At 46.8% G+C, this 71,767-nt stretch overlaps 1 protein-coding gene across 1 annotated transcript; it reads right to left on the bottom strand.

Moving 5' to 3' along the window:
- Window positions 1-10,170: 10,170 nt before the first annotated feature.
- Window positions 10,171-48,348, bottom strand: CLRN1 (clarin 1). The gene is made up of 3 exons (XM_001489624.4): window positions 47,837-48,348; window positions 24,306-24,485; window positions 10,171-12,548 (listed from the first exon to the last, which is right to left on the bottom strand). Exons 1-3 carry the CDS (start codon window positions 48,087-48,089, stop codon window positions 12,283-12,285), a joined length of 699 nt encoding a protein of 232 aa, XP_001489674.2. The 5' UTR covers window positions 48,090-48,348; the 3' UTR covers window positions 10,171-12,282.
- Window positions 48,349-71,767: the final 23,419 nt, after the last annotated feature.

Raw genomic sequence — 71,767 nt, forward strand, 5'->3', positions numbered from 1 at the left:
CCCAGGCCGGGGACCAGGGGAAGGAGTGACAGGCTTGTCCTGAGAGCCGGGGCCTGCAGAGGTTCTGGGCTGAGGCCCCTGCAGGCCTGGTGGAGGGAGGAGGAGTCAGCATGTCCCTGCCATGATGGAGACCCCAAGGAACAGAGGCTTAAACAGACCAGAAGCTCATTGGTCTTTCCCGTAAAGGTCCAGCTAACCTATTTATTAGAAGAGACACAGCAACTGAGTGTAATGTGTGGAATTTATTTGGATCTTGCAAAAATAAAATTGTGAGATGATTGGGGAAATTTAGAGACCATGTGTTTGACGATAATAAAGAATTATTGATTTTTTTTAGGTGTGATAATGGTATTATGATCATGTTTTTAAAAAAGAGTCATCCTGAGATATGTACTAAAATATTTATGGATAAAATTATGTAATGTCTGGGATTTGCCTCAAACTAATCCAGTTGGGGAGGGCTGGAAGTGAATGAGGCCATATAGAGGAAACAAAATTGGTCAGGAGTTGGTAGTTGAAAAAGTGTGATAGGTACACAGGGGTTCTTTGTATTACCTTCTCTAATCATCTACTGTATGTTTGAAATTTGCTATGATAAAAAGTTTAAAATATTTAATGTTCATAACCAATGATTAAAAATTTGTACTTTAAAAGAATTTGGTTTGTGAAAAATCTCACATAAGTGCCAAAAGTATATAATTACAGTCATTATAGCTGTGTTTGTAATAGAAATACCCGGAAACAAGTTTCCTGGAGAAAAAAATTCCTTGGAGAGAAATGGTTGTGTTAAAATTTCCAAGCATTTAAAAATCTCAATTAACGAAATACATTTTATTATTAATTTTTAATTGATATATAACCATTTAAAAATTTTAAGTAGATAAATAAATTAAGAATTCACAGAAATTACTTCTAATCCTCTAGTCAAATGAATCAACTTTTTTTTTTTTTATTTTTAGCCTATATATCAATCATGGAAACATTTAGCATTTACAAGCTCCCTACTATAATACTGTGCATGATAGATGGCATTTTAGTATTTCTTAAAAGTAACTGTTACAAATTATTTTTTGGACCTGAAAACAAGTCTGGGTTGGCAGTCATTAGTATAGTGGCTTCTCAACCCTCAGGCACCCAGGCTGCTTCCATGCTGTGGCTCTGCCATCCTCATACTTGGCTTGCATCTCATAGTCCAATGTGGCTGCTTCACCTCCTGCCATTAACTCTGCATTCCAGAGTGTAGAAAGGGGAAAAAGGTAAAGGACATGCCCTTTAAGGGCCTGACACATATCACAATTTGCACATATCACTCCTGCTCACATCCCACACACCAGAATCATGTGGCCACTAGTTGGAAGGGTGGTTGCAAATATAGCTCTTAGCAGGCCAGCCATTCGTTCTACTAAGAAAGTCTTTGCTACGAAGTGAGGGGAGAACAGCTGTTGGGGCACAGCGAATAGCCCCTCGCATGGACGCCTTACACTTGTGTTCACGTGCCGACTCCTGATCTGAGTCTCTTTCCAGGCTTTCGCTCTCCTCCTTCTGTATTCTGGTCCCTCCTCCCCTTCTCCCTGCCTTCTTGTAAACAGCTTGGTTTGAGAGCCCAAGTGACATGCTTAGTCTCTCTGTGACCTTCGGGAGGTCTACTACGCTTTGTGAGCCTCGTCTTCCTCACCTGGGAGCAAGCATCATCGTGTCACAGGGAAGAGACCCCGCTTAGCCTGCCTCACGGGATGAGGGCGCGGACGAGCGGTGGGAAGGGCCTGGGCTCCACCACGGGTGAAGCGGCGAGCTGGAAAGTCATGTGGGGTGGGGGCCCTGGCACCTGCCCTTTCCCGGAATCTGGTCACACCACTCTTCTCACACAGGGAGCCCCTAGGAGCTGTGTGCCTGCCCGTGACCCCACGTCAGTCGCAGCAGATCAATTCAGGCATGGAATCTTGTCCCAAACAGGCTTGACAGTTTTTTGGGAGGAATGTGCTCTTGGCCTCGAGGGTCCCATGATGATGAGAGAGTCCTCCTAGTGGCTGAGGTCTGTGGGGACCATCCTCACACCATGGGATCCTGGAACCTTCCCTGAGCCCTGGGGGTCAACAAGTCCTTGTATTCTCAGCGAATTCCATTTCTTTGCTTAAATTTGTTAGGGTAGTTTCTCTTCCTTACAGAAACCTTGACTAAACAGTTTTTTTATTGGCAAAATTTAGCGTTTGGTGCCCTCGTCTTAAAAATCTGTGCCCTTTCCGCCTCTCAAAGTGGAAGGTAAATTGTGGCTTCTTCCGGTTTTCATCTTTTTCACAATCAAAATTAGCTGTTAGGAAAGTCTTCAACAGCAATCTTCCTGACACTGTGAAAAGTGAGGTTTGAGGATCTGGACCTCTCCCAGGGCCGCGCCGCCATGTAAGCCTTAATTCTAATTACGTAATGAAGCATATTTTCCCCTGATAAAGGAGTTTTATGTATCAGGGAAGAAATGAAGAGGTGGGCTTTCTGAAGAAAGGGAAGAGCTTTCAACCCCGTCCACCTCCACTGGACCTCGGACCACGCAGGGGCGACCTCCTTTGCTTGTGTGCGTGTTCACAGGTGTGCGTTACCACGTTTGCACACATTCACACACACTCTGAGCAATCATGGAGGAGCTTCCTATCCTGGAGGCAGAAGCCCTGGCTCCTGTGTGTTTATCTGGCTGTTCCTCCTTGCCCATGAGCATCTCCCCAGCATCTGGACCCCTGCATGTCTTCTCCGACTGCTCTCACTGAACTGTGGGCAAGAGAGATTTTATTCAAGCTCCTGCAGTAGGGGAGAGAGACTCCATATAGAGCTGACCTCAGCTCCGAATTCCACAGCAAAGCCAGCCTGTTCCTCACTCGTCACATTTGGTCAATCACCAAATTCTGACTATTTTGCCTCCTAAGCATGTCTGCATCCCTCCAATGCCTGAGGCAGACTCGCATCATCTCCTGGGTGAGTTTCTGTAAAACGTCCTTGTTGGCTGACCAGTCTCTGCTCCACAGGGCCCAGCACGTTGTTCTTCTTGCTGTAAACCCAGCCACGCCATTTCCCTTCCACGATCTGCTGGTGAAACTCCAGCTCCTCCCCAGGCCATGTGTTGCCTCCTCCATGCTGCCTGCACAGTCGGCCTCCCCAGGACACTGAGCGCTCTCCGGGGGCCTGGAGCTACATCAGTGCTGTGTATGCCTCCCCGGGCTCCGTCAGCTTGCTGGACCAGCACAGTCCTCCTACCGTTCATCGGCACCAGGACGAATCCTCAGCTAAAGGCGGTGACTAACCTAACTTGCGATCTGGAGTATTTGCAACTCACAAGGTGCTGAGGACACAGCTTTGAACTCTGAGCAAGGAGCAGATTTGGAAAGCCCCCACGGTGCCCTACACAGAAATCTCCAATGTCCGAAGTGAGCCATGTAAAAAATATGATATAAACCTTTCACTGCTTAAAAAAAAAATAGGGGAGTAGTACTAACACTAAGGAAGAAGAAACCTCAAAAATGAGACGAGTAAGGAACAGCGAGGGCCTCCAGCACTAGCCATCCACCTTCTCCTCTCTTTGGCCTGCATGGCGGGACCTGCCCAGAAGAGACTCCCAAATTCCAGTGCTGCGGGGCCACCAGGTTATGCAGGCCTGGTGCCCACTGCTCACCGCTCCCGCTGACGTGCCGTGTTGCCTGGTGGTACCGTGTTCTCCAGGAAGCCCTGAATTCCCTCGAGCCCCTGGCCTTTTCAGCTGTGAGGGTCGTGAAGATCCTTCTGGCAGATTGTCTCTCACGTAGTGCATAATCCAGCTGCAGATTGAATCCGACGCTACAGGACGTGGGCTGGGACCCTTCTGGGTGCATTGATAAGACATCCACAAGAGCTGGCAAGCATGAGGCTTCTCCCTTCTGGTGGGAGGAGGAAATTTTGTAGCTGGGTACCCAGAGAGGAGAGGAGAAGAGAGGGACTCATGACGGGAGAGTGCGCCCCAGGCTGGCATTTGCATCACGCTCAGGCTGGGGGTCCGGTCGTGAGCTTTCTTGGAAGATACGTGACACTCCAGACACAGACAAGGCTAGCTGGGGGCATGGATGATGGAGTGTGTAACGGAGTTGAGGAGGGGCTGCTCTCTACCCTGTCCCCACTCTCGTGGACCTCGTGCATTCTGAGCCCTTGGAGCTGCAGGGCATCGCTCAGGAAACACTTCCTTTGCCTTCGGACGGTGGCCTCCTCACAGGGCAGGGAGCCTGTGAGCTGCCTTGGTGTGGACAGGCTTGTTCCTGAGGACACAGGGGGACTTAGACACTCCCGGAATGAAGTGGGAGGGACCTAGGGGAGAGGACAGGGGTGGCAAGCAATGCCTTGGTTGTTTATTTGGCAGGGGGATGACTATGAAGAAAATTTGGAAATTAAGTCTAATATGATCATATTCATCTACTGGGAAAGTCTGCAGACATTTAGATTACTTTCAGATAAACAAGTGAAGGTCAGGAAAAATTAAATGTTGCCCCAGCGTCACAGAAATGGTGAGAGCAAGAGTTTGGGTTTCCACCAAGTCTCTTTCCCACATCACCGAGCTGCTTCAACTGAATTCACTTACTGAGAAAACGATCTGTATTTCAGCGGCAGCATAGTTTCTGTAATTTTTGGAAACTAATTTAAGTTCTAAGAGCAGAAGCCGTGGCTTGTCCTGCTCTTTCCCGTAGGGCACCTGGCTGAAGCTTAATCAATATCCTGTGAGTCACTGGATTCATTCATTGGAACCAGCATCAGCATCTTCTCTTGAGCGTTGCAGGCAGCTACTGGCAAAGGATGGGGAAGATGTGGCCATACAATAGACTGCATGTCTCAGAGTCACCACCTCCCTCAAAAGGAAGGAGAGAAAGCCCTGATGGATTTATGGGGAGATAGAAACTGAGGAGAAGGGTTCGTGCGAGATGGTAGGAAGGGGGCTGAGTGTAGGGGCGGCAGCAAAGATTAGAAGCAGTCAAGTCACTGGGACAGAAAGAAGGATTGAGAGTTGGCCATAGTCACTCAACAAATATTTATCACGTGCTTAGCACGTTCCAGGCCTTGTTCTGGGGACCGGGGGTGCAACAGTGGACAAATAGAACTGATTTAAAGCGAAAGCATTTTGAGGATTGGGTTGTTTTATTTACCTCTCTCCTTGTGCCCTTGTAGTCCCAGGAGGCCAGAAAGACTTGGATTTGTAAAATTTATATCCCACCTTGTTCTAAAAAAAACTTAAAGCAACTTACAAATGTGTGTACAATTCATGAAAAGATTATAAAATTGACGTAGAAGAGATAGGTTAATAAGTTTAAAAAAATTTAAAAAGCGTCGGAACCCAAAACCCAGCCAGGAATAAGGCTGGTTCCTGGGACACAATATGCGCCCTTGGAATCCCGGACCCACAACAAGGGAGCCACAGATGGGACGTTCAGCTTTTCAGTGACTGAACCACAGTGGGTGATGCCACCACCCACTGAAACAAACAAACAACCACAGTTCTTTGGAAGAAGAACAATGAATCCTAATACTAAAACCAGAAAGAGATCTCTCTAAGAATCCTCCAAGAACAAGACGCCCTGTGCATCTGCTACAGGATCGACCACCAGCAAAACGCCGCTCTGATGAGGCTGGGAGCTGTCGCCTTGAATCCAAAGGCGACTCTTGTGAGTTCATGTTGCATCTGCAGGGGATCACAAGGGAGAGGATGCCCGTGGTCAGTCAGTCCTTGCAGCTGTATTCAGCAGACCTTAGACACATGGGAAGGTGTGGCTATCGATCCTGCATGTGTTTCCTGAGATAAAGAACCTTAATGCGATTCACAGAATCGCTGGAAGCAAGGCAGGGCAAGATAAGAAGGCTTGAAGCTAGCTTCCTGCAGAGAAATGAGTGTTTCTAAACAAGATCAGAACAACCTCGGACCAGGCCATTTTGCTCACCTGGCTCCTCACACACGTGTGGGCTTGCCCATAGTGTGCTCTGATGTGGGTGAGGGAAGACCAGAGAGAGGATGGAAACGTTCTGTCAGTTAGAATAGGATGAATAAGTCTGGAAGTGAGACTGCTTTGCCTATTCAGTAGAAATCATCCAGAGCATCTTTTTTTAGGGAAGTATTGTTCAGTCAACTGGGATATCTCTGGATGAGATACACGGAACAAAGTTAAGCTGCGTCTCCATGTGTTTCTCTCCATGTCTCTCTCTCTGATTTTAGAAAACAATAAGACAGGGTAGAAATTGTGAAGGAACTTTGGTCAGTCATTATAAGGCAAAAACCTAGACTGAAAGACCCCTAGGAGTGAAGATGAATGTATAGATATAGAATCTCACCACCAACCTGGATGGGTAGTTTTGGGTACCGAGGACTCGCCTCACACACACGCATGCACACGCACACACACACTCTTCCTCTTCACCCAGACTCTCCCTACGTTGTGTGGAGCACAGGTGGGCATCTGACAAGGGGAGCAGGTCCAGAGGCTGGGCTGCACCATTCTGATGTCCTCTCTCTCGCTCACTCCTATTTGGAAATGGGCAACAGAGAGACTGAGGCATTGGTCCTGGAGCTAGGGGATAATGTAGGCCCCAGCTGGAGTTTTCCCCATCATGCTTTGGCAAAACAAAGAAAGCTGGTATGCAGAGAGAGAGAAGTGCATTAGAGGCCCAGGGAGAAACAGAGGCCGGAGGTACGTGGCCTTAGACACACCCCGGGAGGGGGAGAGAGGGAAGGGATGGGAAACCTTGGTCCTCCTGGCTTTCCAACTTCTGGATCTGCCCCACGGGCCTGAATGCACTTACTGTCCTAGTGTCCTAGTGTCATGGGTGATGCCATTAAGTTTAAAGTGAGTTTTTGTTTCTCATATTAAATGCTCCCTGGCCAAGATATTAAGTAAAACAGGGAGCTTTCCTTTGAGGTAAAGGGGAGAGGATGAATGGATACGGCATAAATATATTTTATGTTTTTATATATTTATGTATTTTAAAAAGGAAATAGCAAGCATATTTTGTAGGGGGCAGCTATAAAGCTTGCTAAAAAGGGGGAAAAAAATCTGAAGCGAAGAGCTTCCAGCCCAGTGTGGATGTGTGTGGCGGGATAAGATTTCACCGGTTCCATTTGCCGTGCTTCTCTGCGCCCTGTGCTCAATCCACGTCTCACCTGCCCTCCGAAAGAGACCTCTGCCCGGGCCACGTGGCTCCACATAAGCTTTGGGGAGAAGGGGGTGACTATGGCGAACTTGAAAAGTGATGTTAATTCCATAGTCGCTAGTTTAGGTGTGAGACAGAGTCAGATACAATCTTGCAGGATGCTGGAAAATTCCTAGGATGGGGGATGGGCAGGAAAGGAGAAGAGGTGCCCCTACATTAAACCTAGAATCCTTGCTGGAGTAAGGACCGTCTTCTTCCAGCACTAGAGAACAGTGGGGAAACTGAGTCTGTGCCGAGTTGTCTCATTGCCGTCCAGGGGAAGCCCAAGCTGACAGCAGGGAGCAGGTTGCCCAGCAACTGACTTGCAGGAGAGACAATGCTGTGGGCCCCAAGACCTTGCTCAGGCCTCATCTGACCCACACCTGTGGAAAGTCCCTCCTCCCATCCCTTTTCAGGAGGGAGAGAGCGGGGGATGGTGGTGGTGGTGGTGGGGGGAATGTGGCCGCAGCCTATGCACCGCCCGGGGGCACCCCCGACCTGGACAGGGTGCCAGCCTCCCTCCCGCTCTTTCAGACAGATTAAACAGCTTTACTTGGCATTATTTAATTAAGCTCACGGTTCTTAAAACCTTTTGTGAAAATTGGAACTCTGGAATAACGGTTGATTTTTTTGCAATTTATGTAGTGAAGGAATCTCATCTGATTAGTTTGAGCTTTTCACTGGCAAATTTTTAAAACTCTGTCTTTAATAATAAATTGAAGCTTTAAAAAGAAAATAAGGATGGAAAGTCTTGAGGATATCTTTTTCTGCTCTCAACCGAAGATCAAGAAAAAGGGTTTTTCTGGCTTTTTTTACATTTGCTGTCCCCCAATCTTCAGCGCCTTAGGCACGGCTAGATCCATTGTAGATGCAAGATAAAATCTGTCTGAATGGATGGAAAAGGGTTTATTAATCGTGTTTTGGGAAGAATTCTGAAGGATACCAGCATAAGCAAAAGTGTTTATTCACTCTTTAGATATTTATGCAGAAAATTCACCATCTGGTCTTCAGTTCAGCGGGCGGTGGGTCATGTGGCCAGGGGGCCATGGTGTCAGGAAGGACAGTGGCACAGAAAGCTGGGTGGTGGTGGCAGAGGGCGGCACCTCGAGAGAGACCTGGAGGGGCACGTCACTGTACGAAGCAGAGCTTCCCGGAGAAGAGGGCCTTGTGGGCGAGGCCCAGGCAGGCTGAGCTGCAGCAACAGCCAACCACCCGGACACAGTGGCCTCACCCTCGTCACACTCCCATGCAGGTCACCAAGCCTGCCTCTGCTTTGTAGCCTCGTCGTCTGGATCCCGCGACCTCCAGGGCTGCAGCGCGAGAGGAAGACAGAGCTAGAGGATTGCGTGGGATGGTCTCAGGACCAGGCCTGAAAGTGGCGTGGGTCACTTCATGCTCCATCCCATCGGTCAGACTCACTCTCGGCCCCAACTGCAAAGGAGGCTGGGGAGTGTGGCTTAGCTGTGTGTCTAAGAAGAACGTGGTAGAGAGCACAGAGCATCGGCTGGTGAGTCAGTGGGGACAGGTGACAGCAAAGGAGCAGGGCCAAGAGAGCACCCACGTGGCAGCAAGTAAGTGTACACACCAGCTTCTCTCGGGGTCTCTGGCCTGGGGTATGCAACAGACACTATCCTTCTCTGTGTTAAGACACACTCTTTATTATACTCGGCTAAATGGAAGGATATCAATTTAAGTGACATCAGTGAGCTGTGGCATCCTGGAATTCATACTCTGAACTGGATGAGATGCACTTTTTTGCACAGGTCAAGTCCACGACAAACTGGAACCCGAGGAGACTGCGACGACAGGGTGAGCACTAAGGGTGCGTGTTTCTGGTGAGGCATGGGCTCCAACCATGCGAGGGGCCCAGGCCACCTCCTCCATGCACCGCCTCACAAACCAGACAGGGGAGCGAGGGCACAAAGGCTCCTGGGAGCTCCCAGTCTCTCACTCTCCTTCAGAATTAGACCCACAGCCCTCGGGGAGGATGAGGGACACATCTACCTGGTAACTCATTCTGTTCACGTTCAGAGCGGGTGGAAATCCCTCAGACCAAGATCCTGGCAAAGAAACACAGTCGGTGAAGCATTTGCCTTTTCATTGCTGCGTGGCCGTCGCAGCACTGCAGCTATCCCCCAGGGGTCTCCACAGCCACGGTCTGCCACTGTCCCTTAGGCCCTGCAGGGGACACTCTGGAGATTTCTGACTTGGGCTCATTCGGGTTTTCCAAATAAGACAGCGAGTCCCAGCTCTGGGCGTGACACCGCAGGTCTCTGGTTATCTAAGGGTGTGGGGAGTCACCAGGGCTGTAAATTGAAGTATTCGTTTACTGAGTTTACATCAGCATTTTTATGAGCAGGAGGATGTTTCTCCAGGTGGCATTTCATCCCAGAAGCCAGGGCCCCCGGCTTGCCCAGTCTTTCTCTCTGCCCTTTAGTTTCAAGGAGCAGGTCCTTTTTCTCTAAACTGACCAGCATTGCTCTGTCCTTTGTCACTTGGAGGAGGGGCTTACCTGCTGAACCAGCCATCTGCCCTGCGCGGGGAAGGATTGCTATGTTCAAGGGGGTTGGGAATCGGGGTGTGACCAGATCAGACACTGAGCCCCCAAATATTGCAATAGAAGGGTCAGGGACGGCCGGCAGTTAGGAGAACCGGGCGGCCGGCCGGGCTGGTCTTGAAGCAGCATTTCTGTAACAGCCACCTTTTTACCTATAGCACTGATCTTCTGGGAAGGGCAGAGGTTGAGGGAAATTGAGAGAGCTCGGAGCTCCCCGCTCCCCACCTTGCTTCTCGCTCAGGTTTCCATAGGTAAATGGTGAGCACTGACATTTATTCTAACGGCCAGCCGCGCTTCCCTGCAAGCTGGCGCGCCCTAGCGCGGCCTCTGTGACCCCCTCCTCCCTCCACCAGAGGTGGGAGGGGCAGCAGCTGCCGCCCGCCTCTCTCCCTGAAAAGGGGTGGAGGAAGAGGGGAGGAATTGCCCCAGGATTGTGTGATGTGTGAGCCAGCAGCCTAACTGATCAGCCTTGAGTGCGCATAAAGTGGCGTGAGAGCAGCTGCTCTGGAGGAGCGCGCCGGACCCCGAGAGCAGACGGGCTGTGTAAACTGTAGAGTGCGCTCGCAGCGGCAGGAGGCCTCCCCCGCTCCTCCTGACCGCCCGCCTGCACCTGCCTGGCCCCGCAGCTTCCTCCCACCGCGCGGCCGCGGGGTCCGAGCGCTCGGGCCGGCCGGCTCTCCAGCCTCCTGCCCTCCTCCCCGCATCATCCGCGCGGCGTCCCGGACGAGGGTGTCCGCGCTCCTGGAAACGAACCCACGGTGGCCGCGTTTGCAGCCCCAGAGCCAGCAGGGGGCCCCCGTCCCCGCGAGCTGTGAGCCTGCTGGCCGCCCCCGGGGAGGGAGCTCGGACACGCGTGCTGGACGTCGTTCCCAGGGCCTTTGCTGCCCACAGAGCCGGCCGCAGGGGAAGGTCCTGGCCACATCCTTCTTCCCGGGCTCCGCACGCTTCGTCTGGGAGAAGCGAGGGAGAGACTCCCGGGCTGGTCCGCGGCCGGTGCATCTGCTTGTTTGGGGCGCGACCCCCCGTGCGGGCCCCGCCGCCTCGGTCTGTCCCGTCCCGGGGCCTCGTTGGTTGCCCGGAGGTTCTCACAGGGTCCAGCTGCTGCTCCCGGTTTTCTCTTTTTACAGAACAGAGACTTGCTTTCTCAAGAAGAAAGCTTGGTGTTAAAAGTTTTTCAAACCTCTGAGGGGAGAGAGAGACACAGAGAGACAGAGAGGTCAGTGAGAGGGTGGGGACCTGGCCTTCAGGGTCTCAGGCCAGTTACCCACAGCAGATGGTCCTTGCGATTCCCGCCCTCTCCTCTGTGCTTCTGGGTTTAACCATTTCGTGAAGACTTCCAGAACCGGGCTCCACTAGCCCGCTACGCAAACGAGCATCCCCTTCATCACTAGGCTGACCTGTGGCCTTCCGGGAAGTCTCCAGGTGTGTTTCCTGAATGCAGGTGAGGGACCAGCGTCTGGAAACTCAGGGTGTGCTCTGATGTGGACCCGTGGGCTGCAAATGACCATCTGAGCAAGTGAGTCTCGGCTATACAAACAGTCGTTTGTTTCTTATAAATTGTTCCAAAAAGAAAACAGTATTTTTTAAAAATGAGCACTTTCAAAACCCTTGAGTGAGGCTGCGTATGGAGCGGCTGTGGCCGGGGCCCATGGTGTGTTTTCTTTCTCCTCTGCTGCTTCTCGAGCGCCTTCCTGAGGGCCCCGGGCCGAGGCTAGAGGAGGTCAGTTCCAGGCTCAGCAGTGGCCTTTGCTCAGCTGCAGACCAAGCTCATGGGTAATTCAGGAAAAAAAAATTGACTCGGGTCATGCCTTGTGCCAGCCAGACCAAAAACCAAGATGACACAGTGATACCATCGGAATCCCAGCATGTGAAATAATTTTCATAATTGGGAGTTAGTGCTCGAGACGCTAAAGTTGGAAACAACCCCAAAGAATCATTTTGCACTAAGTTTACTAGGGAGGATCATTTTTTGTGATTCCTCAGTGGTCCTAGCAATTATGTCTGTTGAAAGTACTGTGTTTCTCCTTTGCGAGGTTTGCAAATTTTGACCAACGGGCCTGGATAATAATTTTACACAAACCTTTTTAAAAAGTGCATTGATACATTTTTCGTTGCTCATTTGATGCACTATCACTTTAGGAAAGCGATTCCGGCTCTGTTTTCTGGTATCTGGGGCAACAAATGTGTGGATATATTGGAAAGAGGATTTGTTTGTATAGAAATACTTTGCCCGTGGCTTCGATCCCTCCCCGATGGAGCAGGCGTTTTGCACTTTGGTGTCTCTGTGGAGCAGCAGTTTGTCCATTCTAGTCAACTGCCTTGACTGCCCGGGCAAAGCCGTTTCCCAGCGGGTAAGACGGCCTCCCAGAGCTTCCTTCCACTCCACCGACTTACCAGCCTGTAGCCTTCGTACATCATTTGTCAGCGTGACCACAGAGGGTTTGGGGCTTTAATTTGTGCATCTAAAAGGACGGGCAAAATTACCCATCTCCAAGGACCAAAGCAAGTCCACTCCCTTACTTGCAAAATTAGAGAAATGTCTGCTTTCAGTACATCAGATCTGCGGCCACGTTAGTTGTCTCTGTGTCTTTAGGTTTTGCAAAAGGGAACTGAAATCCAGCAAGTCGTATTAGGAGCCCGTTCAAAAAATGAACAAAAAAGCAAATGAAAACAACCCAGAAGGAGGTGCTGTACTTTTCACTCTGCGTTTTGTAGGCATAAGTCCCTTCTTTATAATTTGCAATCTTTTCTGAGAGGTGGTGGATTTTCAGTTCAGAGGCAAACAATATCATGACGAGACAGCCGCAGGAGCCTGCAACAGAGGAACAAACAAGATGTCGGGCAAATATTTCCTGACTGCAAGGGGCACAGAAGAGGGTCAGTGTGCAACCAAAGAAAGCCTTCTACCGTCATCCTCATTTGCATTCTTCTGCAAAAATATATCATTTCCAATTCATTGTCATGAGCCTGATTCTCCAGCCAATGGGTGGTAGTGCCTGGGTGAGAAGATTTCGGAGGGGGCGGGTTGGGTAGAATGAGCTGATCTCACAGGGACTGAGAGACGATCCCCTTTGCGTGAGGAGAAGCTGGATTGCTGGGCACCTTGAAAGCACCATGGTGGAATCAGGCCACAAAGCCGCCGCTGCTGTGATGTGGCTTCAAGAGAACCAATTTCTCTGAACTTCACAGCCTTGCAGGATAAATGCCAGTCATCTGGCCCCTGTGAAAGGGCTTAGGGCTCCCTTCAAAAGGATTGCCATGACTGCCCCCTCCTCCAGCTCCCACCTGGCCACAGCTGCCCAGAGGAGTCCCTGAGCCGAGGGAGCCACGGGGAAGGTGTAGACGCAGCACCTACCTGTTCTCCTTGTTTGTAACAGGACTCGGGATTTTCACCTGGGCACGCGGCTGCCTTGAATAATGGCTACATCGTTTTGCTGAAAGTGGCAGGGATGTAGGGGCAGGAAAATTTCCTTGAAGGATGTGTGTTTTAGGGGCCTGCCCTTTCTTTCCCCATTCCTCCTCCCTGGCGCTGAAATATGGATGCGATGGCTGGAGCTCCAGCTGACATTCTGGACCAGGTGGCCTCAGAAATGGAAGCCATGAACTATGGAAAAACAAGAAAGAAGGAGTCTGGATCCCAGACACGTGGAGCCACCAGGCCAGCCCTGGACTTCAACCTCCAGGTTTTAACGTGAGAGAAAAATAAACACCAGTTTTGTTTAATCCACTGTTATTATTTTTTCCCTATTTATCACTCATTTATAGGCTAATTGTAACTGGTGCAGTGTGGTTTGGGTGAGATCTCTGTGGGACAGGAGCACTCCAAGCTGAGTGATATGAGGCTTTGTGAAATTAGGCGATTTTAATCTCCAAGTCTCAATTTCCTTGTCTGTAAAATGTGGATGATAGAGACGATGCATGATTAGCATTTCGCTAATTAGAATTCACACATATAAATGCTTACTAATTGGTAGCTATTCCACTGGTTTTTATGTCTTCCTTTCTTCTTGAAAGTCCTTACCATAACCCCTTACCCACCTCCTCATCCCGAGAAAACCTGACTCCTTCAGGGAGGCAACCCCAGGAATGCGTGACAGCACCTGTTCCATGAATACCCTCCCATTAGGTTTATGACGCCCGTAGAAGGGGTTCGTGCTTTTTGTTCTTTAGTTACAGTTAATTCAAATACCTGGCAGCAGCAACATAGTGGCTTGAGTTCCCATTCGTTAATTCACTCATTCATGTATTCAATTAGACCATTACATGCAAAGCACGGGGATTGGGGAGATTTACACATTAAACAACATGCATATGGTTTCTGCTCTAGCAGAGTCTAACCGGGCAGGGAACATGTATAAAACAATTATTAACCAATCCCAGTGAGTGCAACGGTGAGCAGGCGCGGACAGCTGCTGCTGAGAACGGGCAGCATCCAGGAAGGTTCCCGGGAGGAAGCTGCAGGAAAAGTTAGTGGAACAAAGGGAGGCCGGACTGGATGGGGAGAGCGTTCTAGACACGTGGAGAGACAGTGCGAAGGACGCCTCATTCCTTTGCGAGACCGAGTTCAGATGGGGTGGACCTAGAGACTGGAGCCTGCAAGAGGGGGAGCAGGAAGGGCCACGTCACATTTTTTCTATTAGAATTCCATCCCATCAGCTTCATCATCATCCTAATACCCCCCCCCCAAATAATCAAATGATATAATTTTCTTGAAACTTCCCTTCCCACCAGCCTCAGAGCAGTGGTTGAGAATGTTCCTTTGTAAAATTTGTCAGCCTATTTTTGCATTCTGAGCTTAAAACCAGAGCTCTCCCCTGGCAAAACCGTATTATTCCATTATTGTCACATCCAACAAAAAAGCCGCAGTGCTGTTTTCTCTTTATCTTTTATCTGAAAATTGTGGAGAAAATGCCATTGCTTTAACCAGAGAGCCTTCTTTGTCGCAGGAGCTGGTGAATTTCCGACAGAAGCGAAACACTGTATTTCCTTGGCGCTTGAAAGGAAAATTCCAGCGCTGGTTTCCTTTTCAAGTTGTTAAATATTTTAAAGGTGCCACTTTGTTAAGGAGACAGCATGCAGCGAGCCTGCGTTTGCAGCCTGGAGGTGAAAGGCACTCGGGGCACCCGCAGCTTGGCCACAGCACATGGTGGAGTAGTTGTCAGAGTCAGAGCACAGAAACCCAGCCTGAGTCTCTGCCAACCCCTCAGCGACTGCTAATAGATGTGGAGGGAAACAATTTGCTGTGAAGTTAGGCTAATTTTGCTTTTCTCTGTTGATGGCTTTGAAAGAGACATGGGATCAAGGAAAACTACTTATGACTTATGGACCAACAAAATCACATGAAGAGTCTCTCTTTGTGGCCCGGCTGCTGGGACATGGAGAGAAGTGTGTAAGGAATGTGAGCAATGGTGAGAACAGGGCTTTGCAGTTTCCAGCATGACCCTTAGACTCCAGCAAGGGAGGTCCTGCTATGGGCCCCACATGTAGAGGGTCCTGCTCTCTCTCTCCTGGAGAGATCCCCCCCCACCCCCACACACACGCACAGGGGGAGGAATCCTTGAAGTCAGCGGGATGGGCCCATCTGGAGTCCCTGACACACATTCTAGACCGTACTCCTGGGACCCGGGAATTCCCTCCCCCAACAACCCTGAGTGCGTTTCCAGGGCTGGCGTGGGCACCTCCCCTGGCTCAGCCCTCCAGAGGTGGACTCTGGCTGAGGCCCAGCCCTGAGGCCTGAGGGTGGCCAAGGAGCAGCTGTTTCGGGGGCATGATCGGAGCTCAGATACACAGTACAGTGTCCACATGCACACACTGGGACCTTTATGGTGTGGCTGGAATCAGGCATGGGCAGAGAAGTGGACAGACAGGGGCCAGCTCTCCTCCCATCACCACATTCAGGCACAGAATTCCCAGGCCTCAAGAATTCCAAACTTGAGGGGCAGGCCCGTGGCAGAGTGGTTCACTGGGGCAGCCCAGGGTTCACTGGTTCAGATCCTGGGTGTGGACGTCGCACTGCTCATCAGGCCATGCTGTGGCAGTGTCCCACATAGAAGAACTAGAAGGACCTACAACTAAGATATACAATTATGTACTGGGGCTTTGGGAAGGAAAAAAAAGCAAAAAGGGGAAAAAAATGGGCTCAGGGCCAATCTTCTTTACCAAAAAAAGCATTAAAAAAAAAGAATTCTAAATTTGAATCTGGCCTTCCAGCTCCTGATGGAGAGATGTTTGTCAAGGTGAACAGATAGAACACGTGTCTTGAATAGTTTATAACATTGACGTGTTTAGACACCCGGTATGTGGGCTGTCATTCACACTCCACCCACGGCTTCACGAATGTCAGCGTCAGGCCTGCACGCTGCCCTCTTCCTTTCCCCAGTTGCCCACGTACACCAGGAGCCATTTGGACAGATTGCCCACGTGTCTGTCCCTCTGACCCACCCCGCTGCTGCTCACCAGAAAGGTTAGAGTCAGCTAGGACTTGGGAAAACCTGCCAAGCCTGGCTCAAGCTCAAGTCTGGAATGCAACCAGGCACCGGCCCCAGGGTCTGCGGCCCAGGGTCTGCCTCAAAGACCAGCTACTCTCCTTTCACCAGTTTGATTTCCCACCATCTGGCTGGCACTGCCGTGGGTTTTTTTCTTTTAATGACTTTGATTACTGAGTTAATTTCTGACTGAATAGGATAGCTGAGTTATGAGCTGTCACGCTGTGAATTATCAGTCAATTAACAAACATTTGTAATGCGTAGACACTGCACCTCGTGACTCTCCTCGGGCAGCTGTGGCGCCTCTCGCCTCAGTCCTTACAGCATAGGGAATGAGCTAGAAGCCAGCAAGAAGCTGCTTCTTCACCCCTGGCTGTCCCCGAGGGGGAGGACCCTTTTATGGGTGGGCTCTTCTTGCCAGGATAAATCTGTGGGAGTCCAGGTACCATGCGTTTCCATAGAAATGTGTCCTCAAAGGTGGAAAAAAACCTCTGAAATATTCTCCTATTATCATTAAGGCTGTGTTTTGGGAAATAATAAATTAGAATTTCAATTCCGTGTAGAGTAATGGCCAACATTTCCAGAAAGCGAACACATCATCTTTAAAGCCCCTCATAGATGACAAATATGAGAGGCAGCCCATTTCTTCTGCAGAATGATAAGGTGATAATTTCCTTCTGTAAGGAGTGCTGCGAGATGATAAATGGGGGTGGGAAAGCCACAACTTTGCAGGTGTAGATGTGAATTTTCTCTGAAATTATGCAATCTCACTAGAAAGTCGATTACTAAAGGTCAGGTCGCCGGCAATGACTTCTTCCCCAGATGGGAGCAGTTCTGGCTCCATATTGCTCTAGAAACCAGTGCTACCATCTAGAAAAGGGGGAGGAGAAACAAAGCAAGTTAATACCTAAGAGTAGACTCTGCGGTCCTGATGGAGAGCATCTCAAAGAGCAGGGGTGGCTGAAGGAACGCCGCCCGCTGGGGTCGGCGATCTTTCCTCACCTTCTGCTAAGGTGAGTTGAAGGGTCACATCTAACTTCAGTTTTCCGAATGTCGTGTTAGTGAGAAGGATGATTTGTGTAAAGAAGAAATTGTCTGAAAGCACAATTTTTTTCCAATTTGAATTGATTTCCAGAAAACGAGAATGTCATTTGTGACCAGGAAGCGTGCAGAGCCACTTTTGTTTCATTCGTTTGCTCAGCAAATATTTATCGGGTGATTCCTGCGCTTTTCTGGGCACAGGGGACACAGCACCGAGCAGAATCCCTGTCTGCGCGCAGCCCTCAGCGGTGGGGGCCCTGGAGAGAGACCGTAAGGAGAGAAGTAACCACATTCATCGTCATGTTCATCAGAGAGCAACGTGCACTAAGGAGAATACAGCCGGGAAGCAGGCTGGCAGGGGCCTCAGAGAGGAGACAGCCTCTTAGTGCCCCTTGAAGGAAGTCAGGGAGTCAGGGTGTGAGAAGGCAGATCTTTGAGGGGAAAAGCATTTCGGGCTGAGGGAACAGCAAGTGCAAAGGAGGCAGGTGGTTTGAGCAGAGAGAGGAAGCGAGCCGGGCAGAGAGGAGTGGGAGGTGAGCCATGGGGGTGGTTTCTGGGGTCAGAGGGGTGGGTACCTCAAGCGGTGCTTTGGGCGTCATAGCAAGGACTTGCACTTCGACTCTAAATGAAACACAAGGGAAGACACATGGGCACATTCTGAACTGGACAGGAGGCTCTTTGTACCTGTGGTAAACAAAATTGAGCGTCTCCTTGCACAAGGTCATGGCTGGGCCCTGCGCAAATGAGTTAAACAGTCCTTCTCAGGCATCCTCGACGTGAGTAGCCTGGAGTGCATCTCTTATTCCACCTCTGTTCCTTCAGCTGCTGCCAGCCTATCAAAACAAAAGTCCTTGTCCATCGCTATCATGGGCTGGCTAATATTACTTCTCTTTTCCTTCCATGGCCTCCTTTCTAAAGTCTATGCTCAGAAACTAGTAGAATATTTTCCTTGTTGACTTTTCCCACCACCAATCCTATCCTTCCTGGGCTCTGTGGCTGTGAGGCTGGACATCCCTGGATCTCCTTCTAGGACTCTGAACAACAGCTCCTCCATAAAGACTGAAGAGGAAACAAGACACAGACAGCTGTCACCGGCACTTGCAGAATAATATGCCCCAGACATGTCACAGAGGCGGGAGATTGCTAAGACCGAAACTGATCGCTAACATAAGCATTCCTCTATTTTTGTACTGTGCTTTGTTTCCCTGTCTTCACGTTCCTTCTATGACTGCGCTAGTTTACATTCCATGCCATAGTATGGATGTATGATCATATGTAATGATCAGAATCAATTAGGCCCCAATTGGGAGCATCCTCCTTCTAAAGAAAGGCAGTCATTTTATTTGTATGCCTTGCTTGAGTAACTCATAACGTGATGCTGTATGTAAGAGAAGACATAACAAATACAATTTGCGATAAGTCCACATTTTGGAGGCTTTCATCACTTCCAACTGGCCTGAACCAATGTGCTTATGTCATCCTCACAGAATACTCACTGAACTAGCTAGGAGGCCATTTGTCCATGGCGAGTCTTCCACCCAGCCTCCTCTCTTTTACGTGCAGATCTGGGACTCTGCCATCAACTAGGAACCTTCTAGAAGGGAATATAGGAAGGCCTACGCTCATACATCAATGCTCCAGTGTGAAACCGGGAGTCCAGTTGCTTCTCTGCTCAGCGCCCTCTCTTTCTCCACCTTCTTAATTTGTGTACCTCTCTCTCTCTGCTACTGTATTAGAAACCCTGAGGGAAGTTTTCACCCCGTTTTCTCCATTCTGCCTTCCCCTGCCACCTGCTCTCCCCTCCCATTTACTCTTTCGCAAAGCTCACTGTCACCAGTACTCTTGAAACGGCCCCTCCTCGTAGCCTCTGGGACACCACCGTCTCCTGGTTTTCCTCCCTCCTCTCTGGACACACCGAGTCAGTGTCCTTTGCTGCCTCCTCCTCAGCCCCAAAATGACCTGATGACGTCCTTCAGGGATTGGTCCTAGGCCAATTTTTCTCTATCTACATCCTCTCCCTAGATGATCTCATCCATTTTCATTGCTTTAAATAATATCTATATCCTGACAACTCCTAAATTTATGTCTTTCGTCTAGACCTCTTCTCTGAGCTCCAGACTCATATATCCTACTGTCTGCTTGACATCTCCACTTGGACATCTCACGGGATCTCAAACTTGACATGCCCCAAATAGAACATTGATTTCCGGTGCTAAGCTTCTCTCTTCACCTCTTTTTTGCCCTAAACTCTAAGTTTGTTCCTCCCCTTGTCTTATTCATCTTGGTTAATGCCACCACTACCTAATTGCTTAAACTACCTGCAAAACATTTTGGATCTACTTTCAAAGTCTTTTTAGAATCCATTCATTTCTCTCCATCAGCAATGCAACAGCCTAGTTTTTTACCAGACATTGTTTAAAAGGTAAATCAGCTGTCTGACACCTTTTTAAAGCCTTTCCCTAGCTTCTCATTGCATTTAGAATCAATTCTGAAAGACTTACTGTGGCTCCTGAGGTCTGACATTAACTGGCCTCGACTGATCTCTCTAATGTAGTTTTTTCCTGCCATTCCCCTCACTGCCCACCTCCAGCCGCATGGGCCTTCTTTCCGTTCTGACAGCAAGCCGCGCTCTTTCCCTGGAGTCTCCCTGTGCTTTCTCCTCTCCTCTCCTTGGTGTCTGTAGAACTCGGCTGCCGGGAGTAGCCTTCGCTGACACCACACTGAAGCCCCCTCTCCCCTTCCCCTTCATTCTCGCCCACCGTGGCCTGCTTATCACTCTTACTGCAGTTAGCGTGATCTTTAGTTACTTACGTCCAGTTTTGTTCAACTCTCCCACTGGATAGCAGGCTCCGCTAAAGCGGACTCTGGGCCTGACTGATGTCACCAGAGCTGCTATGGTGGCAGGCACGGGGTGGCGCTCAGTCAGCTTGTGGAAGGAACGAAAGGGGTGCGCCTGCGTCAGTGGGTCTCAATGCTGGCCACACATCAGAATTACCCAAAAGAGCTTCAAAAGAATACCAGTGGCCAGGTCCCTCCCAGAGACTCCGATTTGATGAGTGTGGTGAGGGGCCTGGTTTTGGTACGTTTAGAAAGCTCTTCCGGTGATTCCAAGGGACAGTCTGGGAAGAGAATGACTGTCCAAGATGAACTACGGGGACTGTTCAGGTGTTACTGAAATCCTAACTTGGGGAAAGATTTCTCAGACCTCGTTTATAATTGACAAGATGAAAAAGAGCTAATTAACTGACTTGCATGGGTTTCATGGAACAAAGGGAGTGGTCAGAAATGGGACAAGAAGAAGGCTGAGGAACACGATGAGCCAAACTGGAGGCCATGAGAAGCAGAAGGAACGTCCATTCCCTGAGGGCCACAGGACATTAGGCCATGGCATGAGCAGCTATGGGGAATGACCCCACTGGGGGCCTAATCCGAAGGTTTGTTCCCTTTCCTTGTCTGTCTCCAGGGTCTGGCACGTGCCCCATCAGGAGACATCAGGAGATGCTCCTGGCGTTGTTACCCTGGGCAGTGTGGAGGTCCCGGTAGTCAACCAGGAAGACTGCTCTCCCTTCCCTTCTGCCCCGTCCTCATGCCTCAGGAGGCCAAGCCTTGGGGTCCCCCAAGCAGGGAAGTAGACACTTGAAGAAATGGCCCTGGAATGATCCGCACCAGGAAAGGGGGAATCTTGGGAACCCCAGGGGTGAGTGGGAGGAAGAGAAAGGGGGTCGAAGGAGGAAAGAGCTTTCTCGCTGACTTGCGGGAGGTCAGCTGGGCAGAGAGGCAGCAGAGGGAACTCGGGGTAAGAGAGCTGCCCCCGGGGTCTTAGTGGAATGTGACTCACGCTGGGCTGAGGACCTCCTGACCCAGGCTCTGGCCTCGAGTGTGTGGCTTACTGGCTCACAGCTAGAGTGTTTGTGACAAGGTCTGTGACCCCTGACCCACCCACAATCGGGCTTCAGAGCTGGAGTCCCCACAAATATTGCTGCTTCAGAGAAACACTGGCAAACTCCAGGCCCTCTGATACTGCAGGTAGATTGAAGGGGATGAGGTGTCTGCGATTCCAGAGTGACCTGATTGCCCCAGAGGTCACAAACCATGAGTCTATCTGACCCTCAAACAGGTTTTGTTGTCATGCAGTTTTTAAAAAGTTATTGAGAATTTTGGTATTTAAAAATTTTGGATTTGGGGCCTTAAAAAAAACCGAATAACCTGGAAACACTGCAAGACGCAGATCTGGAGCTGGCTCCTTCTCCCCCCTGCCCTCCTTCCCTCACCCACAGGCCTTCATTGAGCACCCCCTTTTGCAACCAGTTCAAAGGTGAAGGAGGCATAGTGTGAGCACGGGTCTGCACCCGCATACATCTGCGTGCTCAGCTTTTCCTCGCATTAGCCTTGGCCGAAGGCCGAGATAAGCTCCGGGACTTGGATTAAATTCTGCATTCTCTGAGTCATCTTGCTTTTCAAATACCGTTAGTTTCGTCGTCCGTTAGAACTGTCAAATAATTTGTCTTCCAAATAGGCGGCTGTGAGTTGCATTCAGAAGCCAGAGTGCGAGACGGCTGTGTCAGTTAGGAAGCTGTTGTGTTTCGGCTTCAACCAGCTTTTCTTTTCTCTGCTTTGTGATGCTGGGTCAAGACTCCCCAGACTCTCGTTCTGCCTTGTCAGCTGCTTCCCCTCAGGCTCTGCCAAGAGCGAGCCCCAGAGAGGCGGGGGCAGGCCCCGGGGAGGGTCTGCTCCTCCCACTTTGCCGCGGGCATCGGGCATCGTGCTTCTCCCACAGCAGCAGGTGGGGCGTTGTTCCCAGGCCCTTTCCACAAGCCCCAGCCGCCTTGTGGTGTCCTGCTGTCCCGCGACAGTTCCATCTCCTCCAGGTGCAGTGCCACCTCCTCAAAGGTCTGGCAACTCCAAACTCTTCCCTCGGTCCTCGAAGCCCTGGGGAAGGTAGCCGCTCTCTGAGATCACCATCTTGGAGTTGCTGCGGGGTCTCCTCGTTTGTTTGGTCCTCCAACACCTGCTGAATCGATTCCCTGTGGCTCCGGCTCTCAAACTGGAGCTTGCATCAGAATCACCTGGAAGCCGTGTTGAAAGACAGTTTGCAGGTCCACCCAGAGAGTTTCTGCTTTAGTGGGTCCGGGGTGAGGCCGGAGGATCTGTCTCCCATCAAGGTCCCAGGTGGTGCAGGTGCTGCCGGTCTGGGGACCTCGCTTTAAGAGCTGCTGCTGAACACAATATTCCTTCTGTTAAGTAGTGTGTCTTCTGTCTACAAGTGGGCCCCCGATGGATTCAAGAGCCTTCATGGAAACAGCACACAGCGCAGATCCACCAGTTTGGTTTGGTATGTTGGGTTGGCGGAAGTAATCCCACCGTCAACCTGGACCTCCCCGTGAGATGAATTGCTGTCGCCGTCTGTCTATCCACACCCTGCACCTCTGCTACCACTCCTGTGCCCTGACTGCAAAGCCCTTGGCCTTCCGTGACGACAGCCATCACATCTCTCTGGCTGGCGTCCCACCACCTCTCTGGGCCCACTCTGCTAATTCCATCCACTTGAATTCTATTTCTCTAACTTGCACTGTCTAAGCGACCAAGTTAACAACTCTTTCTGGGCTTTTTCAAGTCGACGAATATGTATCGAATGGTTCTCTGTGTGCAGAACCTCATGCTGGATGCTTCGCTGGAGATGCAAAGATGAGAAAGACTCTGCCCTCGTAGTGGAATCATGTCTGCACATTTGAAAACTGCATTGTTGGCTTGGGAAAGACATGGAGAAATACTCACAGAACCCCCACTAGAGAGAACCACTGGCTGGGCGGGTCATCTGATGAGCAAGCTGTAGACGGGGGAGACCCCCAGCAGCGTGCTCTGGTAACATGGATGGAGGCTATCCTGCCTTCTAAGATGGTGAGTCCCTGTTAGCCATGAGGCTCTGTTTTACACACAGGGAGCTATGCAAGTCTGTGGCCGGAGCGGAGGAGTGCGTGTGGTGGGGGATGAGGAAGGAAGGGGTGTCAAGAGAAAGAAGGGGCCTGGGCCTGGTGGCCGGCAGCCGAAGGGCGACTTCAGAGAAGGAAACAGCCTAATGCGGATCTGCACCCACTGCCTGCTGGTGTGAGTTGGAATCTCTCTCATACCTCTATGAACTCATTAATAAAAGTACTTGCTTCCTGTATTGAGTCCTTTTGCAAGTTTGGAGTGGGGTGAAGTCAGAGACCTCCTAAAGAAGGACGGCGACACGTGAGTTCTGTCAATATGTTTGATTTTCTCATCTTTCTCTTTCTCCTCCTTATAAATATATCCGGAGCAGCCTGTGGTGCTGACGGATTTTACGTTCCTTTCCATCAGCCCCGGTTATTGAGCAGCACCCGTCTATTGATGAGCTGGTTCCTGGGTTTCGAGATTTCCTTGCCCAGATGCGCCTGCCATAAGGCTGCACAGAGTCCCTGCGGGCCCCAATGCGGCAACTCGTGTGGGCGCAACACTGGCCCTTTACTCTTTTTTAATGATTTTCGTTTATTTTTCTGATCATGAATAAACAAGTGCACATTACTGAGCATTTGGAAATATTACAAAGTATGAGGAAAAATGGAAATCATCCATAATTTCACTGCTCAGAGATTACTACTACCAACAGAATGAACTCTCTCTATATATGTGTATGTATGTGTGTGTATGTATTTATGCATATTGTATATAATGGAGAGATTGTATTTATATATATTCTCTCTATTTATACATATATTTAATCAAATTGGGTTCATGTTTATAAAATCCTATATACTACTTTTTTGATACAAGCATTTATCCTTTGATTACATCTTCTTCAAAAATATAACTTAATGTCAGCATTATATTCATTTGTATAGACTACCATAATGTATTGATTGGATTCCCTACTGTTGGACAGTTATATTTTCCTCCACTTTTTCTATTACAAGCAATGCTACAGAGAGCAGCCACATGTGTGTACTGTAACTTTGCATGTGGGCACCAATCTTTTGACACGTTGAAAAGCACATTTGTCTTCAGAGGTAGAATTTTGTCCTCACCTGAAATGAAACTCAGAAGATACAACCCTGGTGGGCCGTGCAGAGTTTCAAAGGGCTTTCCAAAGGCGTTGTACATGAAGAAGGCTGTCCCCACCATGGTGACAACAACGAGGATCACGGAGAAGAGAAGGACATTGACGTGGATGCTCACTGGAATCACTTTGAGCAAATCCGGGAAAACTGAAGATAAAACAAAGATGAGAAGAGATTTCATTAGCGGTCGTCTGCAAGGGTGATTTAAAAAGTTAAATCCCTCTTTTTTTAACCTCAAATATCACTAAAATCCTTCAGATGAATACATTCTCACTTACTAATTTACAAGGGATTTACGAAAAGGTTTAAACATGGGATTATTTTATAAAACTTCCAGTAAAAACTGGCAAAGGAGAGATTTGAGGGAATTTTTCTTCTGTCCTTGGTCATATGTAATTACTTAAATAAACAAGTGCTGGCTTTATAATCAAAAACTACATATTGATGACCAAACTTTTAATGACATTGCCGGGTAGTCATCTTTTTTTTTAATGTCTTAACTTGTGATGACATCTTCAGTTTGGGTTTATCTGGGAGAGTTTAAATATCAGGAGGTTTTTATATTTCCTTTCCTACAAAAAAAGTTGTTTCTAGTCTACACTAAGATTAAAGAATGGGGTATTTTCAGTCAACTTCAATATTTTGATGTAGCACAAGCTGTGGGGAAAATAATTGCTGGTGATACAGGAAATATTTTCCGTTCAGAAAACACACCAAATCTATTTCTAGATTTTGTGTTCAGGGCAAGTTTTTCTTGTTTGCAGAGGAAATGAAATACTTTATCACTGTGGGGTTTCTCTTATTTGGTGAGGCATCAGCGTGCTCGGCATCAGCAAACATGGCAAGACCACTCTGGGAAGTTTAGTTCAGTCCATTGTAGTTTTCCAAACATTTATCAAGTACTTTATTTTTTGAGCACCAACTATGTTCTAGGTGCTGGAAATAGAAAACAAGCTAGACAAGGTCCCTGTTGTCTTGCGGACTTTATAACCTGACGGGAATAGATGGACAAGCAAACAAACAAACAAGTGCAAAGCTTCCTGGCAAAGACGGCACCGTCAACTGGTTCCTCCTTTTACACACATGTCACTTCCCCTTTAAGAGGTCGAATTTGCTCCTCAGCCCCCTTGAACCTGGGCTGGCCTGTGACTGCTCTGACCTCTTGAATATGGCAGCAGAAGCACACCGTGCCAGCTCCAGGCCTAGCCGATAAGAGGACCAGCCACTTCCGTTTCTCTTGGCGGCTTGAGCCGCCCTCAGGAAGTCCGGCTACGGTGCTGGGGAGAGAGGCCACCCGAGGAGCACCTGCCCTAGGAGGGAGGAGTCTGGGACGCCCAGCCCAGAACGGCCCCTGGGTGCCTCCAACCCCAGCAGCTATTTAACTGCAGCGGAGGAGAAAGCCAGTCAAGAACTGCCCAGGGCAGCTCATAGTTTCATTTTCAGCCCTGAGTTTGGGGGCTAGTATGCAGTGGTCACAATAAGACACTTTTGGAGCCATAATGCTGTGGAGAAGTAAAACAGGGGGAGGGGATTTTGAGTGACGGGATGATGGATGAGGCGGTCAGGAGAGTGACAGCTGAGCTGACACCTGACTGTTGAGAAGGAGGTGACCGTTGACCGTACAGAGCTCGGGGAAGAGGATCCCAGGGGAAGAGGAGCACAGCCAGGGCAGGAGTGAGCCCGGGAGCCTGGAGCGTCAGGGCAGGCGGAGGAGCGCTGTGCTGGGAGCAGATCGTTGCACCCGCTCGTCCTGGTCTGCTGACTGTGGCGCAGAGCTGTGTTTAATTCTAAATTCCTTTGGAAGCCACTGGAGGATTTTAAGTAGAAGGACACAATCTCCTTCCTGATGTAGAGAGATCATTCTGATGTGGCTGCTGAGCAGTGAGTATGAGGGTGGGGGGTAGGAGGCAAGTGGGGCATTGGGGAGACCTGCAGGGGCTATTTCCAGTGGCAGGAGATGGGGCCTGGCCTAAGGCGGTCGTAGTGAGAGCTTGTCAGATATGGAGTATATCTTGGAGGTAGAAGACAGGACTTGTTGGAAGAAAGGACTCAAGGATAACTCCTAGACTGTTGGCCTGAGCAACTGAATCAATGGTGATGCCATGAACGGAGGCTTAGGTCCCTCCGTGGTCGCCCCCTAGTCCTGGCGCTGGTTCTTAAAGCCAGGGGAATAGCAATCACCTGTGGAGAAGCTGTGGCCAGAGGAACAGAGAGCCCAGGGAGGAAGCCTGGGGCTCCCCCACGTTTACCTGCACAGAAGAGCGGAGAGGCCGGCCAAGGAGACTGGGACAGGGAGCTTGTGAGTGAGGAGCAAACCCATGAGTGGGACAGCAGGAAGCCAAGGGAAGAGCATGTTCCAAGGAGGAGGGAAGTGGTCAGATGCACAAATGCATGTCCCGCGGCCACAAGGCTCTGCTCCTGACCATGCGTCAGAGGGCGATGGGTGAGGGAGCTGCACTGGTTCAGAACAAACCCTTCAGCACTGCTGGACCTAACTAACTAGATATGTATGAGCATAAAATGTGCTTAGTGCCCCCAGATGCGGAGCGCCCCTCGCTGAGTACAGACGGGGGCATTCATATCCTGATGGTGTCCACTCGGTGTCCTCCCTCAGTGTCCTCACTCAGAGTCACAGGCAGGTCATTTGACTGCTGAGGTTTAGTTGCACTGTATTTTCTTTATCTTCTCACAGTAAAAGGAATGCACATTAAAACTATGAGATACCATTTTCAACAAACCATATTTACAAAGATCAAAGCATGCAGCAATATTCTGCGCCAGCTAGGGCATGGGGAAATGGGGACCCTTGTGCAGTTTTCTTGGGAGTGTAAATTGGTACAATTTCCTTCGAAGCTGTTAGGTCATACCAACGAAGAATTAAAATGCTCATATCCTTTAGCTCAGCAATTTTATTTTCAGCAGTATATCCTATGGATATTTTTGCACATGAATTGAATAAAATATTACAAGGATATTCACTGAAGCATTTTTTTTGGTAAAAGCAAAACGTTGGAAGTAACATACATGTCTATCAGTATGACATCCATACAATGAACATGTCAACGATTATAAACAATGAAGTGAATCAACTCAATGAAGTGATGGAATTATCATCAACAGGTGATGTTAGATGAATAGCACAAAGCAAACAAAGAGAAATGTGCATCATTCTATCATTTGGGGAAAAGCCAAAGGGGAACGTAGGCAATAACAAACTATAATTTAAGTACCGTACTTATCTGATTTAATTCTCTCAACAACCCCATGAGATAGATACTGCTATTAATCCCACTTACCAGAAGAGAAAAACTGGCCCCCAGAAGTGATGTCACCTGCCCAAGGGTTATACTCAGTAAGTGGCAAAGTGGAGATTTGAACTCATGTCTTAGCTTTTGCCCACCATGCTACAGCAGCCTCAGGAACAGGTATGCTTGTCTAGGCAGAGGCTATTTCTAGAAGGCTCCGTGTGAAACTGGTAACATTGCTTCTGGGGAGGGAGACTGAGGGCTGCTTCATTTTGTCCCTTTTAGTTCTGTTTGGAAAAATGTTTTTTTGCTGTCCTGCAAGTGTTATCTATTCTATGAATACATAAATACTTTTAAAAAATAATTGAAAGAATAAATGAGTGCGTAAAAAATTCCTGTGACTGTTTTAGATTAAAAGAGACTTAAGAGACTTATTAACCAAATGCAATGTATGAACATTGTTTGTGATTTGAACAAACCATTTATAAAAGACGTTTTTGAGATAACCAAGGAAAACTGACCACGGACTGGGTAGCAGATGATATTACGTAACTATTATTGATTTTGTTGGTTATGTTAATGGTATTGTTGTTGTGTTTTTAAAAGTCCTCATCAATTAGAAATGATATGGATAGGGGGCTGACCTCGTGGCTGAGTGGTTAAGTTTGCGCGCTCTGCTTCGGCAGCCCAGCGTTGGCAGGTTCGGATCTGGGGTGTGGACGTAGCACTGCTCGTCAAGCCAGGCTGTGGCAGCGTCCCACATGAAGTAGAGGAAGACTGGCACAGATGTTAACTCAGCGACAGTCTTCCTCAAGCAAAAAGAGGAAGATTGGCAACAGATGCTAGCTCAGGGCCAATCTTCCTCACAAAAACAAATTGATGTTAATAAAATATTTCTTTAAAAAAAAAGAAATGATATGGATGGATGGGTGGGTGGATGGATAGATAGATAGATAGATAGATAGAGATAAAAAGAATTCCTCAGCTCTATTTGGAAGAGTAGGGTAGTGGCAATGTGGATGTTCGAGTTCATAGGTGCTAAGCCTCTGTTCAGTGACCGCAGTGGTCCCTTCTGCCCGTGTTCTTGGAGCACAGAGTGAACCAGCTAGTCTTGCACTACGATCTCCTGCCCTCCGAAGCTTCCAGCTGCTGAGACAGCTCAGTCGATCCAACTGCTCTTCTTGACTCCATCCGCTGCTCACTTGGTTTTTACCAGCAGTTATCAACAAACCTGCTTCCGTCTATCTCCCCACCTGCAGAAGAGGTGGCAACGTTTTCGTCTCTGATAGGGTAGCTAGGTGAAGGCTGTCTGAAAATTGAGGGTTGTAACCAAATTGAAAAAAGTTGCACCGATTTGCCTCCTGGAAAGAAAAGCCAGAAGCTAGAATAAATTGGCATGTGGAGCATTTTAATTCTCATGAAGTCTCTTAGAATTCCCACTCTTGTGAGAAAGTCACCTGGCTGAGCACTAATCCTGCATGTTACACTTAGATTTTATCAAGTTTCCTCTTTGATGAGAATTCCGTGAGTCTGTAAGGACCGACCAGAACTCTGGCAACAACCGTCCATTTTTCAACCAGCACTAACAGGACTTCTCCTTGGCTGAAGCTGAGCGCAGACCACTCACATTAATATTGGGAGACGTCACTTTAACGTATTGGATACCGTGTATGGTAGGAGGTGGATTTGTTTGGTCTTTTAGGTTTAGGACGACAACACAGAAAAAGGATTTGAACATTTTGATCTTTGGAGGGGCTGTCATTAACCCAGCAGTCACTTCTGACTTCTAGAAATTACTTGATTAGCTGTTGACAAGTGAAAGGGAGTTACTTATTACAACGGGCAGCTGATGCCCACTAGCAGCACAGGCGCGGTCTGCGCGTTCACGGTTACTCTCCCTCTTTCATTCTCTCATCACTGATTTCCTCCACGCTGTCTATGAGTCAGTGGCTCCAGGTCTCCTCATCTCTAACCCAGTTCAAGACCCTAATTGTCCTTCTTCTCTCTCCATTGTTGCATCACCAAACTTCTTCAAGTAACACTAAGAAGAATAAATGTAACAGCCAAAAATTATATAGCATTTGCTGTATTCCAGGTACTTTATATATATTATATAAATTAAACTATGTTTTAATACAACTAAATTAAAGCATAAGTTACAGTTAGAGATTTAAACTTTTCAATTCTTACAATAATACAGGAAGGTAGTGTTTTATCCCCAATGTATAGATGAAAAAACCCTGAGTCACAGAGAAGTTAAGTAACTTGCCTGAAGTCACACAGTGGCATTGCTGCCTTTGCTTTTTACTGCCCTCCCCTGTTTAAGATTAAAGTAAAATTAACACAGTAGCAACTCTCCCTTTTTATGTCTAGTTCTGTGAGTTGTGACATCCGCATACAGCGCACAGTCAAGATGCAGAACAATCCCACCATTCCGAAAACTGCCCGTTTCCCCTCCGTAGTCAGCCCATCCCCCACCCCAGCTCCTGTGTGTGTGACTTTCTAAGAAATGAAGTGGCTGTCCCATTTCACCTTCCCACCAGCAATGTCTGAGAGTCACAGTTGTTCCACATTCTTGCTGGCACTTGGCAGGTTTTTAAAAATGGTAGCTATTTGATGGGTGTGTAGTTTATCTCATTGTAGTTGTAATTTGCATTTGCCGAATGACTAATAATGTTGAGCATCTTTTTGTGAGTTTCTTTCTGTGTGTTTATTTGCCTTCCATATATCTTTTTTGGTGAAGTGTCTGTTCGTATCTTTTGTGTTTTTTTATTGGATTTTTTATCATTATTATTGCATTTTGAGAATTCTTTAAGCATGCTGGATACAAGCCCCTTATCAGATAACTAATTCACAAATATTTTCTCTGAGTATCTGGCTTGTCTTTTCAGTCTCTTATCAGTGTCTTTTGGAGAGCAGTTCTTATTTTTATGAAGTTCGATTTATTGATTTTTTCTTTTATGTATCACGTTTTGCACGTCAAATCTAAGAAGTCTTTGCCTAATGCAAGGTCACAAATATTTCTCCTATGTTTTTCTTCTAGAAGTTTTTCAGTTTTAGGTTTCCACTGAAGTCTATGATCCATTTTGAGTTGTCTTTCATATATTGCCAAGGTTAATTAATTTTTTTGGCTATGGATATCCAGTTGTTTCAGTACTTAAAAAGCTGAACACAGACTAAACATAGGACCCAGCAATCTCATTCCCAGATATTTGTCTAAGAGAATTAAAAACGTATGTCCACACAAAAATCTGCCCGCAAATGTTTACAGTGGCTTTATTCATATTCCCCCCAAACTGGAAGCACCTTAAATATCCATCCGTTGATGATGGATAAACAAGCTGCGGCCGACGCATAGAATAAAACCCTACTCGGTAATGAACAGGAACAGACTGTCGGTACACACAATAATACGGGCGGATCTGAAATGCGTTATGCTAACTGGAAGTGACCAGACTCAAAAGGCTGCATGTTGTATGATTCCACGTGTACGACATTCTGCGAAAAGCAAAAGGATAAGGACAGAAAGCAGATCAGTGGTTGCCCAAGGTTGGCAGTGGGGAGGAGGTTGACTACAAGGGGCACGATGGAAACTTTGGGGGTGATGGGGTGTTCTGTATCTTGACTGTGGTGGTATTTACATGCCTCTATGCATTCGTCAAAATTCACAGACCTGTACACCTAAAAAGGGTGAATTTTACTGTGTGTAAATTATACCTCAGTAAATCAGACTGAAAGCACAAAAGAGGAGGAGGAACAAGGTCTGGAATGAGCAGGGTCTTCCGGCTGTGAGAGACCTGCAGCAGAGGAGACCACTTGCACGCAGGAAGGAAGAGCGTCGTGAAGAAGAAAAGAGCAGTGGGCGAGAGTCAGGCCCCAGGTTCTAGTCCACTGTGTGACGCTGAGCAGATTGATGGGTCCCTGGTTCCCTCTGTAAAATGAGGGTGTTCCCTAGGGCGACCTGGGAAACGGCCAGGCATTTGAAATTAGACAGAGGAGCCTCCCATTCCAGCTTCTTTTCTAACTGTGAACTCCCTACACCTGAGTTCCTTCTCTGACAAATAAGACTAATTCCACCTTTCTCTCAAACTTGCGAGGATTCAGTGGCATGAGTGAGTGAAGTACCTAGTGGACAGTACTAGGTGCCCAGCAGAGGGTCACTATGGTGCAGCCCTATCTAAGGCCAATTCCACCAGCGTTCAGGAGCCATACCTTCCCCTCACAGACGCTGCTGCGGAGTTCTCGCCTCTCTCTGCCACACCATCCCTTTCCCCCTCTCTATTGGAGCAGCCCCATCAGCACACAAACGTGGTGTCATTTTCTCACCAAGCACTCCTCCAGCGGTGGCCCCTTTCTCTATTTCCCTCCCAGCAAACCTCTCAGGGAGGTGCCTATCCCCTCAGCAGCTCATTCCCCCTGGCACTTTCTCTCTCGAACACACAGCACTGATGCTACAGTTCCCAGGGCACCAATGAGCATCGAACTGCCACACCCACTGGTCCATTCTTTATCCTCATCTTTCCTGGTCTACGTGTGACACAGCAGCTCGCCCCTCCTCCTGGAAATGCTGTCTTCCCCTGGCTTCCAGACACGACACGCACCCGGGTCTGCTCCCCCCTCCCTGCTGCTGTCTCCGTCTACTTGGCGGGTTCATCCTCATCTCCTGAGTCATCGGGGGACGACTCAGTTCTTGTGCCTCTCCTCCTCTCCTTCACTCACTCCCCTGGTCCTCTGGCCAGTATCGTGGCTTTTCCTAGCACACTCTTAAACGGCTATTTCCAGCCCAGACTTGTTCCTGAATCCCACCCTTGCACGTCCTCCCATCACCTATCGCACCTCTTGACTGGGACATGGAGCAGGCATCTCAGTGCGTCCCAAACCGAACCCGCAGTCTTCCCCTCCTCACACTTGCTTCCTTTGGCCTTCTTCATCTCAGAACAGCTGCACTTCCCTTCTTCCTTGGCATCATCCTTGATTCCTCTCTTACTCTCACATTTCGCGTTCAACCCATCAGGAAGACCTTTGGCGCCACCTTCAGAATCTGACCCTTCTCCCCATCTCTGCTGCTCCACCCTGGTCTAAGCTACCACCTTCTCTCCCTCGGAGGAGTGCGAGGGCTTCCTAACTGGTCTCGCTGCCTCCACCCCTCCTTCCTACAATCTACTTTCAGCCCAGCAGCCAGAGGAATCTTTAAAAAATGAATTGGTTTATATCAACGCCCTGCTCAAACCCCTCCAGTGGACTCTAACCTCACCCAGAGCACAAGCCAAGTCAGTACAACGGCCCACAAGGCCATCCATGACAGGACTCCTTGCCAGGCCCCGACTTCATCTGCTACTCATTCCTTGCTCAGTGGGCTCCAGCCACTGGCCTCCTTCCTGTACGTCAAACATGCCAGGAATATTCCTACCTCAGGGCCTTTGCACTTACTGTTCTGTCTGCCTGGATATTCCCCAGGTAGCCCCATGACTTGCTTCCCCACCTCCATGTCTTTACTTCACTGCCACCTTCTCCAGGAGGCTTTCTTTAACCACCGTATCTAAAGTTACAACCCCCGCCCCTTCACCTCCTCACACCATCACCCCTTTTCTTGCTTCTATTTTTCTCCTAATCACTCTGCCCCCATGAGATTTCAATACCATAGATCTATTGTATTTTGGTTTCTGTATTGTATTCATATCTGTCCCTATACATATGTCACATTTCCCCCCAGTTTTATCGAGATATAATTCACATACATCACTGTATAAGTTTGAAGTGTCCAGCATAGTGACTTGACTTAAATGTGTTGTGAATGGTTATCGCAAAAAGTTTAGTTGACATTCGTTATCTCACCTGGATACAAAAAGTTGTTTTTCCTCCTTGTGATGAGAACTCAGAATCTAGTCTCGGAGCAACGTTGCTAGATATCGTACCGCAGAGTCAGCTGCACTCACCATGTTGTGCCTCACATCCCCAGGACTTATTTATCTTATTCTGGAAGTTTGTACCTGTGACCACCTTCATCTAGTCCCCTCTCCCCCTAACCCCTACCTTTGGCAACAGCAAATCTGGCCTCTTTTTCTATAAGTTTGATTTTTAAAAAAAATAGATTCCACATGTAGGTAAGATCATACAGTATTTGTCTTTCTCTCTCTGTCTGACTTATTTTACTTAGCATGATGCCCTCAGGGTGCATCCATGTTGTCACAAACAGCATGATTTCCTTCTTTTTCATGGATGAACAATAATCCATTGCACACATATACACTTTTTAAAGAGTAAGGGGTGGTTTTTGCTTCCAAGAATCAGTTTTCCCCTCCTCAGGGGGATCGTTGCTGTGTGGAGAACGCAGCTGTGGCTGTGGACACACATGTTGGGTGGAGACAGTCGCTTGGAGTGGGATGCAGGGATGCTGTCTGATGTGGGTGGCTGTGGACACACATGTGTTGGGTGGATGCAATTTGCTTGGACTGGGATGCAGGGATGGAGTCTGACGTGGGTAGCAGGTCTGGGATTTCTTGGCAGCAGCTCATGGTTCAGTTTGAAGGAAGTTAGGATCACACTGGCAAGGAGGGAAGGAAGAGGAGCGGACGGTCCAGTTAGTGACCCCGGGGCCAGGGGTGTAGACGATGGTTGGCAGTGTAAATTATGACGGAAATTTCTGGTTAAGAACCAGAACTTGTCCATTGAGTCGGGCAGTCACTGTTGACCTTGGTGCAAGCTGTTTCAGGGGGCTGGGGGCAACAGGAGCTAAACTGAAAGAGTTTTCAGGGAGAATCTGGGGCAATGGAGATAGACTAGAATAGCTGCCAGAGAGGGTGACAGGACCCAGGATGGTTTTTTGTTTTTTTCAGAAATTGAAAGACCTGATTGGCAACTGGAATGGAATTTCAAATCTCTTTATTAAAAGAAAAACTTTAATCTAACATACTTGGGGGATTGTCAACATGTTACGTGGAAACCGACTGCTGTTCAATAGCACGTTCACAGTTTGGGATTTGGTAAAAGAATTCATCTCACACCTGAGCGCGACCAAGCTCCTTCCTGTGAGCTGGGCGGGAGGGGCAGGGAGGATGTCCGGGCTCCTCAGCAGGTTTCGGTAAGTGGGTCTAAAGGTCCAGCTGTTAAAGGGGAACTTTTGTCTTTTGATGAATGTTGTAACAATGAAATGGAAATGAAGATAAAAATTTCGCCTACAATCCTACCAACATAAAAAGCAAGACTTTCCTTTATTCCAAGATTTCCTTGGAATAGCCTTCCAAGGTATTCCTTTATTATTAAGGTGGACACATATTTGTCGACCCTAATATTTATTTCCTACACTGCTATAACCATAATACAGTGTTGAGGTCACATGCTGTTCTTTTCACCCAGAATATAAGTATTTTCCGCGTCGTACATCTTGTCTTCCTAACCACCATTTGGATAACTACATGGTTTTCCATTGACCTGATGTACTGCTGTCTGTTGAGTTGCCTTCCATTGTTTCAGTATTGTAGCTAACACTTCCTTGAACATCTTCAAGCACATGCCTTTGTCTTTCTTATTATGGGGGTAGATGATGAGTGGGAATAACCTTTTTGGATGAACTCCCAAGAAAGGAATCACTTGGGTCAAAGTGCTTTCTGAAAGAATGCTGTCTATGTATAGATACAAGGTAACTTGAGGAACGTCAGCTATATTTTGTAACGGACTTACTAAGCTCCACTGTTTCACCCCCAAGGGTTCAAAGCTCAGCTTCTCTGTGAAGTCTGGAAAGCAGAGATTTCTGACAAGATATTTAGTCAGAAACAGAGAGCTAGAAGAAACTGGTCATTGGCTTCACTCCCCTGATAGCGGAACAGAAGGCACCCAAGTCCAGGAGGGAGGGGGCACGGGGTGTAACCTGCTCGGCATGTGAAGAAAGGCTGTCACGCCCTTGCCGCTATGGTCTGCTTGACGAAACAGAGCCGAGTCCTAAGTTAGTGACATGGAGTGAAAACGCGGTCCCAGGGATGCTCACTGTAGGAAGGTTACCCTCCCGCAATCATTTGGTGGGGGCTCCGTTCTCTGGGCTGTGTTCCTTGCGTCCTACCCCCACTCTCTGGTCAGAGGGTGACCCCTCGAGCCTCTGATCTGTGGTCCCCCCATTCTGCAAAGCCTTGTCCAGTCTTTCCCCCTTCTGACCCTTGTCAGATGTTCCAAACCCCCCTAGCAGCGATCACACCCCCACCTCTGTGTCCCTTAGTCTTAGGGGCCTGGTTTACAAAAGGCTGGAAACGTCCAGTGACCCGAACTCTCCCATTTCACAGAGCGGACAGCGGCTATCAGGGGAACTCCCTCACCTTTCCACCTCCCAGTGCCACTTTGGTCCAGTGGTTCATGCCCCTTCCCTCCATTCTTAGTGAAAAAGATTTTCGCTAGTCCAAGGCTTGGCCTTCTCCCTGTGTCTCAGACCCAACCTTTCCAACTCCGCAGGGTTCTTTCTAGATCCATCGCCCACCTTTCCTGCCTGTCTTTGGCCTTTTCCTCCCTACAGCTCTAACCCCTCAGCATAGAATCATGCTCAAGATCCTCTCATTGTGAACACATGCACACATGCACACACACACGCACACACACACGCACACACACGCACACACATGCACACGCACACACACGCACATGCACACACACATGCACGCGCACACACACATGCACACACGCACACACATGCACACGCACACGCACGCACATGCACGCACACACATGCACGTGCACACACACACACATGCACGCGCGCACACACGCGCACACACACGCACACACTCCTAGCCTGGCCCTAGGGCTCCTCTAGCTGCTACCTGACCTCAGGTTTCCTCTGGGTCCTTCCCTCCGTTCCCTCCTCAGCTCCTGCGAGGACCTGCCTTCCCCTCCACGCCATCGGGACTGCTTTAGGAAAGGTCCCCTGGACCTTCTGGTGTAAACTAAGGACTGTTTTCATGGTCCCTGGTTTGACACCCGTGGTGTTTTGGACTGCTGGCCTTGTTGCAGCTTTCTTTTCCCATGGTTTCCCCTCAGCTGGTTCCCTTCCAGCTCACCAACCCTCCCCTCTCAGTCTCCTTTGCAAGTCTCTCCTCTTGAACCCATAAATATTGGTGTTTTCTAGAACACATCTTTGTCTATCTTCTCTTCCGACTCCCCTCCCTGGGAAACCTCATCTTCACTTTCAACTCCAACCACCACCTCCGACCTGCTGATTCCCACTTCTCTGCTTCTACCCCAGGCCCCTCCCATGACCCCCAAATCTTTGAAACTGAGGGACATCTCTTGTTACTGGTCCATGAGTGGAACCTCCTTAATATGAACAAAAATAATTTCATCCTTGCTCTAAACTTTCTCCTTCCTTCTGTATTTCTCATCCTGCTGAATTGTTACAATTACCCATCCAGCAGAAATCTGGGTTCATCCTCTGTCACCACGTTTTGTTGATTTTTGCTTCCGATTATTTTGGAAATATTTCCCCTCATTTCCAGCCCTCTGACAATGTTTGGGTTTGGACACCCAAATGGTAGAGGGGCCTCCTGACCAGCCTCCCCACCTCTCTTTTGGTCTTCTTCCGATATATCTTCTGTCTGGTAACGTGCCTGCTTAGCATCCTTAAATGGCTTCCCATTGCCTGCAGGATAACATTAAATGCCTCAGTACAAACCAAGTCCCTCATGTTCCCGTCGCTGCCTTCCTCCCAGCCTTATCTTCCCCCTCCTTCTTTCCCTCCCACATCCTCTGTACTCTGTCCACAATAGGCTCTTCATAACTTTGCTCATGCTCTTCCTTTCCTCAGAATAGCTTCCTCAATGCTGTCTAATAATATCTACTTCTAATCCTTAAGAACTTTCCTCTAATTTCCCTGTGCTTTGCCCAGACAGAGAGTAACTCTCTTTTTTGGGAGCTCTCTGAACAAAAGCAATAATTGGGATAGTAATTAGTGCTATTCAGCCATCTGTAGTTCGATTCTTCCCCATTCTGGGCTCATGATGGGATTGTACATCTTGGCCCCTTTGAAGCTGGAGGTGGCTGTGTAACAACCTTGGCCAATAAAATATAAGTGGAGGTGGCATTTGTCAGTTCTGGGTCAGAGCATTGAGTTGCCAGTGAGCACTTCCACAACTCTTTCTCTCCGTTGTGACAACTGGCGACATTCCAGATGGTGACTGCATCCCGGAATGGCCGTCCAGGTGAACTCTGATGAATATGCACCAGGAGCAAGCAATCAATCTTTGTTGATTTAAACCTATGATGTTTGGACTTACTTGTTATTAAAACACGACCTACCCCATCTTGACTGAGGTACCTGTATAGCTCTTCCGAGGAGATGGTTCTTTAAACACACTTCTGCTAGACTCTTAGTTGTTTATGAACATTGCCTTCACATGCTCAGAGTCTAGAAGAACATTTAGGCACATAGCAGGCACCCAGTGATCTTTTTTTTTTTCAGGGGGGAGGAGGGCACATATACTCTAACTCACAAAGAATTTGTGTCTTACATGTAAAGTCATGCTGTTTTCAAGAGATCGTTGGAGGGTACTAAGAATAAGATACTGAACTATTTGTTTTTACTAACTGCTAAGTGTGTTCCTTTATTGCTTGACATTAATCCATGTTTCATTTGATATCTCCAAATGTATGGTTTCCATTTCAGTTGCCTTAAAGTTTATTTTATTTCTCTCTGCTGGGCTCTTCTGTTATATTTTATCCTGAAACTTTGTTCTCCTTTCATCTATTATGATTCTGGTCTAACAGTCATATCTTTTATCCTACAATTCTTAAAATAAGAATTAGTAAATCCAGACTAAAGCTATGTTTCGGCATTAACCAAGTGTATTAGGTTGTTAGAACATCACGTACCACCAAGCAAGCAGGGTGGGGGAGCTGGTGGGACCAGAGACAGACAGCCGGGCAGCAACTGAAAGGCAGCATGGCAGCTTGGGAAAAGCATAGCTTTTGGAGTTGGGGAAGTTTGGGACTAATTTGGTTTTGCCATTTACTGCTCCTGTGGGCCTCTGTGTACCTTGGCTCCCTTATCTATAAGTGTGAGTGGTAATAGAAATAAGTTAAAGGACTTTTGAGAGAGACAAGTGACATCATTTATGTGAAAGCTCTTTGTAAATTTTAAGTAATTGCTTAAATACTTTTTAACATGATGATAGTGGCAGGAGAGTTGCATTTTCGCTGAGAGGAGTGGGAGATACAAGAACTCAATTCGGGGGCAATGTCTGCATTGCCAAGTCTCAGGACCAATCACTGGGGTGAGTGGGAGTTATTGGGCATCCATACTGGGGACCAAAGATTCCCTGCTTGTAGTCCGTAGATTATATGGAATCAGGCGAACTTTCTACCTTGTAGCTCAGATTTTTACTTTTTTTTACTGACCAGGTGGCTGACTACTGCTGTAAATAATCCAGGAACTCTGGATTTATAGTTAATTACTTATTTGATACCTGTCACACGCTTTCCTCAGTGCCTGATATAGTGTTCCCATTCTCGCTTCTATTTCCCTTGTGCAATTTCTTGGACATTCTCTGTAATGACTCGTCTAAAGTGATGTTTGAGCTGATGGCACACCTCTAAAGAGGCCCCCGATAGTCTCTGTGGAAGGAGGAGACCCTAACATAGGAGACAGGCAGATGGAGGTCAACATGCTGGCTTCATTTCCCGTAAAGTGCTGGAGAACGTGGCTTAGATTTCCCACCAAGTTCCGCCAAATTAGGCAGCCTCCCTGACTCAGTGGCAGGCAGGGCTGGATGGCTGAAGTCTTCCTGTCCAGGGCAGAGCTGGCTGCTTTACCCCGACCAGGTGGAGAGCAGGCTGCTTTACTCTGACCAGGTGGAGAGCAGGCTCCGGTAACAGGTGAGCAGATTTGGAAGGGAGGGGAAGCCTCTGTGGCTTCGAGCCAAGGGTGCTCATCTTCTGACTGCAAACTTGTCCACTAGGCCAGTCATTCCCTCTGCGACCAGGTGGGTGTGATAAAGTGTGAGCCCCTTCACGGAAATAAGCAGCTAAAGGAATGGAAGCCAAGGATCCCAGCTGGGATTTGACCAGACAACCTCCCGGCTGTGTGGAAACAGAGCTAACTGCTGCTCCTGGCCCTGCGCTCCTCCTGGGGCCCGGCCCATCCATCCCTCACGTGAGGGCTCCTGACTCTTGGCCTCACCTGACTCCACCTGTCTTGTCCTCCATCAGGCTGCACATCAGAATCCCTGGGGGAGCTTCTAAACCATTTCAACGCTCAGGCCCCGCCTCCGGAGACCCTGAGTCAACTCGTCTGGGGTGGAGTCTTGGCCTCGGCAGTTGTACCGACTCCCTGGGGGGTTCTAAAACGCAGCAAGGGTTACAGACCACCGATCTAACGGTTCAGACCCCATCCGCCCTTTTCGCCTTCATCTGGCCAGATGTAAAATGCAGGCACCGCCATCTGTGACACCCTCCAAACAAAGGTGGCCTCTGATAATGATGTCAGCAACGGTGCAGTCACTTTTTCTCAGATTAAAGCCATAGCGGTAGCTTCAGAGGTCCTGGTTTCCTTCTCAACTTGTCCTTCACATAAAAGGTATGTAAAAAAAAAAGTTGTGTTTGGCCCCTTTCTGCTCAGCTATTCATTTTCTTGAAAGAGAATAAGAGAGAAGATTTCTTTCTTTTACAGAATTGCTCTTGATCTGACTTTCCCCTCAGCCCATCTGCAGCTGGTCATTATGAAAATCCAGTAAAAGACATTCCCTGACATGAGCTCAAGGCATGCATCTGTTTTAATATCACCCGTAATCGCACACCCAGGTATTGAGCCAGGCTTCTGATGGCTGCCCGGTCAGGGAGAATGAAATCCATGACCCCGGCACTTCAAACGAGGAGACTTGATGGTATGATGGGACCGTTTAAAATACAATTTTCTCAGTCCCGCCTGAATTTCTCTCGGCTGAAGCGTATCTACTGGACTCAAGCCTGTTTGGAGGCAGCCCCATCGGTGAGCCTTAATCACCCATGGTGGCTTAGGGACGACAGCTGCTTTGTCGCATATGTGTCTCTGATAACAGACCCCATTTAACTGCTCCTAATCCACAGGGTATGATTATGTTGGGGTAATAACTCCCAAGAACGGCTTTGCCACTGTTACAACATGCTGAGAGGGAGCGAATACGAATCCTGCATAAATTAGTCTGCCAGGTACCGTCTGCTGTTCGTGGGTTCTATCAAACCTGTAATAAAAGTCTATCACACCGCAACCAGTCCGTGTGTCCAGCTGCACGACTAGATGAAAGGCACATTTGTCATCATCTAAGGTAGATGTTTTGTTTTAAGAAAATATGCCTTTAACTTTATGAAATCCCTGAAACATTTCAGGGATAAAAATGAGTTTTTATTTTGCATTTTTTATTTATTTTTTTTAAAGATTTTATTATTTCCTTTTTCTCCCCAAAGTCCCCCGGTACATAGTTGTATATTCTTCGTTGTGGGTTCTTCTAGTTGTGGCATGTGGGACGCTGCCTCAGCGTGGTCTGATGAGCAGTGCCATGTCCGCGCCCAGGATTCGAACCAACGAAACACTGGGCCGCCTGCAGCGGAGCGCGCAAACTTAACCACTCGGCCACGGGGCCAGCCCCTATTTTGCATTTTTTAAATAAATGAGATTTTAATTTGTGCTCTAATTCTGTCCCATTGGCTCTTAATGAAATATCGGTTTTGGAAGTCAATCCCATGCCGTGTACCTGCTTTTCTTTTTGTCCCTGTCTCTGTTTGGAAACTGTGTCACCCCAGGAAAGAGGCCGCCGCTATGGTCATTGGTGCGGTGAGGTAATTGTCATAGTCAAAGAAACAAACGTGGAAGATCGTACCGTGAAGATTTTCCTTGGCAGTGCTCTTAAGTCAGCTAAACACGTGTGCAACCAGACAGCTCTGCCTTCAACAGAAACGATCAATGTCAAGGTAATATAATTATGTAACCCAAAGATTAGCCATAAGCATGGGACCTGCTCAACCTAGATTATTAAGCAAGCTTGGCTTGAATATTTCACCTTCAAAGGTCAACGGTTGGGGCTTCAACATCAGGGCCACTGAAATGTGAAATGAAGAGGCAGTGAATGAATTCAAGTCTTAAGGCCAAGGACCATTACACAGATATTCGAGAACCAGCTCGTGTGAAGTACCAACGTCACTTTTTAAATAGATAGTGAAACTGAAGCCTCCTGTTACATGTTCTTCATCTCTTTGTATCCTTTTCGCATATTGTAAGGAGTCAGAACGCGGCAGAGGAGTGAGCATCTGGATTTCAATCCCAGGTCTGCGATCTACGAACTCTGTGACTTTGGGAAATGTTTGTGACCTCTCTGAGTTTCCAGTTTCCGTATCTGTTCGGGAGGAACAGCATCATAACATCTCCCCTGTAAAGGTTGGAGATAATAGATGCAAAATGAGGCAGCCAGTGAGCAGCTGAAATCAGCATTTTTTCTCCTGGCTTGTCTGAAAGTCCTCGGGAAGACGAGTCACCCTCAGTTTAGAAAAGGGAGCGGAGCAGCAGATTGTGAGAGCAAACGTGGAGTCACCCTCCAACAGGTAAGGTTCACACCCCAGCGCTAAGTTCCAGAAGCCCCCATAGGTCCTGCCGCGAGAGCTTCCGGGCAGCCCTCTCAGCTCTGCTTTGTGTCTCAGGAAAGCCGGGCTCCATGACTTCTCTGGCTGTTAGGGGGAGGGTAATTTAAAGGGAAGGAAGGGGTGGGTGTGTGCACGTGAGTGTGCCCGCACCCGTATATGCAAAATTATAACTGTCAAACAAAGCCAATTCTGTGGATTTTTTTTCTAGTAAGGGTAGTAGGGGCAGTCGTCAGGGAGGAGGGAGAAAGAAATGCTCTTTTCCTGGACTAGGCAAGGAGAACCAGACGCTCCATTCCTCAAAAGCATTTTCCCCCTATTTTTTCATCCATTCGAGGACAATTTCTGCTTAAGTGCCTCCTTTGGGTAAAGACTCCCCTTGGAGTGTTGAACATACTGGTCATTCCTGACTTCTTCCCATTATCAGTTTAAGAAATCAGATTCAGGAACGAGGAGAATTTTCGGGAGGATGGAAGAGGAGTTGCCAGGAGAAACAGAGGAAGGAGGAGGTCGGCCTCTCACTGTCTTTGACCTTCTGCCTTTTTTGCTTTCTCGACAATACCGTCTAGATTGTTGGGGTGTTTGTGGCTGCTCCTGCTCTCTGCAACCCACTAACCCGTCTCCTTTGGAATTCTAAAACATCCCAGTCTTTGCTTTCTCCTTCTTAGGCTGCAATTTTCTACACAAAAAATAAAATGATACAACAAGGAAGAAAAGAAGCATTCACTTTGATAACAAAATTTGTTTGGGTCCTGATAAATACTTCTAATGACAGCAGCCAAAATCTGTCAGAGGAGTCTATAAGCAATGAGGTTACTGAAGCCATGCAATTTTACAGCTGGAAGGACCTTGTCTAGAAGAGCCAGCCCCTCACTGTGTAGTTCACAGAGCGTTTGAACTGGAAGAGATGTCAGAGATCACCCAGGTTTACCTCCCATTTTACAGATAAAAGAACTGGAAACCAACTTGGTGACATTATTTGCTCAAGGTCTAATCCCCAGTGAGTGGCCAACACCTGCCTCAACCCAGGTTGCATCATCTCAAGAGCATCAGTTTACAAACACCTGTTAAGCACCTCTTTGTGACATGCACTGTGCTGGGCCCTGGTTTGAGGGAGTGCTAGGGTGAATGATACGCAGCCCCTACCTTCTTGGAGCTCAGGATCTCCTTGCAGAGAAGTGCACATTCTCAAATACTTATAATATAAGGTGATTTGAAACGATAGAGTGAACATCAAGGTCTAGGAAGGACAAAGAAGGAAACAATTATTTGGCTGAAAGAAGTCGAAGGTTTTCCCTCCACACTAGTGCTTCTTAGACATGACTATCTTCTATCCCACTAATCACTTTTTTTCAATGGGAGGAAAACAAAATCTCTATTTGCTGGACTGTTTTCATGGGTGAATGAGACTAGACAATAGGGCCTTGAGCTAAAAGGCAGAGGGGCCCATGCATGCTGGGTGCAATAGTGCAAATGGCTTCCGTCCCCCTCCCGCCACTGGACCGTGAACCAAGGGAGGGGGAGACAGGCAGTGTTATGAGGAGGAGGTTCATCAAAGACCCTACAGCTCTGCCATGGGTAGGCAGGGCGACAGGAGAGATGCAGGGTGTGCAGGATGGTAAGCAGTAGGTCACCTGGGGCAGGTGGGGTCAGCAGGAGGCAGGAGTCGCACTTGCAGGAGACCCTGGAGATAGAGCGCCAATGCTCAGCAATGGTCAGAGCCCTGAGTCCCAACTATTCTACTGCAAAATATGTTCGAGAAGCCACCTGCTTGCTCACAGAAGTAGTTCCAACATCCTCTCTGCAATCTAGGTCATATGCCTCATTTGGTAAAGAAACTCTGCTTTTCTAAAATATGAAGTAAGCTAAATCTCTGTGAAGCTTTTTACAAGTTTTCAATCATAAGGTCCAAATTAAAATGCCTTTAAAAGTATGTCTAAAGTCGCAAGCTGTGATACACGATCGGTTAAATTTTATTTTCACATTTCAAAAAAAAATATTCCATATGTTTGTACCAGCTCATTGAACTGTCTTGGCAACGAATAGATCAGCATATCTAGGAATGATTGATACCATATGATTCTTGGGGATCATATTTTGATGCTGCTCTGCAGTGTTTCAAACTTCCAAAACAGAAGCACACCCACACACACCGAGCTCGAAACTGGCAGTTTTTGTGTTGATGGCTACATTAAGAGTTTAAACATCATCATTAAAATTCTACAGGTGACATATCAGGAAAAATTAAGCCCACCAGTTGTGCTGCCTTGAAAGGAAAATAGTCCTTCATTATAACGAATGCAATTGTGTGCTAGGTACAAATGCTCGTGACCTCTAGAAAAGGAACCACTGACCCATAAACGGATGAAAAGCAGCCAGAGTAAACGAAGCAGAAGCTTCCCCAGCATAACTGTGCATCCTGGCAGGGAGGGCTCTTGTTATAATTAAAAGTGATAGAGTGGGCAATAGGGAACTTTTAATAGGAACGAACATGACAATGTTGCCTAACTACTTTTCTGGTCCATTCTTCATCCTCATGTTGTACCATATATCTGGGTTTTAAAAGTGACACATACGTTGCACATAAAAATAACACATGTAAACTTGTACAGCAGAACCAAGCAAAAATTCATTTAGAATATGGACACCATCAACGCCCAATTTATCCTGAGTAAATCTCCATCTAAATTTGCGCTGTCCAGTATGACAGCTATTAGCTGCATTGAAATGGCTGGTGAGCACTTGAAATGTGGCTAGTCTGGAAGGAGGTGTGCTGTAAGTATAAAACACACACTAGATTTCAGAGACTTAGCACAGAAAAATAGAAGGTAAAGTATCTCAATGATTTTTTATTAATGACTACATCTTAAAATGACAGTATTCTGGATGTCTTGCGTTAAAGAAAATGTGTCATTAAGATTGATTTCACCTGTCTCCTTTTTGATTTTTTTCTGATATGACCACTAGAACATTTAAAATTACATATGTGGCTTGCATCTGTGGTTTGCATTATATATCTCTTGGCCAACGCTGATCTAAATGAAAAGCTTGGTAAGCAAGGTAGCATTTAGCAAGCCAACAGAATTGAAATAGAAATTCCTATTAACTGATGGTGACACGACTACATGAAGAAAATTGGCCACGAGGTGACTGACCCTTCGATGTGCTGCCTTTTCCATTCCTCCTGCACTGGGAAGTTTCTGCAAATCCCAATGTTTTCTTCCTAACTTTCTGAAGGGATAGTGAGAAAGGGGGAAGTTCTGGGAAACGAGTTGTGCTCTAATCATAAAGTTGGCTCTGGAAGAAGCAGAAAAGTGTCGTCCACCCCGAGCTCCTCGGAGGCTCTGGATTTTGCTTGAAGGAGGCCTTTATTGAGAAGACAGGGCTGAGCCTCTTACTTTTTCATAGGAACAGGGCTATACTTTCCCACAGGAAGGAGGTCAGAGGACTCTCCTCCCTCGAGGATGTGTGGATGGAACATCGCTGACAGGCGGAGGGCGTTCTGCACGGGGATATGAGGACCACCAAGCTCTATGGCAATCGGGGTGTCACCTTAGAGGAAACAAGTGTCCTAAAGCACATTCGTTAGAAAGTTTTTAACACGGAGAGGGGTCTTTATTTAAGTGACATGATGCTTTTTAGGGAATCCATTGGATCTATTTTTTCCACAGTTTTCCCATCTTTCTCCCACGCTCCATTAGCAGATGCTTTGATGCTTAGGCAGAAGAAAGTTAAGCTGTAAGTCTGTTCACTGGGCCTCATAGAAATGGGTGAGGCATTCACACGTTGAGGATAACGTATAGAGAGGGTTCTGACCACCAGAGAACAAACGAGCCAACGTCAGATTTCCTTTGCTCGGCTGGGGGAAATGTCAGAGTACCGCGGGGACTGATGCAATTCTGTGAGACGGGTGAGGGTGTTGTCTAACCCCACCGGTTCTGAGTCCTCACAGAAAGCAAAGGGCAGGACACCTGATTAGAACAACTCCATCAGAGACAGGCCAGCCTGAGACCCAGCCGTGGAAACCATTCACTGCACCGCAGTGGAATGCGGCCGTGCGAGGACCAAACGAGACAAAGTACGCACAGCGCTCAGTGTCCAGTAAGTCTTCAGAAGACGCATGATTGTTTTGAAACACATCCTATGGGATGAGTAAAGTTAATCACCATTTCCCTGCAGAAAATACAAAGGCTCCAGAAAATTCACTGTACATTCCCCGCTTTTGTTTAAATTCATTTGTGAGAAGCTTTACTCATGCTTTAGCTGCCAATGACTCATGGTTAAATCATTTCACTCATCTTTTCTCCTTTTTTATTTTTTAATACAGTTGCAAATCACATGATATTCTGCTTTGTTGTTTTTTTCCCCCAAGGAAAGCTAAGCAACTCTTAACAGCCCCATTACCTTAATGAACTAAAACCAGTCAGTGAAAAGACTCGGTATCCACTTCATCAAATCTAGTGGATGATAATTTCTTGAAAGCTGAAGACGAATTCTGGGGAGTTTTCTGGAGCCCTGTGAAAATTCATATCACTTAATAACCTCTGTGAGTTGAAGGTTGGTGTCCAATGACTGCTAAGAAGATATAAGGAATCTTGCAGAAATATAAATAGACTAGTGCTGAAATTTAATTAGACACTGCATATGTTAATAATAAATTCAATTAATTTAGCCTTCTACCAATGCTAGAGAAAAAAAACACCCAGGCAAAATAATAATTCATTTTAAATGCCTCAATTGGTAACCTTCTTTCCTGAAGAGTGATTTATGCAGTAATTTACTGGCTGTGTCTTCATAAGATTGTTCCAAACCAGCCCTTTTGAAATAGTAATAATTTCTGAATGTGTGTTGTGAGAGATATAACAAATGACTTCTTATTAATTTTCATTTAATGAGTTGCCTATTCACATGGTAATTTTTTAAAAATTCTCTTCTTAAGATAAACAGGTTATAAATACTGAGGATAACACTTCCATTTCACAAAAATCATGACAGAAAAATCTGTCTCATATTCATTCTCTACATGATTTCAAGGCCAATCAGGTTCAAATTTTCTATCCTAAATGGGCGTCTATTTCTTTCCCAGTCAGCACAGCAGATCCTTTTAAATTTCTATAGACAAGTGATTCCAAATTGGTTAAAAAAAAATAAAAACAAAGAATATTTATCAGCAGCAAAGGTCCTAGCAGGGATGATGGGGGGCAGACAGGGAAGCAGGTCATGGGCACGGAGGAAAAGCAGCCAGAACTGGTGAAGGAGCGTGTGACACTGGTCCTTTTTAAAGAACAAGACAAAGATCCTCTCTTACAGCTCTTCTGTTTCTCCAAGCCCCCCTTTTTAAAAAGACCCCATAATTTCTTACGTAAATATTAATATTTAAGAAGAACTTTTATTGCTTGTCTTTTCAAAAAGTTTAATTCCATAGTAACTCGTTAACTATATGTTGTCATAATAAAAATGGCGAGGATGAAATAATTAATAAAATAAAAACAAAATTAAAAAAACTAGAAAGAAGAAATTACTCAGAAGAGTCCTAGGTATTTCAAATGGTTCACACCTGTTTAAACAATCCTGCAATAGACAGTGCAAGGCTCTTAAAAATAATTCCTCACGACACTTGGAAGAGGGTTGCCTGAAGGATTAAATAATTCAAATGCAATTGTTACTTACATGAGAACTGAAAGGGCCTCGCTCCTAGCCCACACTGCCTCACGCCCGCTCCGTGGAAAAGCCCATACTGCATCTCGCCCATGAACTTGTCCAGCTCCTGCCCCGAGGCGTTGACGAGCAGAGCCCCTGTTTTGCAGAGGAAGGTGGCTTTGATCCACAATGGTGTCCCCAGAGCCGTCACAACTCCCAGGGCACAAACGAAGCTTAACACCCCGGCCATGCAAAAAATCACTTTTTTCTGTTGGTTTGGCATGATGAGAAACGGCTTTTGAGAGGGTGAGGTTCAAAAACAAGACCTTTGTGAGTGACGGGAAGCGACTGCCCCTTTGACTGCATTTATTCCTGAAGCTGAGCGGACGGATCCCAGATGAAAGGCCAACTTCGCCGTGGACGGTGGTTCCCACCAGGTTAAATGTCAGTAGAATGCCAGGATGGGGGCTTCTTCACCACGCTTACTGGCTTCGCTCGTTTTCAGCGGCTTCTTCTCTCTAACTTGAAATCTTTGGACTAAGAATCTGTAAAATAAAACCCTCAAACTGCCTTGAGCGTCTCCTCTTGTGTCTCTTGGTAACAGAGGTCTAAGGTAACAGATGCAGCCCTCCCCGTAACTTGATAAATGCCCCCCACCCCTCCCTCAGCCTGTTGTCTGATTGGGTGAGTTGAAACTTTCAGAAACAGGCTTGGCTCCTATGGTGAATTTTCAGCAACTTGAGAAGTTCGTTTATTGATCTGTTTTTATTTTTGTGTTTCATTTTCTGATGCGGGGAGAAGAGGAATCTTGGCAGAGATAGGAAGAACTGGTCTATTTATTGGTATTAATTGATTCTGACAAGTGTTAACTGTAGGAGGATAAAATATTGAACTGAATTGGGTTTTGCACAGATACAAAGCGCCCTAGACCAGCCCCGAGGGTGTCCTCCTCACTCCTTTTCTCCCAGATCTATGATTTAGAATCAATGTGTCAATAGAGAATTTGATTCCAATTTTTCCTGGCGCACAAGAATATGGAGATGCAGGTGCAGATATCTAGATTTCTACATGCCTTCCTTTACAACATTTGGCTGCTTCAGGACAATAGCAGGGACGTGTGGTTCTGGGTCCAAGAAGTGCCAGAATCTGTGAAGAAGACAAGGGCGTTGCTGTGGGGAGAAGGAACTGTGGTCAGACGGGTGGCTCTAAGAATTCGCCCAGAAAAGCCAGGGGCCCAGCAGAGGTAATGGGTGAGGGAGACCAGAGCCAAAGTCATGAGCAAGGTGAAGTAGCGATTTCAAGATTTCAAGATCTGAAAACCAAAGTTCAGGATTCAGTGACAGCTTTTTAATTCTGCACTTCCAATGAGGTTCCTCCTTCTGCAAACAGATACAGGACTGGCCTGTGTGTGTGTGTTTACGAGTTTACTGAAATTTACGTAAAGCATCTATCGAATGCTTTGTTATTGTGCTAGGCTGTGACCTACAAAGAATTCTTAACTTCGAGAACAAAATTTCTTAACTTGTAGTTAGAACTTAGCATGTCAGGCACCTTGCTAAGTATTTTACCCAAATTATCTTATTTAATTCTCACAATTACCATAAAAAGTGATGATGAAGAAGATGATGATGGTGGTGAAGATTGTGGTGGTGAAGATGATGATGGTATCCCCATTTTACAGATAAGGAAACTGAGGCTTGGCAACTTGCCTAAGAGAGTAGAGGAGCTGGATTCAAACCCAGGTCTTTTAATTCTGAGGTTTACGTGTTATAAACAGTTGCGTGTTATTCTAAGCCAACCTTGACCTTGAAGAGATGACAAGCTCTTCAGGTTGGGTGGGGCTGGGTTAACAAGGGCAGAGCAGCCCATTATTAGTTACACACCTTGGGTGCTTGGAGAGCACAGACATTGCAAGTAGGACTTTACCAATTGGTCAAAAGCACGTGTTTATGCTAGCTTCTGTTCTCTCGATCCACCCTTAAGCATGGCAGCTTAGAAGAAATTAATAAATGAAGATTTGTTTCACACCATTGTTGGCATAAGTGAGTCTCTAGGTTATGTGAGCTTTGAGGGGAATTTTGAGGTATAGTCTTAGACTTCTTGGCACAGCGATGCTCTCTCAGCAGTTGCCAGAGGCTGTCTTGTTAAAGATAGACAACTAAGTACAGAACTGGTTCAAGAATGACAATGTCCCTTCAGGGGAGGGAGGGGTACCGTAAACCATGGCCTCAGGAAGCGGGGCATACACAAGATTCCAAAGAGGTACTCAAAATTAGGTTTACGGTATAAGTCAGCCTTTTTATCTCACCTGCTGTGACACACACAGTAAACAACTCAACGCGGGCTCTCTGCCTCCAATGCATTCTCCATTGGATTTAGAGTAATTGCCTTTATCATCCACGAGCAAAACAAGGGAGCACCAGCGTCCCCCAAAGCGGTTATCTGGGGGTACGTGTACCAAACCCATTCAAGAAACCTCAGTTTAAGATGTCTGAGAAGAGCTAAGCTCATTAAATCATCATATTCTGTAATTGGAAGAGACAGAACATTTCCAACCCTGGGAGCAGAAATTATCTACAACATAATCAATACTATTAATCCCTGTACAGAAAGGATCTGGCAAGAGGGGTGGTCAGTACAGGACGGTGGTTTAATGAGCTAAAATCCAGCCAAATGTATCTGAAGCTGTCCAGGAGGAAGAGCCGTGACCGTGGATGCAGAGGGCAATTACGTCACACCCGTCCTCTGGTTTGCACCACTCTATGGGGAAGTTTTCCCTGATCTGTAGGAACGTGAGAAGAATAAATACAATGTAGGGAGTTCATCTTTCATCCTGAAATTATGTCCTTCTTAATTTTTGTTGTTAAGATTTCCTTTCTTTAATGAAATAATGGTAGTTAATTTTTAATGTCCTTACTTGGCAAATTAAAAAATTGTCAAACCTATATGTGTTCCCAGTTTAAACAACCAACCAACCCAGTGACCTGTATCAGGCAGGAGTGTGGATCCCTGTGTGGAAAGGATGAGGACTCAGGGCTCGTGGCAGCCGGATGGGCGGCCTCTTTGCTCTAACCCAGTGGTCCTCAGCCTCGGCTGCTCACTGGAATCACTTGAAGAGATTTTTAAAATACTGACGTCTGGATCCTATTACTTGAGATTCAGGCTTATTTGAGTTCAAAGTGTGGCCTCAGTGTCAGAGCACCCCAAGGGATGGCAATCTGCCACCCAGGTTGAGATCCCGGGCTCGAGCGTACCCTTTATCACACAGCTGCCTTCTGATTACGAACTAGGGTTTGCAGGTATCTTGATGCCAGAAAGCATGCAGACACGAACATCCAGGCACCAGAGAGGAATACTCCCATTATAAGTTAAGAAATTGGCACTGCCACTGATAGCTCAAACTTCCAGAGTTTTGTTCAGCACCGAGATCATGGTCGCGTTCAAATGTCCTGATGGGATCAGGTTTCAGCATCTCCAAGACTAAAGATGAGGCCCTGGATCATACATTTACCCCACGTCACCATGTGAATGTCAACGGCGATGTCTTCTGGTTGTGAAGCAGCCCGCCTTGGGTCCAACGCCCACCTCACCTCCTCTCTGTGCAGCTTCCATTCCAACTTCAACACCACCCACCCACGCTGCATAGGAGCGTGTGTGATCCACCCTCTGAGGATGAGATAATAGAACCTGGCAGGCATTATGCCTGACAGCCTTCTTTTGAAATTTCATCTTAAATGTCTTGAATGACAGTGATGACACCATTTTCCTTGCATTCTCTCTGAGAATTTGAGTCATTAATGTCAGCAAGTTTTCACCAAGTACCCAACTGAAATCTCTACTTCTCTCAATCTTAATAGCAACACATTTGGTGACAGAGAAAGTGGAACGAGGCCTTTCCACCCTCATGACTCTGTCAGGTGCTGGGCGATGATAGAATTCTTCACTGTGACTAGAAATATCCGGAAGATGGAGGACAATTGCAATTCCAACATTTATGCCTCTTCTCACACTAATTTGGCTTCATACGGTCATTCAAAAACAAAAGGAAAAGGGAAAAGGGCCTGAATTCAAAGGCCTGGCAATTCCTACCTGATTTTCTCCCTACAAGTGAGAGACAGCATAGAAGAGTGTGGAAAGAGAACTGGGTAGAAAGATGTGATCCAGGGTGTGGCTCCAGGTTCACCACTAAACTAAGAATTCCTTCATTTCTCTGGCATTCTTTGCGCTCATTTATGAAAAGAGTGGTCTCTGCTACATTGGCAATTCTCAAGTTATTTTTAACCAGAAAAATCATTTCCTCAGCTGAACTCTTGGATGGAATAAGAGATAAAAATGGAGCTTCTATACTGGAGGTGGGGGGTCAAGGAGCTCTGCCCCCGGGGCCCTCTTGTTCCTTGTTCCCTCAGAGCCCCCCCACTCCCAACCCTAAAGTCGGCTCTGAGATGCACAGTTTGATATGCATGCACCAGATGATCCTTTAATTCCCTTCTAAGTAAAAAAAACTTTTTGAAAGTTATAGAATCAAAATTTGTCCATTTGCTAGATTATTTCTTTTTTTCTTTGCTGCACTAACCTGTTAACTTTATGGAATATTGCACGACCTAGAGAACGAGATGGCTGATCATTCCAGTTATTAATATTTAGATTATATAACGAGAGTTTCTGGGTTTTGTCTGCTTTGTCACTGGTAATACTGATTTCGATTTTCTTCCAAATGGGTCATTATACTCCAAGGCCTCTCTAAGAGAGATTCAACAAGGGTTTGTCAAGCTTCCTATTCTGAGACAAGAGGCCTTTGTGAATCTACCCCATTTTTCTCATCTTTAAAGCAAAATCGGGCAAACTTGATTGACGTTTCTTGACTAATTCAAGTTGCTGGTGATCCTCAAGTAGCATTGTAATGTCTAATGACGGAAAGGAAAAAAACACTCCGCGGGGAGAAGTGATTGATTTATTAGGGGAAAATTGCCGCCTGTACTAGACCTTGATTGCAGCTAATATTTGTAGAGCTAATTGCTTGAACTAGAGGATTGAAAGGGTTGAGGGAGGGAAGAAAAAGAAAGCAAAATTCTCTGGGAAAACAGACGAACCCATGGTGGGAGGCAAGCCCAGTGCAGGCGGCCTCAGGGCTGATGGTGGCTGTGGGGACGTTTAGGGTGAGAGCTGCCGCAGAGCCAGCAGAAGTGGAGGAAAGTTGCTGCCCGTGTCAAATAAAATACGTGACTCCCTCCGATTTTTCTGGGTTTCTTGTTCGTATCTCACACCAAAGCTATGTTGATACTTAAACCTCCACCCGGCTGAACGCCTGAACTATTTACAGGAGGGAGGGAAGTCGCTTAATCTGAAGAAGGAAGAAGGACAGCAGAGTCTGAGGCACCTCCTTTCCCAAGAAGGCACGGACCAGATTCCTGGTACTCCAGGCAAATCGATCTGCATTTTCCTCGTTGACGTAACCTGGGGCAGATGTGTTGAGACGGTACTTTGATTCTGTTGTTACCAACCATTGCTATTGTATAACTGTTTTCCTTTGTGTGGGTGTGTGACGCTTAAAATACTGACAACTCCCTTGAGGATTTGCATGAAACGATAGTAGCAACATTAACAAAGATGTAATACAGATGGGGGCTCCCTCTGTCCCAGCTCTACACTGAGTGCTCTCCGTGGATCGGCTCATTCCTTTTCAGACTCCTGGGAGCAAGTGTTAGATTTCCCACCCTCCTCTGTTGAGATGTTCCAGGTAGCAGGATAACTTAATTTTAGTCAGACAGATCGCAAAGTCTCCTAAAATGTTCTCATGGTGAAGAACTGGAAAATAGTACGATTAGGTGGATGTTTATCTTGTCAAATCTCCAGAAACAAGGAGTATTGACTTACAGAGCTGTGCTAGCTAGAGAGATCTTTAGACTAACTCATCCATACGTTTTTATCAGTGACCTGCATAAAAACACGGACTGTACCTCATCCAAAATTTTACCTTCATATCAGACCTTTATTTGAGTACTGATTGTCGGCAGAGACAGCTGAAAGCAGTTGATGACCAATGGAGATGCAAGATGATCTGAACACTTTCTAAGGACGGGACCAAAGCAGCAAGAAATGTGATTGCCTGGGGAAACCTGGGTTGACAGGCCTTGTCGCGAGAAGACAATTAGCTAGACAATGAGCTTGGCAGGAGTCGGTGGTGTGAAATGACGATTGAAAGTGTGATCACACTATGACATGCACCTTTGGGTGTCTGCCCAGCCCTCAGCCCTGCCTTTGAGAAATTCCATCAGGAGCACAGATATAAGCCCTGTGGCAGCCACGCGTGCACTATGTGACCCACCCTGAGCTAACATCCATGCCCATCTTCCTCTACTTTATATGTGGGATGCCTACCACAGCATGGCTTGCCAAGCGGTGCCACCAGGCTGTCCCCTGGAGCAATCAGATTCTAGCTCCTGAAAATTTAGAAGTGCGTTGAGAGACACAAGTCAAAGCACTGAAGGCTAGTCTGCAGAAAGAGGGAAGAAAGCAGAGTCCTTTCCCCCCAATGAAGGCCTCGAATTGCCCTAGACTGCCCAAAATGATTGCTTGATTTTTCTTCCTGTGTCACCCTTCTCCCTCCCGGGAGTCAAATGGAGGTCTGTGCTCCCAAAGTTTTCCTAGGCTTTTACCTGTTTGTTTGCTTTCCGAAGAAAACTCCTGGGAAGCACTGATATTGGCTCTTCCCGCCGCCTGGTTCTTGGCACGGTGCCTGAGTGAAGGATGTGTGGTAGCTGCCTTGGCCCCCATGAGTGGTGCGCGAGCACATGGGTGTCAGTGCCGCCGTCCCCTGTCACAGGGCCTCTGTGCCCAACACTGCCCTGGATCAGCGGACGCCTTCAATCCGCCTGCCCTTGCCTGGTCCCTCCTTCCTCAGGGCCCAGCACTTCCCTTCCATGCTGTCACTACCCCCACAGTGTCCTGGGCCCCGCTGTCCAGTTCTGGAGGGACCACAAGAGTCCTGGGCTGCTGAACTTCCCAGGATTGACATCATGGAGATGAACAGATAGGGGTGGGAGGGCTGACAAGAGTCCTGGGGCACAGACAGGCAACCCTGCTGTGGGCCCACTGTGGGTGCTGGTTGGCTGCTGTCCAGTGGTGGCCTCACTAGCTGGCCATGAGAAGGGCTGGATGACAGCACAATTAGGCACGAGGATCTGGGGCTTGACTTCCACTGCGGGCCGCTCGCTCCAGCTCAGTCTCCCAACAGCCCTCTCCCGAACGCAGGTCCCTTCCTCCTCTTCGCTTTCCCAGACTACAGTGTCCTTCGGCAAATCTGTAAGCTGCAGGGCCTGCGCTACTCAGAGCGGCCAGCCTCTTTCTGCCCCTCAGGGCAGATCACACGTGAACTCATCCTTCAAGAATCTTTCCTTGTACTATAACTATTCTCTCTCTCTCTCTCCCGCAGTTTAATTGGCAAAAATAAATATTTTGTCCACCCGTGAGAAGATCCTGAACAAAGTGCATATTTATGCACCTTAGAAAAACAGTGCTGTCCCCTTGGATGGTAAAGCACAGGCTGGTCACCAGAGCAGTGAAGTGTGAGAACAAAACACTTTCATCTTGCGGCCAAGACAGTTTATTAAGCTCTTGTAACAGGATGGGAGTCCCTTTCCAGGAGATTCAGATTGAAATGAATACAAGATCTTTATTAATTTTCTGACTTCTCTGCGTATATTCTCTGTGCATAGTCCTTATTTGAAAAATAACAAAGGCAGATTGTGCCAGAAGCAACCTAGAGAGCTGTGAGTGCCTTCTTTTTACAGTCTCTTTCCGAGATGGGCAGACACAGGTGGGGAGGGGTGGTGAGCGCCGGGAACCCCAGGCTGGGTGGGAACAGCCTGTGGAGCTACCATGCTGGGAGTCAACTCTTTGACTTATCACATGCTGAAAATTACCAGCAAGGCAGACCAGACATGGCACTGTCTGTCAAGGATGTAAAGTGCCCGCGGGCGGAACCAGGGGCTCTGCCGAGAATAGGTGCAAACTGAATGGACCTGGGATCCTTCTGAAGGAGAACCGAGCTCCGTTCCCTGCCTCCACTTCTGCTGGAAAGAAAGCTGGGCTAGCCGGTGACTTCTTCATGTTAGTGACATGAGAAATGTCTAGTCACTATGAGAAAGATTACTTTAAGAAAGATATTTAAAAAGGAAAAGCGTACCCTATTCAAAAATTAATTAGAAATGTATTATAGATCTAAATGTAAAGCCTAAAATATAAAACTTCTGGAAGAAAACGTAGGAGAACATCTTTGAGACCTTGGTTTAGGTTACGAGTTTTTAGACAAAAAGAGTATGAATCATAAAATTAAAAAAAAATGATAAATTAAAATTTCTGCTCTTTGAAAGGCACTGTAAAACAAACCACAAAAAGGTAAGCCACAGACTTGGAAAAAATATGTAAAAACTACATATCAGGTAAGGGACTTATATACAGAATATATATTTAAAACCTCTCAAAGCTCAACAATAAGAAAATAAACACCAATAAAAAGGTAGACAAAATATTTTAACGGACACTTCACCAAAGAAGAGATATGGGTGGCAAATAAGGCCATGGAAAGATGCTCAAGAAGATTAGCCAAAATCAGACCACAACGGGATACCACAACCCACTTCTTAAAATGACTAAAATGAAGAGGGAAAAAAGACTGACGATGCTAACTCCTGGCGAGGATGCGTAGCAGGTGGAACTGTTACTAGTGTCGGTGGGAATGCAAAATGGCACAGCCACTTTGGGAAAGAGCTTAGCAGTTCCTTAAAAAGTTAAGAATACACTTCAATATGACCCAGTAATCCCACTCCAGATTTTTACCAAGAAGAAATGAAAGCATATGGCCACATAAAAACCCATACACAAATGTTTATAGCGGTTTAATTCATAATGGCCCCAAAATGGAAACAATCCAAATGTCCACAAACTGTGAATAAACAAACTGAGTTACACCTACCAGATGAGATACCACTCAGGAGTAAAAAGGAACAACCAACCGATACATGCACCAAAGCACGTGAATCTCAAATGGTTTTGCCAAGGAAAGAAGTCAGACTAAATTGTATGATTTCATTTATATGACATCTGTCAGGACAAAAGATGTCAGGACAAAATTTATATTAATGATTGTCAGGGGCTGGAGGTGGGGGAATTGTATTGACCGTTAAGGAGCAGGAGGGAACTCTGTGGGGTGATGATCGTGGTGAGACTACATGCCTGAAAGCATTCATCAAATTTTCTAGAACTGTATGCCTAAAAAAAGGAGCATTCTACTATATGTGATGTATACCTTTAAAAAAAGGAAAACAATTAAACTATCTTGGAATGTCACCACTCAGCATATAGCCCTCCAGATATTTTCTCATGCAAGGAGTTAAACATGAATTAACCTCTTTCTTAGCATAGAAAAATAGGAAATTGCAGTCAATTCAATATTTTGTTTAACAGAGTTATATACTATTACATACAGGGATCATTGCTTCCAAAAGAGTTATAACTCAAGAAATACTTCTTTCAAAATTTGTTCTACTGTAAACGTTCAATGTGTTGGAAAGAGTTGGGTGGCCTCCGGGGTGGCCTATAGAGGTCCTGATGCTAACTCGCCCATGGGCAAGCGACTTTCCTCTTTGGTTTTTTCTTTTTCCTATTTCACACAGGGCAGGGTGGAGGAGAGTGGACAGTGGATATGAAGGGGGCAAATGTAAGAAACCTGCTGACTATCAGTATCTATCCATCCATCCATCCATCCATCCATCCATCATCTATCTGTGTGAAATAGTAATGTACACACATGATTTACAAAATTAAGAAATGATAGAAGGGTAAACCATGAAAACCAAGTCTTCTCCTATCCCTGAGCATCAGTAAACAGGCTTTCACCTCCAGGGGAATTTCTTGTGAAACTTTTCTATGTTCTCCGATCATCTTGACATTCATGTAAATACATCTTCCCTCCACCAACTGCTTTCTAAACAAATGATAACCTACCATGCAAACTCTTCTGCATGTGGCTTTCTTCACTTAACAAAATGTCTGAGCAATCTAATGGGAACATATATACGATTGTTTTGATTGTTTGGTCTGTCTGATTGTTTTGACAGCAACAAATTCAACTTTCTGTAGCTCTGATTGGAGTGGGATCTCTGATGACGCACGTGCCCTTGTCCATGCACATGTGCACAGCCACCCACTGTCACTTCCTGGGACATACACACTCTCTCCTTAATTCGACATCTGGAAGCAGCTCTCCTCTGCATCCACATGAGACACCCTGTCCTGACAATCAGTAGTCCGACATGCCAAAGGACGATGTTTCTAGTTGTGGACGCTCTGTAGGCCAGGTGTGGAGCCAAGAGCTTAAGCTCCACTTCATGCTAAACCAACCTGGGCAATTTTCTCTCAGCCATGAAGCGGCTCTAAGTATCTGATGTGGACAGGGCTTCTTTGCACAGATGTTTTTGAAACCCTTGAATGTTTTGTCACTCCCAAGTAGCAGCGTGGTTAAGCAGTCCTTGAATCTGTACTACCCAACACTAGAAGTCAGGAGTGGCCAGGTGTTTGAAATGGGGGATTGTAGTGGATTCTGGGGATCAAATGAAATAATCTAAACACCTTAAAATAGTGCCTGACAAATAATAAATGCTCACTAAAGGTTAGCTATTCTTTACTATAATAATTATTATTCATATTATTATTACTTTCTGAACTGGGGAAATGCTTCACTGGAAACAGTTAAAATATTAAGCACATTTTAAGAAAACCAACGGACCAAAAATTAACTCTTGCTACATACTAGTTTCTATTTTTGCATCAAGTTAAAAATATTAAACCTGACAAATTTTTAACAAATTTAGACAAATGTTTTCTTGCACAATGTCTGCTTAGTTACCATTCTAATATATCTTTTGATACAGGTTCTCTCTGAAACATAGCTTTAGAAAGACTTAGAGTTCTTAAATGGGGCTGTTTATTACATTTAATCTTTGATAGCAGCCCATCCAGTGAATTCCCTACAGGAATATTCACAATTTAGTGTGTGCAATAGGATGTATTTTAGCTCCATAAAAAACGTTGACTTGGTTTTTCCTCTGAAAATTTGAGTGATTTATATATGTATATAAGTTGTGTATAAATACGATGTGTGTGTATATATGTATATAGTGTGTGTGTGACCCCATTCAACTGCAGTTGCACATGCCATAAAAGTTATCTCTTCACATTCTTATGACATTTGCCTCATTTTTAATTTGTGGAAGTAATATTATCCAGGTGGCAGGAGAAGGAAGAATTTCCATAGCTAATTCTCCAATTGAAAGCTGATGTACATATGAACAATCCTGTGGCATTTCCAGGGCATGAATACCAAAGAGAGTGTATTTTATATTTAACTTTGGAGAGGAGCGTACCTGTATTATAGGAGAATTGTTAATAAAGACGGTTTATCAATTTCATTCCTAGTGCACTGCCCTTGGGCACTGTGCAGCCGTTTTTGGCTCCTGTGGGAGACTGTACTGTAAAAGGGTGGCTCTGTGACAGAGCCCAAAATAAGATGTGCTTCCTGGAAGAACTGTCGTTGCTGATACCGTCCCCCTTTCCTGAAACTGTGCCCAACGCTGACGCACGTGCTTGACTGCAAACATTCTCTCTAGAAACTTCAACAATTTGACAAGCTGTCTTTATAGCAGAAGTGCTCTTTGTGTTTGAAACATTCACTGAGGGGCTGGCCCATTAGGTAGTGGTCGGGTTTGCATGCTCTGCTTCGGCGGCCCAGGGTTCACGGGTTCAGATCCCAGATGCAGATGTGCACACCGTTCATCAAGCCATGCTGTGGTGGCATCCCACACACAAAAAAATAGAGGAAGATTGTCAGAGACGTTAACTCAGGGCCAATCTTCCTCACACACACACAAATTCACTGAGTGCAGCACGGGCATAGAAAAACATCTGAAGGGACCCACCAAAACAGTAAAACATTAACAGGGGCTTTGCCTTGGGGAATGGCCTTGGGACTGAAGGAGGAAAGGGAGAAGGGAGCTTTCTCTTGTTACTTCTTCTACTTCTGTGTTACTGAATTGTTTACAATCTGCACATGTTGCAGACAAGAAGCAGAGGCTTTGCCATCCGCTCCATCTCTTAGCTCAGAAACCAGGGAGGCAGGCTCACCTCTTCCTTCCCTTTCATACCCCATACCCAACCTGTGACCCAGGCTTGTGAGTTTATTTCCTAAGCAGCTCTCAGATGCACCCCTGCTCGCCTTCTCTGCAGCCCTGCCTAAAGCAGGTGCTCATGTGCTCTCATCTGACTAATGCAATGGCCTCTGAACCCAACTTCCTGCAACCCACCCATTTTCTTAGCTCCTCAGAGGCACCCCCACCTCCCCTACCCCAGGAGTAAGTCTGACCAGACCACGTCGATGCCTAAAATCCCCCGCCAGGCACATCTACCCAGACTTTTAAAATTTTGATTTATTTCCAATTGCAAATCTGACCAAGAGCACCTATGACCCCAAAAAAGAATTACTCCTCAGCCTGGCATGGGAACTCCTCCTGGCACTGTCTGCGCATCTCCTGGCCTCACCTCCTGCAACCCGGCCCTGCACTTCCCCGGACACCTCACCAGGCCTCACAGCTGGCCGTCTCCTCTCTCCCTGACCACCCCCCTCCCCGCCCCCTCACTGTGGCTTCTTGGAAGGCTCCTGCTCTTTCTCTTCCTGGTCCTCCCCTGGCCAAGTGGCTCCTCCCTCTCTGAATGGCTGATCAGTGGTTATCACACCTTGTGGTAATAATTTAACACCTTTTCCCCAAAACAATTGTTTCCTTGAGAGCAAAGAGCTAATTTATTTATTTTCCTTTTATGTTTATATTTTTAATTTTGGTATCCCCAACATTTTCCACGTGCTGCAAAGAACATTTTCTATAGAGTGTTTATGCTGAATAAATGAGTAAGTGAGAGAATGAATGAATGCAGAGAGCACAGGCTGGGAAGTACCAGATGTGTGGTCTAGTTTCATTTCTGATATTCTGGCTGGATCTCATGTTTCTCTCATTTTAACAGCACATGGGACACTCCCAATTTTGGCGATACTAAAATAGTAACTTTTCAGTTCCTGATTTCATTAGACACCAGGCTGTGATTCCTGGGGTCCTAGCAGGAGCCCTGGAGGCCAGTTCCACCTGGTGCCTCCTCCTAGGTTTTGGCTCCATAGGTTTCTTCAGCTTAGTAGCTGTGCCACTTTGAACAAGTTGCCTAACTTCTCTGTACCTCAATTTCCTCAGCTGCAATATGAGGTTCATAATGTGCTCTCCTCACAGACTGTCAGTGGGAATTAGACCAGATAGCATATGGAAGATTCTTAGAACAATGCCTAGCATACAGAACACATGACAAGTGTTCAACAAATATTGGTGATGGTGATGATGTTCCCTTGATGTTTCCGAGGGCATTTTACACTTTTCTGCATAGGAGGAGAGTCAGCTATGAAGCTAACTGTGGATCTCTGTATTCTATAGTGATTAATAAGTGCTGTGTCTCTGTGTGACGTCATCAATACACAGCTATATAGGCATAGACCAACTCATTTGTCTGCAGTGAGTTTGGCTTCACAAAACAGTACAGTGAACCAAGGCAGTTTAAAATGTCGTTTCTGGTACTATTCTCAAGTGCCTAAAAAGTTCCATCACTAGCAATTTTTTTCTTTCTTGGCATACTTGGTCCCCTTTTGAAACATAGCTATTCTAACAAGTAGGAACGTAGGAGTCATGGAGCCTTAGAGTGAATGAGTTGACTGAATCTTTCCCTGAGAACAGTGTTGATGGGAGGAAGAGAATTGGTGCCGGGATCTAAGGGATGGAGAGGGAGGAAGCAGGGAGTAACCTGCAGGGATTTGTCAGACATGATGGGTTTGGGGGCCACAGCCATTCCTGCAAGGCTGGCAAGCTGGGCCAGCTTTTTGAATTGCAGACTGCCCTCAACCAGGGAGTAGCTTCTGCTTAAGGGCAGCATTGTTCTGGTTGCTGAAAACTCATGCCCAGGACTGCTGGTCTGGGTTCCGGCCGCCTGGCCACCCACTCTTTGACCAGCTGTCTTGTTTTCTAAATCAGAGAGGATCTTGGTTGGAAGTGACAGAAATGCCAGCCGAAAACTGGCTTAGGCATAGAGGGAATTGTTTGGGCTCGTATAACTGGAAAGATCAGGAGTAGTGATGGCTTCGGGCTCAAAGGAAATCACTGGGGCTCAGCATCCCTCCAACACTTGTGTTAGCCCTTACTGTTTTGACATCTGTTTCAGGCTTCAGGGCTTGATGGTGACAATAGCTTCAGTCTGCATCACCTCGGATACACGGGAATAGAGCTCACTTTTGCTTCAGAAATCTCAAGAAAGTTCTCTTTGTGTCTCATTGGCTCTGAAGGGGCAATGTGCCCATCTCTGAAGAAATTACTCTGGCCAGGGAAATGAAAGCTCTGATGGCCCACAAAGAAATGGAAAGACAGGGCCCAGCCCGGTGGCACAGTGGTTAAGTTCGCATGTTCCACTTCAGCGGCGCAGGGTTCACCGGTTCAGATCCCGGGTGCAGACATGGCACAGCTTGGCAAGCAATGCTGTGGTAGGCATCCCACATATAAAGCAGAGGAAGATGGGCATGGATGTTAGCTCAGGGCCAGTCTTCCTCAGCAAAAAGAGGAGGATTGGCAGTAGTTAGCTCAGGGCTAATCTTCCTCAAAAAAAAAAAAAAAAAAGAAAGAAAGAAAGAAATGAAAAGACATCCCATGTTCATGGACTGGAAGACTTGATATTATTAAGATGTCCATACTACTCAAGATGATCTACAGATTTGATGTAATTCCCATCAAAATCCCAATGGCATTTTTTTTTCAGAAATAGAAAAATTCATGCCAAAATTTATATGGAATCTCGAGGGACCTTGTATAGCCATGACAATTTTGAAAAAGAAGAACAAAGTTGGAGGACTCACATTTCCTGATCTCAAAACATATTGCAAAGCTACAGTAATCCAAACAGTGTGAAACTGGCAGGAAGGCAGACATGTAGAGCACCAGAACAGAGCAGAGAGGTCAGAAGTAACGCTTGCTTTTATGGTCAAATGATCTGTGACAAGGGTACCAAGACCGCTCAGTGGAGAAAGGAAAGTCTCTTTAACAAATGGTATTGGGAAAATTGGATATCCATATGGAAAAAACGAAGCTGGACCCTTATCTTACACGATATACAAAAATCAACTGAAAATGGGTTAAAGACCTAAAGGTAAGAACTGAAACTATAAAACACCTAGAAGGAAAACATAGGGGAAGCCCTTCATGACGTTGGATGGGCAGTGATTTCTTGGATATGACATCAAAAGCACAGGCAACAAAAACAAAAATAGACAAATGGAAATACATCAAACTTAAGATTTCTGTGCATCAAAGGGCACAATCAACAGAGTGGAAAAGCAACCTATGAAATGGGAGAAAATATTTGCAAATCATATATCTGATAAGGATTAGTATCCAGACTATATAATGAACTCCTAGGGGCTGGCCCAGTGGCATAGCGGTTAAGTTCACATGTTCTGCTTCGGTGGCCTGGGGTTCACCAGTTTGGATCCCAGGCACGGACCTACACACTGCTTGTCAAGCCACGCTGTGGCAAATGGCCCACGTGTAGAAGAAGAAGATGGGCACAGATGTTAGCTTAGCAGCAGTCTTCCTCAGCAAAAAGAGGAGGATTGGTGGCAGATGTTAGCCCAGGGCTAATCTTCCTCAAACAAAAGAACTCCTACAACTCAACAACAAAAAAATCAAATAACCTGATTAAAAAATGGCCAAAAGAGGGGCTGGCCCCGTGGCCGAGTGGTTAAGTTCGCGCGCTCCGCTGCAGGTGGCCCAGTGTTTCGTTGGTTCGAATCCTGGGCGCGGACATGGCACTGCTCATCAGACCACGCTGAGGCAGCGTCCCACATGCCACAACTAGAAGAACCCACAACGAAGAATACACAACTATGTACCGGGGGGGCTTTGGGGAGAAAAAGGAAAAAATAAAATCTTTAAAAAAAAAAAAATGGCCAAAAGACTGGAATGGATATTTCTCCAAAGATGATATACTAATGGCCAACAGGCATATGAAAAGATGCTCAAAATCACTAACCATCAGAGAAATTCAAATCAAAACCACGAGTTATAACCATCATCCCTCACACCCATTAGGATGGCTATTATTAAAAAAAAAAAAATCCTAAAAAATAGCAAGTGTTGGCAAGGATGTAGAAAAATTGGAAGCCGTGTGCACTGTAGTTGGGAGTGTAAAATGGTACAGCCTCTATGGAAAATAGTTTAGAGGTTCCTCAAAAATTAAAAACAGAACTATCACGTGATCCAGCAATGCCACTTCTGGGTATACATCCAAAAGAATCCAAAACAGGGTCTTGAGGAGAGATTTGTACACCCACATTCATGGTAGCATTACTCACAACAGCCAAGAGGTGGAAGCAACCCAAGTCTTCATCCACAGGTGAATGGATGAACAAAATGCGGTATGTGCATACTCTGGAATATTATTCAGCCTTAAAAAGGAAGGCAATCCTGTCACAAGCTACATCATGCACGAACCTTGAGGACATTATGCTAAGTGAAATAATCCAGTCACAAAAACATAAACTCTGCATGATTCCACTTCCATGATCTATCTAAAGTCGTCAAATTCACAGAGATGGAAAGTAGTGTGGTGGTTCCTAGGGTCTGGATGGAGGGGAAAAGGAGGAGATGCTGTTTAATGGGTACAGAGTTTCAGTGTTTCAAGATGAAAAAGTTCTGGAGATAAGTTTCGTAACAACGTGAATATACTTAACCCTACTGAACTGTACAGTTAAAAATGGTTATGATGATAAATTCTGTTCTGTGTTTTTTACCACAGTTAAAAAAAACACCCATCCTAAGTGTCATAACAGATCAATTAAATCAGGTGGGGTGGGGCGAGGACTTCAATATTATTCAAAAGCTCCCAGGATTATTTTACAATACAATCAAGTTTGCAAGTAACTGCCCTAATCCTTAATCCTGAATCTTCTTTCTGCACCCAGTTCTTCCCCTTTAGCCACCCCCTGCTGGGGCAGGCCCTTGCCCTTTCGCACAGAGCAGGGCGAAGTCAGCGGTTTACTGAGCACCCTCATTCAGAGCTGGGTTGGGGTGCAGATTCTCTATGGACCAACTCGTCCAATAGAGTAGAAGCAGGGCGTCAGTTAACTCGGGTTCCCTACACAAACGTTTGTGTAACTTCTGGGCAGGCCAAAATGACAGTTACCTAATGCAGCTCAGGGTGAGGTCCCGGGCAAAGCCAGGCTGTTCTTAGGGATAGTTAGCAGAAGGAAGAGGCCAGGTAGAGTGCTGCCTGAGGAGTGGAAAGTCACAGCGGGCAGCCGGAGGAAAGTGGCCACCAAGGATAGGAGTTTGGGGTAAGGACAGAGAGAAAATTCCAGAAACCAGGGCCAGAGAGTTGAAGGAAGGAAGAAGGAGAAACAATATAATTCTTTTTTGCCTAGAACTGGACCTATTTAATTTGTTGTTAAAAATAAAAACTGCCGGGGCAGGGGGGGAGACATCCTTCTTTATTGGAGAAAGAGTGGGGAGCAGGTAGTGAAGTTTTTTTGCGGGAACAGTAAGCAATATTCAAAATCTTCCTTCTTAATACAACCATGGATTGAATTCAGGCTTTAGCATAATTTAAACAGTTTTTCTTTCTCACTGGTGTTAGTGAGAGAGTTGCAAGTGTGAGGTGAGCAAGATTAGGTTCCAACTGAAGCAGATCCATCCTCTGCCAAGCCAAGGAGGCAGGAGGCCTCTATAAACAGACCGAGACGGCGTTGATGGCAATTCCCGTTCAGAAGGTGTGGGTGCACAGGTGCAGACAGTTCCCTCCTTGGTTTCCAGCTTTAGAAAGCCCGGGAGGAAATGTTGGGTGAGTTCAAAATTTTTTTAAATGACAGTTGGATTTCTTCATAAAACACATGAGCTAGGTGGCGTTGCAAGAGGACTGTATAATTTGTGCTTCTGCAACACTTTCCTCCGGAAAACATGTTTAGATTTTATTTCCACTTAGCAAGGGAACCAATATTTAAGTGCCTGTTATCTAGTAATGGTCTAGGAATTTTTAACTCGCTATCTTAAGCTAATTCGCACAATGACACCCATTTTACCAGCCAAGGAAACTGCGGCTCAGGGAGATTTTTGTAAATTTTTCAAGGTCACTTAGCTGATAAATAAATAGCAGAACTGGGATTTGAAGCCAGTTATTTCTGGCTGCAAAGCCAATGTTCTTTCTGTTTGTTAACCCAGATTTTGGAGGAGGTAAAGCTAAAAGCTAAGGGGTGTAATTCGCTTGACTCTGTTTTCACAGAGTTAGATTCAGATAGCAGATATAAATTTTGGACCTCAAACCCGGAGGTCCACAAAAGTTCATTTCTCTAATTTCTAGAAATCAACTTCATCGTAATTTCAGGCCTCCGTCCTGTGGAGGGTCTCCCACCTCCTGCTGGAGCGCTCGCTGTCGCAGCCCAGCGCGTCTTGCACGTCTGCGTGTGGCTGTTCCCACACCATTGCCTGGCCTCGCTGATCCTTGCCTGCTTCCTGGAGGCCAGCCACTGCGGTCTGCTGCAGTCTGCGGGGCTCTGTTCTGAGAAAAGTCCTTCTTTAATCACACTTCCCAGAAAAGTACTCATCTCTCCCCTCAAATTTTGGTTTCAACTATGGGTGTAGACTTGAAAATACAAGCCAGGGAGAGGATAACAGTGACACCCATCTCAAAAGGTGGTTGTGAAGACTAAACGCATTGTCTACAAAGTGCTTACTTAGCACAGTGCCACACAGGGTACGTGCTCTGCAAACATTAGCCATTACTATATTGTTTTAGACTGTATTTACATGTATGTTTTTCTCTAGTTTTACTTATGTGGCTTACAAAATACATTAAAATATAGAATTTGTAATCACTTGCATAGAAACAGTACCAATATATTGGTTTATGCTCTACAGGCAAAAAATTCTATTCTATTTCACACAATTCTCATCAAAACAGGGGGGGAAAGTACAGTGCTGTTACAGTTGCGTGCACTGAATTATACAGTATATTCTTGCCAAGAAAGAACTTCCATTTCATCTAGGCATCAATGAGAATTCAATCCTCGCCTCACAGTTTTACATGTCTGATGATTGGAAGAATTTTCCAGAGACCAGCTGCTGGCTCTGTTTCTTTCCAGTCTTGTTTTCCTGCACAGCCGCATGGCCAGTACGATGTGCGGTGGGTCGTTTTCACATCGTGATGCCATTCCTGGCCCTGAAGATTTGTTTCATGGTGACTCGGCACGGTGGACGCAGAGAGCGTTCCTGGAAGCCGTTCCTACACTGGGATGATTGTAAACCACCTACAAATGTCCCACTGAACCCAAACTAAGTATAGTCCCAACCCTACCTCTCATTAGCCAGATCCAAAACCTTCCCACAGATACTCCATGCGCCCTGACAGGAAGGGCGACATGATGGTGAGAAGTCTGAACGGACAGAGACAGTCATCTCAATTAAGGTAAACGTATCTTACATTTACTGGTTTTCCAAAAGGATGACTGTGTAAGCCGACTATTAAGGTCCCCCTGAGGATGTTGAAAGGTGTCTGTGAGAGTGAGAGGCCCTGAAGCTTCAAATTGGTTAGTATTGTGGTAAGCGGGATGATTCACGCAAAGGACATAGGACCACGCCTAACACATTCAACGGATGTCAACTGTTGTTGGCCGTGGAGCGGTATGAAGGCAGCGGAGACCACTGTGCTGACTTTTGTCCACACAGCCTCTCTGCTCTCCATCCCTTCTCTGCCCGCCTCTGCCGTGCTCCGTGCCTCAGCTGACCTCTGTGCTCTGTCTTACACAGACATCCTAGCCCCCGGCGTCCTGTTGGCTTGGCCAGTGGGAGGCCTCAGCAGGAGATGGGTGAGCAGGACAGAGAGGTTGGGACGCTTCTCCCCCTATCCCTCCTCCGGGAGATTTCCTTACCGTTCCAGCCCTGTCTGTGTACGGCCACAGCTCCCAGTGGGCGGTTCCTCTTCAGGACCACAGGGCTTCCGGTTCCAACAACGCCACTTCTAGCCCTGCTCTCATCGTGCCTAGAAGCAGTAAAGCTTCCTGCTGTTTCTAATCCCTGAGTGCCTCACTCTCCCTCCTTAGTTCCCGTAACCTGTCCACACCGCAGTAACGAGTCCCTTCGTTAAATCCTTCAGTCATTCCTTTCAAGGATGCTGTTTCCTGCTGGATCCCCAACTGAGACATTGTTCTGACCCCAAGTACCATGCCTGGTGGTCATTTATGGCTATATTACTTTTTTTGCCCTTGGTATCCTGAGATAAGAGGTGCTGCTTATTTTCTTCTTTTCAGAGTGAGTCATGAAAAACGTGTACCCAGAGTCATTTCCTCCTCCCGCAGCGCAGTCGTAAAGCTGTATGAGGTCCACGTGTCACTCGGGGGAGAGCTCTGCTTGTTGACCCAGCTGTTAATTTCCCCTGGGGGTGACATGTCCCTCGGAATATTTAGCCTCTCTTAAAATTTCCAACTTTCCACATGTGTTTATGTAACCGCTTAGCCCTGTGCTCTGTAGCCCTAGGGAAATTTGCTACCCTCGTTGAAGTTGAATTGTCCCATCATATTACGTAAGATGAAAACCTGACCCCATTCAACTGCCAGAGCAGCCACTAGAGAAGACGTTAAGTGAGAACTGATTTTCCGGCCAGAGATCCCTTCCATTCACGAGTCCTTTAGGGTTTCTCCCAGGCTGCGCAGATGGTTGTTTTTCCAAAGAAATATAATTTTTTCTACCCTTAGGAAATACTTAATCTGGACAGTAGAAATGTTCGGAGAGTTGGGCGGAACGCAGGAAACATTCACTAGCACCATGTTTATCTTTAGTAAGATGAAGGGAAAGGGGCAGGTACAGAACATTCGGATGGTTTCTTCTTCGTGTGGCTGCAGGTGAGCTCTCCAGAGACGCTGACCTCAGACGTGCAGCAGCCGGGGCGTCTCTGTGACAATACTGCCTTTGCAGACGCCCTCTGGCCCTCGTCTCAGCTGATAGTCTCGGCCACCCCCGAGGGAGTTGTGCTCCCTGAACATTCCAGGGAATCTCACTCCTGCCTGTGTCCTAGGCTGGACTGTGGGTCTTTCACTCCTTCAGCTGGTGTTCCTGAGTGCCCGTGAGGAGGGAAGACCTCTTCAAGGTGCTAAAGACACTGCAGTGACTACGACAAAGTCCTTACCCTCGTGAGCTTACAGCTGGTAGAAGAGCCCAAAGATAAAGAAGCAGACAAATACGTACGGACAGATGTATAGAATTTATTGTAATTTTAGTTAGTGACGAGTGCTCTGGGGCAATATTGCAGAGTCAACCTGTTATAACCAATAAATACCTCCACAGTGTTGGTGTGCAGAAAACAATGAAAGCAGCAGGCCTGGGGCTGCCATGCTTAGGAAGGCAGCTTGCAAGGGGGGCTCTTGGCTGGTGTCCGGGGACTTGAGTGGTAAGCTGTTTTACACTGCTAGAAAACCAAGTGGTAAGAGTGGCTCAGCATGCCAAAACTGTCTGAACGCCTGCTTTTCCTCTGCAAGTCTGGGATTTGGGCACATGCTGGGCAGAAGGTGTCTGTGTGGCCAGCCCCCAATAAAGTCCCCGAGCGCTGAGTCTCTAATGAGCTTTCCTGGTAGAGGACGTTTCACACGTGATGTCACAGATAATACGGGAAGAATTAAGCGCATCCCGTGTGACTCCCCTGGGAGCGGACTCCTCGAAGCTCACGCCTGGTCCCCTCCGGACTTCACTCATATGCCTCTTCCCTCTGCTGATTCTGCTTTGTATCCTTTCTCTGTAATCAGTCATAGCCGTGAGTGTGATGATTTCCTGAGTCCTGGGTCCCAACGAGTCACCAAACCTGGGGATGGTCTTGGGAACCCACAGCACAGTTGGGAACGCCAGAATTTCCAGAAACAAGGGGGTTAAGGAAGCAGTGCAGTTGGAAGGTGGTAGTGGCGTAGCTTAGAGCGCCACATACAAACTAGGGTTGGGTCTCAATAAAGCTGTTATTTAACACAAACTAGCAAAGATAAAGCAACAACAAGAAAAAACCCAGGGGTAATGCCTAAGGGATATTTAGGGGAAGCTAACAGTCACCCAGCTATGGCATGGGCATAACCCAGAACATTGTGGCCACACTTGTGTCCTCCCTCCACCAGTCAAGGTCCTTGAGGACAGGGAGTGTGTTTCAGAGGCATACTCAGAGAAGCTCATTTTATAGAATGATAAACTAGTGGATCCCTATTTACAGGGACTCAGAGAGCTTAAGCAGGGGACCTGTGGTCACATAACCAGCCAGTGTTTAAAGAAAGTTTTAAACCTCTCAATTTGTTTTAACTTTCATTTTGTCAGCAAAACAGATCTGGTTCGGGGGCTTAGTGGTGACTTATTACATTTCCATGGAAGTTAAACAATAAAAAGAGACAACATTTCTGCAGTTATGTTCTTGTAGCTTCTCTAGGATACCACTGCCTGTTTAATTGACGCAGACCTTTTAAGACAAAAAGGTCTGGACTTCCAGCAGCAGGGTAGAGGATGTGGGTGGGAACGGGCGTGTCCCCAGCGTTTGTGCTGCCAACAAGGAGAGATTTACAGGTGGGGCCCCAGGCTCATCTCCCAAGGTGGGTGAGGATGGGGAGTCTGATTCCCAGGCAGGCTCCGTGGTCCCAGAGCTGGGATAATCCTCTTCTTGCTTTATTCCTCACTTTGCTTTTTTCTTTTTTCTTTGTTACTGCTTCTCTCTCTGTCTCCGTACTTTCAAATGTCTCCCTTCCTCTCCTCTTTCTCTCTTTTCTTACTTCCCTTTCTTTTGTTCCCTCTGTTTCTGAATCCTCCCCCGCCCCAGTCTCTGTCCCTTAATTCTTGTGGCCTTCTCTCTGGCTCTTTCTCTTTTTTTTTTTTTTTTTGAGGAAGATTAGCCCTGAGCTAACCGCTGCCAATCCTCCTCTTTTTGCTGAGGAAGACTGGCCCTGAGCTAACATCCGTACCCATCTTCCTCTACTTTATATGTGGGACGCCTCCCGCAGCATGGCTTGCCACGCAGTCCCACGTCCACACCCAGGATATGCACTGGCGAACCCCAGGCCACCGAAGCCGAACGTGTGCACTTAACTGCTGTGCCACCGGGCCGGCCTCTGGCTCTTTCTCGATAGAATCTCCTCGATTCAAGTTTTAACTCTCCCATTGGCGATGCTTCAGACTCTACACTTGGAACTTTCCTGAAATGTGGTCAACTTACCCTGGACCAGAACGAGCACTTTCGATCAGCAGACACCTGGAAAAACCAATGGTGGTGAGAGCCTTCTTGTGCCAAGCATCGTCTTCCTCCTGCTGCTAAAGTGTGGGGAAGGTATAAAAGATGATACCACATCCAGCTGACGTCTCTAGAACCTCTGTGCCTTGAGGATGACAGTGAGGTGTGCTTTTTCACTGGGTCTGCATTTTTAGCCGTAGTATTTGCCACCCCTGAAGACAGTATTGCATGTGCTATAGTAACTACGCTGCCTATCTGAGCATGTACCGCAGGGCCTGGAGAAGATCACTCACCCACGCAGACTGGCCTCACCAAGAATCCCTGACCTCCCGCCTCGGCCGGGCCCTTGGGGCCGCTCATCAACCCTTGTGGCTGGTGGACTTCCGTGGCCCCTACCGCCCTTCCCACCCAGGAGCTCTGAGAGCCCTTGACCATTCTCCTGGAGACCTTTCCCTCCAACCCGCAGTTTTTGCAGTTGGCGGATGATCCCCCTTCTACTTTATTAGAAAGTGATGGCACATAAAGGATTTGACCTTGAGATCCAGCCTTTTCCCTTAACTTCCCCTCTCCACCATTCATTCGGATAAAGATTTC

Source organism: Equus caballus, chromosome 16 (assembly GCF_041296265.1).
Source record: "Equus caballus isolate H_3958 breed thoroughbred chromosome 16, TB-T2T, whole genome shotgun sequence".
Lineage (NCBI taxonomy): Eukaryota > Metazoa > Chordata > Mammalia > Perissodactyla > Equidae > Equus > Equus caballus.

Coding starts and splice junctions, on each gene's coding strand:
- CLRN1 (XM_001489624.4), bottom strand. CDS start 48,089: ATGCCAAACCAACAGAAAAAAGTGATTTTTTGCATGGCCGGGGTGTTA. Junction 24,486..47,836: donor GAGGCCCTTTCAGTTCTCAT/GTAAGTAACAAT, acceptor TTTTATCTTCAG/TTTTCCCGGATTTGCTCAAA. Junction 12,549..24,305: donor TCTTCTGAGTTTCATTTCAG/GTGAGGACAAAA, acceptor CCTCTGTTGCAG/GCTCCTGCGGCTGTCTCGTC.